Genomic DNA, 60,948 nt, shown 5'->3' on the forward strand with positions numbered 1-60,948 from the left:
TTAGGCCATGGCTCTGCCTGCTGAGAGAAGTAGAGGAGATTTAAAGGAATCAGTTTAGAAGACAGTGAGGCTAGATGAGTGCAGGTCCCTTTATGGAGGTACCTGTTTTAACAGATGAACACAATATTTTTGTAAAAAAAATTACTGGTTTTGGGGGTTTGATTGCATGGAAAATGGTGCTTTCTCAGTGATTGTTAAATTATACTTAAGTCTCAGCTGTATACCTTGAACAAGTCATCTTTGAGCTAGGCAAAGAAATTATAAAATACCTAAGAAAAGAATTCTGGCAAACAAAATACTCCCATGATGGAGTACTCTCACAAAAATAGCACAGATTATGCCCCAGTTAAATGTTTTCTCAAATGACTTTTAAAATAAAGATGAGTAAAGTAACTAATGCATTTATTGCTACAGAAATAAGGTCATGGATGAAATGTTGTTCCTATTGAAATCAGTGGATAGATAAAATTTACCCAGTCTGGATCTAGCGTTTTGCCTTATTTCTTCATGCTTCCAGGAAAGACGACCACCTCACGCGCCCAAATAGGCTTCAGATATCTTCTTCTGAACTAAATCAATTTTCTTATTCAAATGGTTAACGGAACACAACATGAATAAGATCCCAGTGATGACTGATCTGCATTAAAATAACGATTGATTCCTGTGTTTAGTTTAAACAGCTGAAGAGCATGAATGTATGTTAAATGGTGGTGAATTTGACAGACAAAAGGTGGTTCAGTGCTTATCTCAGAAACTGAGGAGTGTCAGAAATAGAAATAATCTTGCTAATCACAGGTACAGTGACTTTTTTGCACCTCCAAATCTTCTTCTGTTTTGCTCCATACCTTAAGCACCACAAGTTACCTGAAACAGAGAGTGTGCAGGGCTCTCAAAAAAACCCTGCTATAGCTGTGCATATTATGATGGACTACCCTAGAGAGGTAAAGGAAATCTTGTTTTTTGCTTCTTGTTTTATACACATTTATGCTATTTTGGTTTTAGTCCAACTAAGGCATCTGTCAAATATTGAAGAGGCAGAAACAGAAGAGGAAATGGCTTTCTAACTCTAGATTTCTGTCTGCTAGCTGGACAGGCTTAAACATCTAATGTGAGTTAACATGTGGATACAAACCTTTTGTGAAGTTTGCTCCTTCAAGAAAACTTGCACTCAATGACTAATAGACTTGTGTATATAGAAAAACTTTCTCAACTTTTTCACAGGAAAAAAATAAGGACAGTGGAGTATCCTCACTTATACAACGAAGGCAAAGAAAACCCGGAGGGAAAAATAAGCTAATAAAGGTGATGTTTCTACTGAAAACTTCCTCTAACTCTAAATAAAGGGGAACTTCTCTCTTTTGCTGGACAAGAAAGCTTTTAATTCCCACATCTTGCTCTGGGTCTCAAGGAAATAAGTGACAATCCACACCAAAGCAGACCAGACTGCTTAAATACTTAACATTGTGCCTTCCCTGGAACCCCTAATACTGTTAGCCAAATGTGATGTTCATTTCCCATCGTTATTACAACTGGGTGGATAGGAAACCACAACCTCCATCAGTCAGAGCTGCTAGCCAAGGTATCACATATGTCTTGTAAGGAATCTGCTTTCACAATGCCAACGTCCACATCTAAGCAGATATTTTTCATTGTCACACTTATGTTTGTTTCCACAGCAGTGCTGCCCTTCTATCCCACTTATGTTCTTGCAGATTTTTTTGTAATGTCATGATAGCATTTGCAAAAATGCAAACATAAATTCTTGGATTTCACACTTCAGGCTGGACTATGAGGAGCCAGATATTTTGTCTAATGAGTTAATGTGCAGTACTATAAGATGCTATGCCTCTCTGGTGTGGGGCCCCTGTATTGGCTTGCCTTTTATTTTGATGAAATCAGACAAAACAATGAGTGTTGTTACTCCAGCAATTGTATCTAAGCAGCTTCCCAGTGGTTTATTGTGTAACTTGGCTTTTGCGCTGTTGTTTTTTTCTTTGCCCTTTGCTTGTACAGTGCCTCTCACAGCAATGCCCTGCTCTGGCAAGAGCTCCCAGGCACTCCAGAGTCTCAACAGACAAAACCAGTCACAGTCACGATGAATATTGAATTAATTCCCATTTGGTAGTAAATGGTGATGCATCCTTAGGCCATTCTTTCTTACACTAGCTAGATCTAGGATCATTTTTCTTCTTCGGTTTTATAGGTGTCCTGAAAGAAAGTCTTTCAGCAAACTGAGTTAGATGTGGAGGATGTTCAATGTGTTGTTTGATGATGTCTTAACAGTTTAAGGAATGAATGAGAAGAGAACAGTGACATGAAATGGAAGCACTTTGCAAAAGAAAAACAATGAAATAATTAATATCAACAGAGCAGGTGTAAAAAACCTGTTTCCTTCTGTTTTATAAAACTGATTACATTTCATGGCCACTATAGAAGCAGTAGGGAATGAGTTAAAATTTTACAGACTGGTTGGATATTTTTATAGCAATACAGAGCAGAAGAAGGAGAGTACAGAAAAGAGCTTTGGTGCCAGCCCTGTTGTTTTGCAGAAGCATGTTTATCAGTCAAATCACCTGGAGAGCACCCAAAGAAGCCAAAAGAGCAACATGGTTCGCTAAGGTCAGCAAGAATTATTATTTGGAGAGCACACACGCTACAAGGAGCCAGCAATCAGGGGAGGAATGAGGGGGAATGACGTATTTAGATGTGAGGAACAGCTAGCAGAGATAAGAGAAATATCTGTTCTGTTCTGTCCTGTTGAGGAACCCAAGAGGGGGAGTTAAACAGTTGGCAAAGGAAGAAGAAGAGAGGGAGTGGGAGCTGCTACTGCAAAGCTGACCCAGAGGATACTGACATTATTCACAGCAAGGTTAAGAGTGAAGATTATCATATTTTAATGCATTTTCTCAGAGGAAATATCAGAATTTTGTTTTTATTTTTCCCTTTCATTCTGAAAATATCAAAATGCTTTCTGATATGTCAAACAATTTTTATTGCATAGTTTCATTTTAACTTTTATTCTATGCTTATTTCAGTATCACATTTACATCATAAATCTAAACAGTTAATACTGAGTTATGCAGGATGTTTGAAAGCTGAAAAAAAAGGGAAGTTTATCTTTCAAAAATGGCATTATACCTGTCATAAGGGCATTTCACTGGGAATTCCCTTCACATTCTGTAAAAAGATTTGAACTGATACAGGTAAAATAAAACCTAAACTGGGAATTTTATACAAAGATTAGCCAGTTGAGTCTCTATTACGACTGTCAGGTTATACAGACTGTGGATTATGTTGAACAGAGATAGATGATTTTCAGCATTAAATGAGATTAAATGAGGCAGAAATAAACCTTCAGGCAACCTCTGAAAATAAGCGAGAGGAGAAAGGGAGCTGCAGAACTCAGATGGGAAGCTGTCGGTGTATCTGCACCTGCCAGCAAACCCTTGGCAGTGAATTCTCCTCTGGGTAGCACTTACGTTCCAGATCCACACTCCACTTCCATAACCCAAGAGCAAGAAAAGCTACTTCCCTGGTTTAACCCCATAAAATTGAGGAGAATTTCACCAAGTGATCCAAGATGGAGGTGGTGGAAGTCTGTGTTCAGTTTTCTCTTTAAACGAAAATAAAGAAACAAAAAGCTCTAAAACTTTGAACTTGCAGGTTATTGTCAATAGTCCTGATCACTATTTCGCCCTTTTGGGATGCTGATACTCTTCAAGTAGAGGATGTGATGTTGACCTACTGCATGTGTTACCAACAAACTTCTGGGTAGATCAGCCTCTCCTCTTCTGGAGCAGAGGACTCTGTTACAGGCCTTGGAAGAGACCAAGCTCCCACCTGTGTGAGCAGGACCTGCGGTACTGCTCTTGAACTCATTTACAAGGGTTTCTTGGTGAGCAGAATCTGGGTATTCCATTTCAGTGCTGTTTCCTTGGAGTTGCTAGGGGAAGGTTGTGAGCAAGCACCAGTGGTACTGACAAACAGGCACTACAGTCAAGAACCACCAACAGAGCAACTTCAGGTGTTAAACCCCTTACAGGAAAGGGATTGTAGCCCAGAATGTAGACTTTGCAGATATTCTGGAAGGCTGAGAAAAATACCACAAATGCAATTATAATAAAAGAAAGGAAAAATTTAGAAAGAAGCACACTTTAAGACTTTTGAGTAAGAAAAAGTAAGACATTGTAAAAGCACCTGATTTCTAGAAAATTCTGAATTCCAGCAAACTAAGCAAAAGCAGAATTTATTAAGCAACTTCTCTTTTTCTAAATAGTTATAGGGGAAATACTTATCTTTGCAGCTCACTTAATGTTTCATCAAGTTAAAATGGGGTTTATCAGTGATTATTTCAGTTTGTTCTTGAAATGACAGACTAGAAATTAAAAGATTGCTTCCCATTGCATAAATGTAACCCTTAACAGCCTCCTGCTGGAAAAATGGTAGGTCAATGACAGGCTGAGAAGCCTTAGTAGTTTCAAAATGAAACAAAAATGAGTTCATGAAGCAAGCGGTATGAAACAGTTGGCTGGAACAACTGGGATCCAGAACATGGGCTATATCCTTGAGTTTTGACTGTCAGATGTAATGGTGCTGTCACTGCTCCTTTCTTGGCAACATTTTAGGTTTTCAGAGAGGGGATCACAGCTAGAAGAGACTCACCATTTAAACCATTTTTATGGCAATAAGTGGGGTGTCATCTTCAAGAATGAAAAAGTCACTGTCGGGGGAAAATGTTGCTGCTAAAAAATTTTACTGTCCTGGGAGCTGCCAGTGCTGAACTTTCTCCTTCTGTGTGGGAAAGCAGGCAAGGAGAGAAGGAAATCGTAGCATTTTTATGATGATTCATTATTTCGCCAGCTCTGATGCTTCTCTTCTGGTGATTCTTTTCCCTCCCATGACTGTACCCATGCAAGACCTTCTGAAATATGACTTCTAAGAGTTTATAGCACCCACACCAGTTGTGTTTTGCAGCTCTTCAGAGTCTTCTCCATTAGCTGGTGCCTATAAGGAACCACCAGTTCATATTTATTTAAAAAGAGAACTGGACTGCATGAGTATTTTACACCATCAGCTTGAACTGCATGATCAGTCCCACTAGTTATTTAGCAAAGGCTCTTCTAACGAGCTAAGTTGTCTGGATTTGTTCTGGTTGTTGAAATTCTCTCATAGGTACAGAACAAAAGATTTATGAGTGGGGAGTGACAAGGTCCCTGGCAAAACCCCTCAAAAGAAAAATAACCTTTTGACCTTAAAGAAAATGTAAAGCTGGAGCAATCCTTTCATCTAACAAAAAATCCATGACAAGGCTAGGGCTCAACAGGTGATCAGAAAGATTCACTCACCTCCTTAGATGCAGTTAAACCTGCTAGTATAGTAGATCTGTTGAAGGACAAGCCTGGATGACAAATAGAGGAAACAAAATAACATAATGCAATTCTCTTACATGATGACATAAGTGTGTAAAAAAAATACCCCAAAAACAACAAAAAACCCACAAACCTCTAATGAAGAAAAAATATTTGGACCAAACCAGTGTCATATCCTGGTATTTACTAGCCATACCAATGGCTGCTGTTGCTGGTCAGGTGGATTGTGCTTTGGCAGAGCTTCTGCACATCATGGTCAGTCAGTGCCCTGCGAGGTGCTGCAGTTGCCTGTAGAGATTGAGAAGAAAGGATTGACTGATGTGATGGGCAGCAATCACAAATTTGATGGCTGGGAGGAAACAACACAGAGTTGGTAATCTCACAAGGATGTTTTAGACTCTCTTCTCTGTGCCTATGATGTTTATGCACTTAAGCTTAGCAGTTATCAGTCAGCACCTGAGAATGTATAAATAAAATGTAACCTGTTCTTCGTCCCCACCTCAAAACTTGATTTTTCTTTCTGTGCAGAGTATTATCCATGCTCACAGGGCTGTGGGTCTTCCTCTGCTTAGTAGATGACCGACAACACATTTTTTCCTCTACACATTTTTTTGTGCCATTTCAGCTGTAGAAAATTCACTTTCTCTGCAAACAGAGGATTATACTGTTAACTTGATTGTCCTAGATAGTTCTTCATCTGTACAACAGTGGAATAAAATGTTTTCAATAATCCAATCAAACCATAGCAGAAGACCAGGTCTAAATATTGTGTAAAAGGAGATCAAACTTTTTATTTAAATTATAGCAGGAACAGAAAGGAAATGAGAAATTCAGAGCTGTTCTACTGGGCACATGACATTCATGTGAACAAGTTTTCATTATATTAGTGATTTCAGCTGAAGACAAGGAGGATATAGAAGTAAATTTTCAGTTTGCTATGAAGGGAAAATAATTTTACTTGACCATGTGTATTGTGCTCATTAAAAAAAAAAAGGGTCAAGGACTCTGAGACAGATCTGTTTCATTCAACCACAGCAATGCATTTAAACTGTGCCCACACATCTGGTGAGGCAACTGTGTAGTCCAGCATTCCTGACTGTCCCAGCTGGAGCCTGCCTGGGGTGCACCATGACTCCCAAATACACAGCAAAGTTCATGTTTCATGAAAACAGGAGATGGAGAAGGAAAGAGGGTGAAGGTCAAGATGCAGTGAGCTTGTGTACCTAGAACCAGGAGACAAGAAGTTGTTTGAGAACCTATGGTTTGCATGTAGTATAAACCCACAGTGTTAGTCCCGTCCTCACCAATACTGGGACGCATATGAAGCCAAAAAGAATCTTGTTTTCTGATGTTGGAGGTAGTGCTACAAGTCTCAAAAGAGATTAATTTTGTTGTTGTTCTGCAGTGACAGGTATGACCTCAGTTTCTTCATCATTTAGGAAAGCCTCAGTGCCAACAAAGTTCATTACAGAAGGCAGTTTCCATTGTTATTGGAATTTGCTATGGGGGATGTGCCGTTATGTTATTAGACACACAAAAATACAGGAAAGACATCTGCTCATCACATTCCAGATACAGCTTAGAGAAATCACCTCTGATTCCTTCTAGGGACTGAAGCTCTACAGTTTGAGTTAAATCCTTTTGCTGAGAACATTTTCTGGGTGAGGAAGATCACACGTGAAAAGTGATTATGGCCTACCCTTCAGATGAGAAAAGATCTCACTTCTATGCCCTTCTTTCTAGGCCCAGTTATTATCATAGATAATAACTAGATGACCTTTAAAGGTCATCTAGTCCAAACCTCCCTGCAATGAGCAGGTGTCTCTGAGCCTTGTTCAACCTGACCTTGAATGTTTCCGGGGATGGAACATCTATCACTCCTCTGGATAACCTGTTCCAAATTCTTCGTTATGTCTAATCTAAATCTACCCTCTTTTAGTTTAAGACCATTACCGTGTCATACGACAACAGACCGTAGTAAAAAGTCTGTCCCCATCTTTCTTTTAAGCCCCCCTTTGAGTATTGAAAGGCTGCAATAAGGTCTCCACAGACCTTTCTCTTCTCCAGGCTGAACAACTTCTCAGCCTGTCCTCACAGGAGAGGTGTTCCAACCCTCTGACCACTTTTGTGATCCTCCTCCCGACTGCCTCTAACGGGTCCATGTCTTTCCTGTACTGAGGGTTCCAGAGCTGGTTGCAGGACTCCAGATAAGGTCTCACCAGAGTGGAGTAGAGGGACGGAATCACTTCCCTTGACCTGCTGGCAACTCTTCTTTAAAAACAATTCATTCTGTTTTGCTTTTCTGAGGCATTTGTGTGGGTCTTACTGTTCACAGCCAACACTAATTGAATGTTAGAAATGTAGTGTCATCACCTACTTGGTGATGCTGAACTGCTCTGGGACAAAGCCTGAGAATACAACTGTTCTTGGATGACAGTCCTTGACCACTGTGCCAAATATACAAATAAGGATCAAATAGTTAACCCAGTGTACATTTGCATTTCACACTGCAACTGGCTTAAAGGAGCAGAATCTGAAAATACTAAAGCCACTCAAACTGTTATCTGTGCTGACACCAGTGTAAAAGTCTCTAGAATAATCTATAGATAAGAACATATTCTATGTTAAATATGGAAACTCAGACTGAGTACAGCATTAAGCCACTTCTGGCTGTGTCTACAGTGCTCTGAGACTCTGAGAATGACCAAAGCATGTAGTGCACAAGAATAAATATGCACTTCAGCAGCCCGTTGCCTGCAAAACATACAGTTCCTGGCAGGAGGTGATGCCAGACAAGTTGAGGAAGAAGCTTGACTTAATTACCTTGCTGAGTTTTTGCCTGAACATCTTTGTTAAAGGATGGAATTATTTTATATTTTGCTTTCCATCAGGATTCAGTGCTCGGCCAGCATCCAACCTGGGGGGCTGGAGTCCAGCTCAGGCTGTATTTGCAACCAAACAAGGTAGGCCTATGGCTGAAATACAAATGAGTACTTGCATTGACTCATCAAGAAATTATCTGAATATCTAACTACCTCCTTGGAATATTATGGCACTTAGCTGTGGCAGCTCATTCTTCAACCACCAGCCTACAAACTGCATCACAGAAATTGTTTTGCTGATAGATTATCTTGGAGGCATTATTAAATGTTATGATGATGGCAGGTCAACCCAGTTCTCTCCTCTGCTTTTTTAGTTTTCCAAGTGGTTGTGTTAAAAACAAATTGCTCCAAACCCCCACTTAAAGATATATTTCCTGGTGAAATAAGTTTTGTAGAAATGGACATGTATTATTTCATGAGAAATGGTAAATAAATAAAAAAATGCTGTATTTTTTACTTTCTCATTACCGGTAGGTGAATGTCTTGGCAATTTTAACTCAATTTAATGTACAAATTACTTCAGAATTATTGTATTCCCCTCTTATTCACAAGCAACTGGAAGCACACAAAAAGGGTAAGAACAAGCAGTAAGGAAACAGAATTTGAGCTTCCTGACTTGCCATCCTGGATCTGGGTGACTTGTGGTCCTGGTCTTCAGCCCCTGGAGATTATATGAATGCAATCTGCCTGTTGCTGGAGTCATGCAGGTTCAGTGCATCACAGTTCTTGAATAGTGATTTGGGAAATGAGCCAAAGATGGTTGCACAAATCTCATTTCATGCGGACAGCTGCTAGTCTCTGCACTGTTTGTTATTGTTTTTCATTTGTGTCTTCTGTCACCTAGATAAGACATCACCAAAAACAAATAGCCAGATCTATAGAACAGAAAAAATGTGATCAGTCTGTAAAGCTTGCTGGTGTTTGTTTGTTTGTTTTTTTGTTTTCTGCAAAGCTTGCTGCATTTTTTCTCCATGTATATATATTGTGTTACTATTTCCATAAACTCTAAAGGAAAAGAACAAAAACACAGACATATTGTCTTTTAAAACAGACTGTTAGAAAAAATAATATTAGGTACTCTTAGTTCAAATACACATAGTCATTTTTTTAAATTAAAGGTTAAGTTTTGGTTTGGAGAGACGTTTGAAAAATCTGGGTTCTGTAACATTTATCCTGTGTCTTTTGAATAATATTTTCACAGCATTAGCAATGGTCTTAGACCTATAGGGCAAAGTGTTCAGAGACATCAGGCTGCTCTATGTGGGGTTCACTGTCAAGGAAAAGTGCCCTGTTTTTCTCAGACATCAACTACATTCACTCCTCTCTGAAGAAGTGAAAGCTCTGTCTCTGGGCCTCTATTTATGTGGGTATCTATGTCTAGATTTAGGAATGCATTTTCAGTAACCAACTGCGAACATTTTGGAAATGTAAAAATTGCTGCTGGCAAGTGGTAAAGATGTGGAAAAAATATGAGTTTCGTCAGAGTCATCAGTGAGTTGTAATTGACAGACTGACCTTATTATTTTGTGGAAAATAATGTAGAGAGGGACTTATTCTGCCTAGATCTTGTAGTGAGGCAGATAGTGTGAGACAGAAAAGCCCTATCCACAAGATAAGGCCAAGGGTCATGCGAATGCAGCATTTCTTCCTTGCTGATTTCTCCGTGGGTGTTATCTGTCCATGAGGGAATATGAAACAGAGTTAGAGGCAGGAGAGAACTGCATTTTTTTCTTCTGTTCTAATTTGTCTTTGTCAATATGGTTTCCAGTCACTGACAGGGAACCATGCTGTGTCTTTCTCAAGAATTACAGAGTTACTTCTCTGAATGTGCTTATTGGATCATGTTCCTGCCAACACATCCTCTGCTGGATTTCAGCCACAGCACAGGGACCGCTGCTGGCTCCCCTTGTCCCAGTGTCTAAGGGAAGCCCAGAATAACCACAGCCCAAATTCAGTCTTCATTTGTAAAATTACCTCATAATATCCTCCAGACAGGACTGAATGACTCCAGAAGTAACATCATCACTCTACTGCTTATTAGGGCTCTTAAACTCAGTAACATGGCTGCATCAGTCCTATTTTGTCAAGCCAGCTTCTTCAAGCATTAGCATGGGGATCATTACACTGTGCATAGCTCTGAAAGCATGATGTATGCTCGCCATCCTCAGACAAACAGCAAAACTAAGCCTGAGGTGGGTTGTGGCTTCTCCCTGGCCATGATAATTGAATGACAATATTGGCACAAGAACAAATGGAATAAACAAATAGCAGCCAGTTTAGGACAGAAATTCAAAAGTCGTGTGGATCAGTGAGGTTTTGTAACAGTTGCCCAGAAAAAGAAGAGAGCAAAAAGTCCTTATTGGTTTTAAGAGGGAGTTTAGTTTTTTTTTTTTTTTTTATAAAAGAGATTTTAAGATTTGTTTTTCTGAGCAGGCACAGACTTGGTCCCTTCCACTCATAAGTGCTGTGTTGGGCGATCTCCCATTCCTCCCAATCCCCACATTTATGTGGCCATCTTCCAGATGCAAGTTTGCCTGGTGCTCTGATAAAGCTTGTGTTTATGTGCACAAATGACAAATTCTCCAAACAGCCAAGGCTGGCATGGGTCTGATCACTATATATATATGTGTCATGCTGCTGCTCACCTCTCGCCCACCTTCATTAACCCTTGGAGGAGCTCTACTGTTCAATTTAATGTAAATCTACAGTCAAGGCTTAGCTATTATTTTGTGCTTGCAACTCTGTTACTTCTTTTGTCTGGGTTAAAGTAAACCCATTAGCCTGTATATTCTGTACATGGTAGGAATATTTACCTAACAGAAACTATACCTCTTTAATGTTTTTTAAATGATGTATGGATTTGCCTAACCTTGGGGTTAGTCTCACTTCTAGCCATGTAGATGAACCCTGCAACACTTCTTGTACACTTTGATAGTAGTGTTTCAGGACCAAAAAAGAGATGATCTGTTGTGCAAAAACTGTCCTTGGGACTTTCCCGAAGTTCAAGACTCTCACAGCACTGATGTATGTTTGTCAGCCTGTACTACCCTTCTGATGCAGGACAGGCAAGGGCTACTTCTCTGAGCCAAATCAGGAACCCTCGCAGGCTCATCTCTGTCCAAACCATTCCCAATGGGAACTTGTACAACCCCCAGTCTTGTCATCTCAAATCTAAGAATAATTATCTACAAGACCTCTATTCCCATTTCATAGGTGAGTGACCACAGGCAGAGGCAACCCATTGAAGCTGGCCTTGCACAGGCAGCCTGTGGGGACTTGATCATATGGCAAAGTTCACTGCTGGGAGGTGTGGAAATAAACTTTATGTAGGAAGAGGCAGCTGGTTTTCTTCTTCAGGGACTTGGCAACTGCAGGTTCTACCATTCATTTTGCAAATTATACTACTTAGACATATTCATCATTTGCAAGTTTGTCCTAAAATCTAAAAGGTGTCTGCTTCTATTTAAACTGATTTTTTGTCTTGCTCTACCCCCAAAGGCTGCCTGGAAAACCACTCCAAACTCTTTTCATATTATTCAATGACGTCCTCATTTAGATGTCCATTTATATAGCAAATTAATCTAATTTTCTTATTTTTTAGGTTTATATTTTCTAAATTTCAAATATTTCTGCTGTTCTTTGAATGTAATTTCTTCTAGTCTTTCTGGGTACTAAAACTAACCTGCTTAAGCTGTAATTCTCTAGATCACAGTTTCTTTCACTTCTGAAAAAAGTATCTTTATAATGTTTGTCCTTCTCCAGTCTTATGGGACTTCACTATTTTTTATAAATGCATTTTTCGTTAGACATCATAATTATTTAAGTACATACAGTTTGTCCAAGGAATCAAGGGTATGTTCATCTTCTGCTTTCAGTCTGAATATATCCTCCTCACCTAAAGAGTCTTTAATCTACTTTTTCCCTCTGCTGAGGAGGCTTTCCTCCTCAATATTCATTAGTTGTTTAAACAACAATTGCTATTAATATTTTTGTAAAAGCTACATCAAATAGGTCCTAAACAGTTTAATCCTCTTCCTGATGATTATTTTCCCCCCATTTCTCACAAGAGATACAGAGGTGAAAATGCAGTGCATTACTTAACTTCTTATGTATTTAGCCAACATTGGTTTTAGTTGTAATTTTTGCTCCTTTCTCTCTGAAATGAATTTTGTCCCTCTGCTTGTGGCAATCACCTATAGCTACCTATAGATACTAACACCTTTAAAACTTTTCATTTATCTCTGATTTTCTGATTCTCCAGGTATGCCTCATATAGCCTGATTAGCCACTATGGCATTTTTCTATTTTTATTCCACAGGAGGACAGAATGGTGTTGTGTACTTTATATTGTTTTGTATAGAAATTGCCATTTCTCTTGAACTATTTTTTCCCCTTGGAACTCTTCTCTATGGGCTCCTTTCTTCCCTGTCTGAAGGCTCTTTTGTTGGCCCTTTTCAAGCACATTGTAAGCAGTCATTTTCTGCTCAGATTCATTCCTTCATCTTTGACCAATCAACTCTATTGGGACAAAATAATTTTCACTCAGATTGCTTTTTGTAGATTTTTTTAAAAGTCCCAAACAAACACAGTAAAACCCAAGCTAACCAGGGACAATTTTAGAGCCTCTGAGATCTAGGACAGACACTGTTGCATCCCAGGCAGTCCAAGGTATCATTGTACTGTCTGAGTTGTGCCATACTGCTTTTTCTGTTAATATCAGGAAAAGGAAATGTGCCAAGAAAGCAACAATAGATGCTCGGTTCTTTGCAGATGCAGGCGCCACGAAGGGAGCACAAAGCATATATGCAGGCTATATAGAGGAATATGTCTAACATGAGTCCCAATCTCAGAAGGGCTAAGAAATGCAGGACATTTGTGCTGATGAAGGGATGTAGTGGGACAATAGATTTAGCAGCAGCTTTATGGGCAACGCCATCCCTCTTGTCATGTGTTAAACCCTGGCTCCCCATGTAAAAGTCAGGCAATTTTTCCACGGAATGGTGTTCAGGTTAGTTTATTTTCCTCTTCATCGGTCTCCTTCTCTGTCCCTTGACACTTTTCATGTAAGGGGGTGTTTATATCTCTGCTGTCTTTAAACACACAGGATGCTGGCAGTCAAGCTTGTTCGCTGTAGAACTCCAAGAGATGAAATCTTCATCGGATGGATTTTTTTTTCCTCTAGTAAGTGCTCATCTGCTCCTTAAAGAACCGTCCTTCACTACACTAAATTGAGTCACCACCCACCAGCAATTACAAGCACATAAGGAAAAACTACGTTCAGGAATTGTTGCAAACAGCAAATAGATTAATTGGAATAAGCAGTACCAACTATTTTGCACCTTTCTTCTTCCTCAGTTATTATCTCCTTTCTATTCTTCTTCCTCCACTTCCACCACCATATCTTACTTTTTGGTACCTGAAGTATTTCACGCCCCCAGGTAGCAGGGCAGTTAATTGATAACATGGTGTGAGCTCTCTCCTGTTCAAATTTGTATGTAGCTGTAATCGTGTGATATCTGAATATAACCAACAAAATTGCACAAGAATGCCGATGACCCTGAAAGTTATATATAGGGCATTTCCTAAAAAAATGTAATAGGTGAAGAAGTGTAGAAATTAGATAGATTTTTTTCTTTTATTTTTTTTTCTTCTGTTTTCAGTTGTAAAAAAAGTTTTCAGTCTCAGAAAACAAAACAAACAACTATTCTCAGAGGATCCCTATGCAGTGGTGCACAAGCAGGCCCTTAGCACCCGTTGTTGGGAAGAAGATGCCAGCAGGCCTCCTCTGTTTGATTTACGTCTGTTTGCAGAAATTTCAAATGTCTCTTCTCTAGGAATGGCAGGAGTGCCAGCTACAGCCGATCAGAAAGTTTAATGAAAACTGCTGAAAACCTTGTGTGAATTTTCTTTCTGGTGAGGGCTGGCAGGTAAAGGTACAAGGTCGCTAGCACCGAGGCACACCCTTCCTATCCGCCCACAGTCTGAAGTGCTTGAAAGCCCTGCATTTATCTCTGTTCTTTTTACTCACAATTGATATAGGATGATTTTACACTCTTAACACAGCTATAGAAACCTACAACTTAGCTCTTTTAAAGCTTTTCTGGAAAGAAAACAGGTAGACGGAGGCCTGCTTTGCCTTGCCAAGGCAGGGTTGTACCCACATACATCCTCTCAGCTTTTATTTTTATAGCTATGTGAGATAAGCAGACTGTCCCAGTGAAACCTGCTATTGCCATGGTGTTTCTCAACATTAACACAACTGCGGTATTTTTATTTGGTCAAATAAATAATTTGTATGAGCATGTATGTGTGTATGCCTATGATGTATTTACTGAAATGGTTGCTGCTGGTGTTTGTTCAGCTAAATACTATTTATGCTTTGGCATAACAAATCATTTTGTGCTCATTAAAATCTCTAGCTCCAAACCTATTAGAATAAGCATGCTGACATTTAGAAGAAGAATAAACATGTCTGTGAATACAGTATCATCATAGACCTTAGAGACAGCTGAAAATACTTAAAAGGAAGATGAACAGCTGCTTTAAACTGGAAAGCCGTGAATTAGTTCTTTTTTACATGCTCTTTTTCACACTATCTTTTTTACACAATGGTTTCTGACTTTGTGTCTGCATTGTCTCTTCACTAAACTATAGATCTTAACACTCTGTGTTAGATCCCATCTGGGTCTTAAGCATTGCTTATAATTCTTACATACAGAATAGTTTTACAACTTGAAATGAATGTTTTTGCGTCTGTAAACTTCTTTCTTTAGATGTGTCTCTCTTAATCTCTATTTCTTCCTAATAAGTGAAAGCATCAGCAGAAGCACAAACACAGTGCCCTGAGAGCTCCAGAAAAACTGCTTCAAACTGTTTCAGTAAACACCCCGAAATGAAGACTGCAGTGTCCCAGTCTTTGGCTCAGCACTTGTAAGTACTACAGCTGCGTGAGCATTAGATATATTTGGGAAAAATCTGTACTATTCCCAGTACAGTGACGCACAGTAAGAACCCAACTGCAATTCCTTTTTTTTTTTTTTCCCCAAAATCTCCCTTAAAATAAGGACACAACGGAAGTGTAAATGCTGGAAACCAACAACCAACAGGGTATTGCAAGAAATATGCCACAGAAGAGTCCCTTTTTAGGAGCATGGAAAGCTAGCAATATTTTTATGCCACAGATATAACTATTTGAATGAAGGAAAGCAAGTTTCGAGCATGGCAAAGTGAACCACTTTAAAAAAAAAAAAAAAAAAAAGAAAAAAAGAAAAAAAAAGGGAAAATGTTCTAAATCCCCATACTGAGAATTTACCTTTAAACAGTAAAATATATCATGAAGTGCACCCTGATTCAGAGCAGAAAGAACCACACCACTAAAGTAAACTCTTTTTCCTGGCTACTGTAGCTGCATAAACTCTAGCTTATATCCAGATGACAAGACAGACAACTTCTTGCTTTCCAGATGGATACAAATTGGGCTCAATAGCAAAAATATTAAACTTTGACAATTTTCAAAAACAAAATAGTGAATTTTAAAATCAGGTGTTTCTGTATCTCACTGAACCTTGAAGAGATCTGGGCTCCTCAAGGTCACCTTCTCGATAGTACTTACTGCAGTCTCCTGTTTCTCAAAGGACATCTATATGGTGGCATTTTCAGAAGTACCTTATAAGCAGAGGTCCACACAAATTGCTGAATTCTTCCACCAGCTTGTGGGCCATAGTGGGATATGTAAGCCTATTCTCTTCCAGTGTCTGTGATTTCTATCACAAAAGCATTGATGTTTCCAGTGTCAATATTTGCACAGTCCATCTTGTATATTACCTGGTCTGCTGCTTTTCCCCTTCAGCAACGCCTTCATATGCATATTTTTTTTCTTTTCACATCATGTACTGAGTACTTTTCATCCAGTCTGTTTTACAAATGCAAATTCTTGGCAATGATATTAGTTGACACCTGAAAGTATCTTTTCCTTTGACTATAAAACATCCATTGAACCTTGGGGGGGAAAAAGCAAATACTCATATCTTTATATCAATTTGTGCAAAGCACAGATAGCAAGGTTATTTATACATGCATTTGCCAGGACAAAAGATTCCTATTTTTGAAACATGGGGCAGATGGGAAAACATGCTACTTCCTTCATTTTATGGACTACATTCTGGTAACACGTTGTCTGCCGCATCTTCCCCACAACTCTGCACAGAGTCCAGCCCTGCAAAGCCCAAACAATTGACTCAGGTTACCTCATTCCTTCAGATTACAGCTGAGTCTTTGGTCTCAGGAGAGTAACTGTGTCATGTTGGGAGAGGGAAAAGCCAACACAGAAAGCAATTACTATTACTTTGTGTCAAACAATGAAAAGCCTGATGCATTATTGTATGCAAAGTAGACTGTGAGATGGGACACACAGTCTTCAGCACGGGTCCTTCATTCAATTGTGTGACAACCTGTGAAAGGAGAAAGTTGACATCAGAGGAATAAATTCAGCCCATAGACTAGGGACCGGGTGTCAAAAAAAGCTTATTTACTTGGTATGCAGCAGAGTCTAGATTCCACATTTGGGATTTATTTTCATGTCTAGCTGATGACTGAAGTAACTTGCATGCTTTACCAGGTAAATGACCCCTGAGAGCTGCATTTATTTATAAGTTGTTACCTTAAAACACATTATTCTTTTTATTGATTATTCATTTTTTAAGCTGCTTGGAGTGGATCATAGAATATGTGCTGTTTTTTTCTCCCAACATTTTTGTTTCTTTTAGATAGAAGAATAAACACTGAGAAACTCATCCACTTAAGGTTTTATAACAAATCTGGCATTTAGCCCAATTACATGCTTCTTTTACAGTGTATTGTTTTGGCTGGGCTATTGGAGATGTCTGTGGCTCTGTGGCCACTCCCATCATCTTCTGCACACCATTTATAGCTGCCAAAATAGTCCTCATATCCTCGAGCTAACCCCTTCTCCTTTCCCTACCTATTTTTTTCTGATACCCGTAGCCTGACCCAACCTCTGTGTTTTCACAGGTCTTTTAATTACCAGCCTGAGGCAAGCTAGAAGAAGCAGAGGAATGGAGCAAATCAAGCAGCCACTAAGCCGATTTCCCATTTACCAGATGAGCAGAGTCCCGTAAATTTTCCAACTTCTCTGAAGCCAGTTTGAGGTGAGAAAGACTGAGATGTGAAAGTCTCCCATAGCCTTTTGTAGGTCACTCAGCAATTCATGCCTTATTGCAGTTTCCAGACAGTGTCCAATGCTGATTTTTTGCTAGCAGGGCCATGTCTCAAGCTGCTGGTTTTCAGCTGTGTACTATGTGCATAGCAGAAGAGAAAGGCACAGCATATTTCCAGCCTGAGGTCTACTGGGCTCTGCTATCTTCCTTTCAAGTGATCTATGTCTGGCAGAATGTGGGGGTCCCTGTAACCCCACATGCCTGTTAAAAGCCTGGTGTGTACAAAAGCACATATGCATCTGCTCAAGGCACCATGAAGTTAATTGAGCTGTGACCTATGAGTGACTTAAATGGCCATTCCTGTTTCCACGTTGCCCTGCATGATTTAGTGTAGAAGAGTGCCTCCACTAGAAAGATTTCTTCCCCTGTGTAATTCAATTTTTTATTTCCTAGATGAATTAACTTGTATTTACCATAGCTCTCTTATTTTTGAACTTGTGATTCCTTTTTCTTCTTTAATCAGACCTTGTTCTTAAGCAGGCCATATACATACTAGATTACCATCTGATAACATGAACAAATTGCCTCTTTAAAAGGAAGATGATCCCCAGGATAAGGGAAACAAAAAGCTAAGGAAAGTGAGCTTCAAACGTGATAAAGGCAGGCTGATATCTACTGCCTTGTTCCAGTAATATTAGGACAGACAGGCTTATAAAAAATTAATTCTCCTATGTAAAGTCAGCTGTCAATCTCTAGTAATGTTTCTTTAAACAATATGGTAGGTTTTATTTGTTTGTTTGTTTTTGTTGTGTTTTTGTTTTTAGGAAAAGGAAGCTAAAAGGAACATCCTCTCACTTTAAAATAAAATGCTTCCATTTCAGTTTGGAATTAATGCAGAATTTGAGAGTTGAATCTATTTCATAAATAGATTAAATTTATTTTAGAAGGCAATTTTTTTCTGGACTTAAGCTAGATTTGCACTATTTTTGCAGTGACCACAAAAATAACAGAACAAATATATTACTCCTCAAGTTAATTTTTGCCATGCTTCGAATTTCGCACTTCATAGGTGAAAACAACAAGATTTTGAGGGAAATTGATGCCAACTGTCAAAACTGAAATAGGATTTATTGTTGAGGATGAACACAAAGGAGCTCTGTGGAACTCTTAGTCAGACAAAGAGTTGCTGAACAGTTTAATCTCACATAATTTATGTGTGTATATATATGTATATATACATTCACATTTGTATGATTCATCCCCATTTCCTAGAAAGATGAAATGGCATAGTAAATCCAAAGTGCTGGATGAGAAGTTATACTTTTCATGAGCATGTAGTACAACCTCATAGGCAATTATCACCATTAACAGAAAGTCATTCTAAGAAAATCTATATAAAATACTGTTTTTCTTGGGCAAACAGAAATTATTCCTCACTAGAAGCTCTGGAATTCTTCCTGGGGAAAAAAAAGGTCGCCTTATTCCCCCATTCTGAACAAGACTTGTTAAAATTAAACCAAAATGTCTTTCCTAGTCTCTCCTCCATGTCCAAAATATTTGACTGTGGGTTATATAGTCTCTGGAATTCAGCAGTTCATTTATTATATAGGCAACTCCAGGCTCTTGCATTCCTGAAAGCAAAACTAATTGCTCTCTGTCAATCCATGCACAAACCCCAGATTTTCATCTTCAACTTTTGCACCTGGTGGCAAAGTCAGTGTAAGAAGTTCTTCTCTCCCTTGGGTGCTCCCATTTCTTCCCTGGTGCTTCATCCCTGCTGCTGCACCACACTGCCCCTTCATCTATGCTGATACCGCTGCTGGAGGGGTGTGTGCTGGGAACCAACGTAGGTATTCAAGGTAGTTTTTGAAAAATAAAAATATTTAAACAGTTTAACCCACATCAGTCCCTGGTCAATTTCCAAGCAAGGCCCCTGGCTAAAAAGCAACATTATAAATATAATATCCTACAACACAAAGGCAGGAATGAGGGGATAACGTGGAAAGAAATCTTGAAAGTGGATGAAAAGCTGAATGCCTGAGTGCTGGGTTCTCCCTGATAGAAGGTGGAGGGTCTCATCAGGAATGAAGACAAAAGACAATTACATTTTTTAAAAGTGGGGTCCCAGAGTCATACTTAATGAACTACATTTGTTAAATAAAATAATTTCTTTGCTGTGCTTCATTTTTAATGGACTGTGGGAACTATTTTTCACACTAGACTTGTTAAAAAAATACACTCATTAAAGTGGAAGATGGCAAAGTGCAGCATTCCTAAAATAATAGCATGATGCCAGAGAGCTACAAATTATGGCTGAATTTCCATGATGATCTTTACAGCCAAACTTACTTGCAATGTTCATGTTCCGGGTAAAAGGGAAATATTTTCCTCCTGTCCCCTGGGTAGAAGGGTGATTATCCACTGTACAACAAGTTTCAGAGCTTTATAACAGTTTCACTATGTAAATTGACTTTACTTGCTAGTCTGCTTAGCTGTATCCATTTGGGAGATGGCTCGGAAGATGTCTTGAATTTGATTCAGGAGGCACAGCAAAATGCATTGGCTGAACATACTGACTCACTTTAGGGAGTTGAAAGAGACTATGAAGAAAAGGGAGTAAATTAAACTTTACATGTATTACAGTAAATGCTCAGCACATGCAATGGACTAGATAGGAGAAATATTCCAAGTACAGCTTTTTGTGAGTCATTATATTTTACCAGGTGACTGATCAGCACATCCCCAAGGTTTTTCTGTGCCATGTCCTACTTGTGATCAGATATAACATCATTCAAACACAGAATAATTGGGTTCTTATTTTTTTCCCTCTTACGTCCACACACACCAGGAGCCGAAGGAGTCAGAGAGGTGTAAGGGTGTTGCTTTAGCTCCCAAACTTTCATATGAGTAGCCTGTTATTGAACCTTCACAGCAAAATAGATTATCTTCAAGTTTTATCACCAGGAGTATTTCCTCAGCTGCTCTCTTATCTCTCGAAGAAATAGCAGTACCCATCATAGATTCAAAGAGGAAAGGGTAGGCTTAAGCAACCACCTGATGCTCTCTGAAGAGAGCATTGTCTGGATAGATATAGAAAATCCATTGTTTTTTTTCAAACAGCAGTCAATCAGTTTTTGCATTGAAAATGGATCTCCAGGAGCTACTGATGAGCATAGTAAAACTGGATGTGGCTAGTCTGCTTATGAGTAGAAGTCAAAGGCTAATAACTTTCTTCATGCTGTGAAAGACTTTCTGTTGCAGGAATAGACTGAGCTATGCCTGAGGACCATGTTTTGTTTCAACACCTATGAGTGCTCCTGTTCCTCTTGTTCCACTTCATTTCTGTTGGGTGTGTCAAGTCACACAGCTGCTAGGATTAATAAGTTTGTAAAAAATCTCCTCCTGGAGGCTCTTAAAAAACACCCAAGTAATACCCTCATAAGGAGGAAAAGAGTGAGCAAGAGCAAGAACCTTGAAAGGAAAGCAGTTGGAAAAGTGTTCACAGTGATTTGCGAGGGCGGAAACGATTGCAGCACATGCTGAGGTGCACAGGAAGATGTAGGTGTCTGGAGCTTAGGCACAGTGGGGCTGGTCCTGGGGCAGAGAAGGGACATTCATCCCTCTTCAAATGGGCCCAGGAATCTGCACTGAGCACTGGTGACCCCATGCTCAGCAGGCAAAGGTGTCTCATCCAAGGAAGTATTTACATTCCCCTGAGACTCCTGCATCAGGGTGACAGCATTCACTGCCATGGGCAGCAGTTCTGGTCTGACACCATTCTTGGCACAAGATGGACGAGTTCACCTCTAGAGCATTCAGCTTTCACAGGGGAGTGACTGACTGGGTTTCAGTCAATGTGCTGCTCAGTTGACTGAGCAAAATGAACCCATGTGCCAGGGCCAAACCCGACACTTTTATGCAGGAGATGCTGGCTGAGCTGCAAGAGAATTTGCTGATAGAGAGGGAACCCACATCCCATCCCTGCTTCTGCACAAGGGGGACCTGAACTCTTTTTTTCTGAGGAGATATGAGAAAACATCCCAAAACCCAGAGAGTGACATGACAGGTTTAATTCTTCTGCCTGAGCTTTCTTCATGGACAACTTCAGGTCCCTTCCTGAGGAGCATCAGCCTCACGGAGAGCCCCGGCACTCTGCATGGCACTCTGGGGTTGCTGGCCATACACAGCTTTCAGCTCAGCAGCCTGTTGATTGTTATTCAAGACATTGCTGCTCGAGTGACAGGCCAGATATTCTTCTTGCACTTAGATTTACTCAACAGAAGATTCAATATCTGCACATACAGAGCCCTATCTCATCTGTTTCAGTGATCCACACAGATATAAAGGGAATTATAAAGCCTTCTTTTTTGGCCTGGGTTTACCTGACTCATCTACAGCCGGGGTACATTAAAACACAGATTCTTTGAGGAAAGAGAAGTGTTTGCAACTGATTAAATAGGAATTTTCCATCTGTAGCATTTCCCTGTCTGAGTGAACCATGAGGGCACGTCTCAGATGCATTCTTGACACTGAGAATCTCCTAAACTTCTGGGGACACCAGGTTTATCCTCCAGGACACAGGGACAGCTCTCAAGTGGGCTCATCATTTCACTACTGATGTCAGAGAAACTGGTAGCAGCTGAGAAGTGCCTTTTTTCTCTCAGCTCATGAAATGCAAATACAGAGATGTGAGCCCACAAAAATGGCTAACCAGCACTGCTTTGGAGTCACCAACCTGATAAAAATGTTCTCTTCATGCCAAAGGAAGTCTCCCTGAATCACACTTCATTCTCAGTTTGAATAACTTTAATAACTTTTATGTATTGTGATATTAGCCACACAACAAAACACTAAACCAGCATATAGAAGATTAGGAGATTTTCTTTATACAAAAAATATCCATTCTGGTTAACTGAATAATGTCTAGGGGGGTATTTTTTAAAATGGCCTTGTGTATTTTTCTCTCAGCTTTTCTTACATTGTGTTAATGTGTTCAGAGTTATTTCTAGAATTCAAAAAGGCAAGAAAAATTGTTTTCTTATAAAAGCAGACATTTTTTCAACCATTACCAGTAACTAGGTGTCAATAGAAATAATGACACTGCAGACTTCCTGATAGCAGTAGCAAAACAAACTGAATTTTGTGTGCTTACAGATTCATGAAGAACATATGTAAGTCTATATATGTGTTTATATATGTATATGCACAGATCATATATGTTTTAAAATAGAAAATTATTTGAAATATACAGTCAAGATTATTGCTGCTGTCCATAATACCTAAACATTTACAGAGAGGCCAAGATTCACACTCTTGTAACTTTACGAAGGGCATAGTGGAACAGCACTGTGAAGGAGTCTCTTCACAGGTACATGATGCTGAAAGAGGCAGAGCACAGGAAAGAAAGAGTTGAATACACAGAGTCTGTGTTTAAAACTTTCTGTTGTAATAAGAATGAAAAAAGAGAATAAGCAGAGAACTATTATTGTAAACAATTTGCTGAATGATTAAATGACCACTTAGCAAAGGACTAGTGCAAAACCTACAAAAATGTTTGCCATATCAAGTGAATGAAAAATAGTCAAAAATCTCCAGTATTTGCTCTAATAAAAGTTTTAAATTTGATTCTGGACACAGCACTCTCAACGGGTTAAAAGCTTGAGCCTTTGGATGTCCTACCCCCATGAGATTTGTCTAGACAAGCCAACCACTTCCTTTCTTAAAGGATGTTCACACCACAACAGGAAAAGCCACAAGGCCTCGGTCATCTCCTCTTGTGTAAAATTGCACAGCAGGAGAGGAGTTGGAGGAGCCCCTGCCGTTTTCCCCACCACCAGGTAAATGTTGACACTGGAGGTTGCCTCTGTAGATCCAGCTATGGATCCCACTCTGGCAATCAGCCAACCTCTCTATCAGCCATGGTCCTTTTAATATACCATGTCAAAAAAATCTATGAGATACATTATAGCAACATTTGCTATAGAATAGGCCCCAGGGAAATCTTTATAAAGCTCCAGTTTTTGTAATATTTTCTTAATAAAAAGCAAGAATGGGGTTTATGGCTCCTTTCACTCTTTCCAGCTCCTCTTTCTCTTTACACTATGCATTGTCTGTTCCTTTAGGTGAAGAGATGTGACCTAAATTTTAATACTCTTCTGTATTCTTCCTCGTTCTCTTTTTCCATGTCCTGTTAAGGTTAAGGCATTTTTTAGTATATAAGATTTAATATCCATAGTTTTGCGTGTTGCTACTACCCTCTATCAGTTATGTCACTTTACAGTCAATGGGGACCAATACATGAGCTGCAGAAATAGATGAATTATAAAAGATACAAAGTACAACATGTAGCAAGGGTTGAGTACCTTTTGCCTGAAAAGCAATGTCATGAAAAAGCGGTGCTGTTATGAGTGTTGTTATGAGTATTTTTGCACTCATTGCCTCTCAAAAAAACCACCTTTTCCTCACTGGGACACAATAATACCTCATTTAACACTCAGTGCCTTTGTAGAGGCTCTCAGCACTGCAGGGACCAAGGTGAACCCTCTCCACCACTGCAGCACAACCTCCAAGGCTGCAGAGGTTGCAGAGCTTGTTACTGTTCTGGTTGCTCATCTGCCTTTTCTCAGCTGTAGCCTCCCTCATATCCACAAAAATCACTGATGGAGGAAAAGCACTGAGATTTATAAACAGGAGTGAAAGAATTAGTTGGAAACCACTGGGAAGCACAGATGCAACTGAGATTATAACAGAGCTTGGTGATTCCTAATGACCAGGAAACATGTTGCTGAATGCGATAAAGACAAAACACCAGAGTCTCAGGTAATGTGCCAAAATAACCCAAACAGGAAACAAAAGACAGCACTTTCACTGGCATGACCCAAATAGGACAGGTCTGCCTTCAAACAAGATTGCTACTTACACATTCTTCTCCTCTAAGCAGTACATTGTCTTCACCTTAAACAAATTTGAAGTAACTGCAGTCTCAACATATCTAAAGTATCAGCTCTACTCTGCTTGGTGCTTTCTCAACACTTTCAGAGCAAAAGTTCTGCTCCCTTCCTCTGCCCTGTTCCCTTCCTCTGCCACACTGACTCTCATTAGACTGCTAAACAATTCACATCTATTTAAAATTAAAGCAACAAAGAAACCCAATAACTAAAATTCCATGAATGACCAGCTTCCTGATGATGCTTTAGGTGCACAACACTACAAAATTCTGCTGTCACTTAATTGATAAAAAGTTTTACATGCCAGGAAAATCATTAGGTAACAAATCTAAATAAATAGGCTCCCCTATCATGAACAAGTTATCTGGCTCACCAGATGGACAGCTTTGCTGTTCATTCTGATTAACTTTTGTTCCTGTGCCAAGGTTGAGTTTCTAGTTGCTCTGTACCCTTGTTTACTGAACAGATGTAAGAGCCAACGAGAGAGAGTTCAAAGACAGTCAAGCTGTTACATGAAAACAGACATCTCTGAGCATGGCACAGACTTTAGGACAACACATCTCATGAGTCTCTCCTTCCAAAATATTCGGTAAGCATAGAGCTGGTTGCTGCAGCTTTCAGAAACATAGATGTGAATGTAAAACCACCTTTCTGAGCATGGCAGGTCCTGCTGGTTACCCAGTAAGGGAGGAAACTTTTTGCATCTGTCCTGAGTTCTCTTAATAGTTACAAAGGGGTTTCTTACTGGTGTTGTACTGGTTGCCTTCAGTGAACAGCTCTTTTGAGCTTGTCGTTTAACTGAACACTGTAATTCATAGCCAGTTTTGTGGCTGACTGAGGCCTTTGGAGTCAGTGAAGAAAGGGACTTTTATCAGCTTTTGGGCAGCTTCTCCAGTGTCAGTAAGCTGAGTAAACACTAGCACTTGATGTCTACCTTGGAGTGACAGGTGGGAGGAAAGCCTTTTGTGGAGTCTAGATGAACACGCTTTTCAGACTCACAGACAGGGATGAACAGGTATGATTTGCTGCCTTTTCTTCTTGTAACTTCTTATAATCAGAACTTCTTTGGAGAGAATAAATATTATGATTATATTTTCTTCTGTTAATTAAAAGTGAGAAACAGTAGTGAGTCATCTTCAGTCACAGGGAATAAAAAATGAATCAATTGTTATTAAAACCAAAACCACTCTTTGTCACACTAACACCATTTGCATTTATCTCCAGTGTTCTTTCCAAAGCACTTTGGTGCTTTTCTTGAAGACTTCTTTGCAACTAATGAGGATTTCACATTTTCAGAATTATAACTTCATTGAAAGCCAAGGAAACAGCAAGAATTGATGAACTTCTACGCATAAAATATGATGTTTCCAGGAAAGAGGACGAAGAAACAAAGTAGCTTGTGCGTCGGGAGATGTAAATATTGGCTGGCCACCGAATGAGCTGGGTTCACACTGAGCACACAGGTACTGCCAGCTCTAAGACTGAGTCGCTGTCCATGGCTGAGAGCCAGAGATTTGCTGAATCCAAAGGTACGTTGGGAGAGGCAGCATGGGCCCACCCTCTCCTTCACCTGACCACCAGATTGCTGCTCTGTATCCCATCAGTGCTTCTGGTGACAGTGTATGGCCAACATCAAGCAAAGAACATCACCTGCCAATGGTCAACTGAGTCTTTGAGGCAGCCAGAGCTTAAGCCACACAAAGCTACAGATGTCCCATCAACTGTACTTCTACATTTGGCAGTAGCTCAGAAATGGCAAAGGAAGGAGCATCTGGGGAACTACAGACCTGTCAGTCTAACCTTGGTGCTGGGGAAGGTCACAGAGCAGGTAATCTTGAGTGATATCACACAGCACATACAAGAAAACCATGCGATCAGGATTTATAAAAGGCAGGTCCGGTTTGACCTACCTGATCTCCTTCTATGACAAGGTGACCCACCTAGTAGATGAGTGAAAGGCTGTGGATGTTGTGTACTTAGACTTCAATAAAGCCTTTAAAACCGTATCTCACAGCATTCTCCTGGAGAAGCTGGCAGCTCATGGCCTGAATGGGTGTACTCTGCGATGGACAAAAGGCTGGCTGAAGTGCCGGACCCAAAGAGTTGTGGCGAATGGAACCAAATCCAGCTGGTGACCAATCAGAAGTGGTGTTCCCCAGGGCTCAGTATTGGGGCCAGTTCTGTTTAATCTCTTTATCAATGATCTCGATGAGGGGATTGAGTGCATCCTTAGTAAGTTTGCAGACAGCACCAAATTGTGTGGGAGTATTGATCTGCTGGAGGGTAGGAAGGCCATACGGAGGGATCTGGACTGGCTGGATTGTTGGGCTGAGGCGAGTTGTGTAAGGTTTAACAAGGCCAAGTGCCAGGTCCTGCACTTGGGTCACAACAACCCCAGGGAGTGCTACAGGCTTGGGGAAGAGTGGCTGGAAAGCTGCCTGGCAGAGAGGGATCTGGGGTGTTGATTGACAGCAGCTGAACATGAGCCCGCAGTGTGCCCAAGGGGCCAAAAAGGCCAAGAGCATCCTGGCTTGTATGAGGAATAGGGTGACCAGCAGGACTAGAGAAGTGATTGTGCCACTGTACTCAGCTCTGGTGAGGCCCCATCTTGAATCTTGTGTTCAGTTTTGGGTCCCTCATCATAAGAAAGATATTTAGGTCCTGGGGAGAGCACAGAGGAGGGTGATGAAGCTGGTGAAGGGCCTGGAGCACAAGTCTGATGAGGAGCAGCTGAGGGAGCTGGGGCTGTTTAGCCTGGAGAAAAGGAGGCTGAGGGGAGACCTTATCACTGTCTACAACTACCTGAAAGGCAGTTGTAGCATGGAGGGTGTTGGTGTCTTTTCCCAAGCAGCAAGTGATAGGACAAGAGGAAATGGCCTCAAGTTGCGCCAGGGGAGAATTTATATTGGATATTAGGAGAAACTTCATGGAAAGGGTTGTCAGGCATTGGAACATGTTTGCCCAGGGAACTGGTGGAGTCACCATTCCTCGAGGTGTTTAAAAAACATGTAGATGAGGTTTTTAGGGTCATGGTTTAGTGCTAGAGTTAGGTTATGGTCTCTTCCAACCAAAATGATTCTATGATTCTATAAAGGACTGGTTGTCTCCTGTCTCGTTCAACACCAGAGCAAGGAACCATTGAAGCAAGGTAGGATATGTAAGATTCACACACATGGAAATGGACTTAATGTATTTTAAACCACTAACACTCATTATTGCAAGGTATTAGCAAAGACAAGAACTAAATATAATTCAAACTGGGACTGAAAATCTAGAAGCCATTGTATTTTTTGGTTGCATTAAGCTTTGGAAACTTTGGAAATGCTGTAAATTTCATGCTGTATCTCTGAGCAGGAGAATGTAGGAGAGGGTAGAGGAGCTGGGAAAAACATCTCCGGGCAGATGATTTGGTAATTCTTAACAGGAGGGTTCTTGTGCTTCCCCTCAGAAAGGAGCTAATCCTATGCAGAAACAATTTATGAACATACACTGAATACAAAATTGATATAGTAGGTAAATTTTCTTGCTCCAAAGAATCACCAATAATATAAAGGAAAGAATAATACCAAAATTGCGATCTAGCCACAAAAATTTTCCTCAGATCTTCTCAGCTTTCTATTTGGGTTTTTTAAGGTCTCTTTACTGCCTAAAATTGCCCCAAGAAGTAGATTGTAAAAATAGTTTTCTGGCTGCTGTATCACCAGTTTTTCATATTAGGACAAAGCACTTTATAAGAAAAATGCTTACGTCCCTACTTGTCAGTTGGTCTTTTCCTTTTTAATTTTCCTTTTATTTTTGTTCTTGTTGTTGGTTTGTTTGGTTAGTTTTGTGTCTTATGGTGTTTGTTTGTTTGTTTGTTTTAAAGCACACTGACTTCTTTAAGTATCGTGCTCCATTCACAGCAATAACAATTCTTAGGGTGAGTTTTGATTTCAGAGATATTTCTAGAAATTAATTGCTCTCATGAGCATCTGAACACCTCCACAGTCTGCTCAACAGACTCAGCAGCAAGAAGTAATAAGCACCTCTAGTTCTTAATGATTTCCACTGTCCATTTCTTGCACGTCAGTGATTGCATTTTCTCTTTGAACTGACAGTCTCCATAATCTGCTTTAGTTTTGATGACATGAGCTAGAACACCCATGTTATATGACTGGAATTCAGACTGGCTGTTACTATGTGTATGTGTCAGCCATGAGGTACTGTGATTATTTTTTTTCAAATTTCTCCTTAGAGCAGCAGAATGAAACATGAACTACCATGTAATATAATTTTGTATGTTGACATTTGGATAGGCTGGCTGGTCAGTCATCAAAGCAGAGTGGACTAAGAAGGTCACATTTTAACAGAAGGTTGCATTTTAACAGTATCTTAATAAGTCTACAAGGTGACATCCTCAGCAAATGGTGAGGTAAGAAAACAAAGAGATGGGGCTCTATACTGTAATTAATAATAGTAATACTACTAAAAATAATACTACCAATAATACCTGGCTGTATATTCTATTTTTGCCCATCAGTCTCAAAGTACTTCTACAAATGCAAGTGAGATGTTTCAGTTCCAGTAAAGAGCAGAGAGAAGGAAACGTATAATGGGCAACCAAATATCTGTTTTTCTCCGTCTAGTTAGAGTCACACTCTATCTCCCTCATTTTGTTTAGATATCTGTTGTTTTTCTCCAGTTCCACAATAGGTGTTGCATTAAAAAATAAATATGAGCTAGGGACACTACATCAAATTTGCAGCTGCTTAAACCACAAAGTCATGGGGGGAAATACCTTTCAACAGGTTGAGCTGTCTTAACCATTTTCCAATTATAATGTTGAGATTATAATTCCAATTATAATGTGCACAAGAGCTAAGGGATGCTAGGTGTGCATATTATAAGCAAAAGCAGAATCAGTACTGGAGACGTTTGGCCTATCTCATCTCATTAGGATTTAATAGCTGGTTTGTGTAACACACTCTGGTCTTACAAGGTCATCACTCCGCTCTTGCTGACACTACTAAGGAGACAAATTCATGGCTGATGGAAATAACCTTTCTTTCTTTTTCTTCCCCTCAAATAGTTAGTTCAAGAGAACCTGCCAGTTTCAGAGAAATGGAAATAGGTGTGAGGAGAGGCCATATTTTGGGTAGATTTCCTGATACGCTAATCTAAAAGGGACATATATGTGCTGTGCTTCTGTTTAGTTAAAGCATTAATGACCTGAAACATGGGCTCTAAATCCTGGGGCAGACGGACCCTCCACTTGTCCCAGTACAGGTCAGGGGAGCTGGTTGCACTGGTGGGATGTGGCATGGGTAAGACAACAGCCCTGCAGAATTGGAGTCACAGTCAACCAAAACCATTACTTTTCTGTCCGTCTCTTTCAGAGGAGGCACAGACACCAGGGAGAGACCTTGTACTTATTTAGTATCTGGAAAAACAGTTATAGCGGCATTTATTATTATTTGGCTTATAGCAGCACCTAGAGACCATCCCGGGACTGGGAATCCTTTGCCCTGGCAATAAGCAAAGAGGGGATCAAAGAGGGTCCCCACAGCAAAGAGGTTACAGTCAAAATGGAAAAGAGATAAAAGCTGGAAGGAGGTGAGGAGCAAAACAGAGGGTTTGTACCCACCAGCAGATAGCCTGGGCTGCACTTGGATTTAATGTCACCTAAACACAACAGGGCTCACAACCTCCTGGTGAGCTGGCTGTGTTGACATGCAGTGGTTTAGACTGGAGTTTCATACATAGGATTACATACATTTAGGCTTAACTTTTCAGGAAAGGCATTATTAGAATTTGCCACTTCTCAGAAGTATTGTTACAAGTGGGGAAACCCCTAACATTACTATGAATTGTTTAATCTCTGTGCACCAAAATAAACAAGTTTCTTCTTCACTGAGATAATTTAATTACTGAAAGAACTGCAGATGAGGTTTTAAGGAAAACAAACATTAAGATACCAGTGTTTATCAAAATCATCTGGACTTTCTGAGTGTTGTTGCAGTGAGCTGGAAACATGCCATTCTGGATTCTATCCAAACTACCATAAAAATTAATCACTTTTTTTCTTGTTGCCTGAAATGAACAAACATTCATAAGAATATTTCTTTATTGCTTAATTCAGGAAATGAACAGAAAATATAAGCCATGCTAATTTTCTAATACTGAGGTATTTTGATTCATGATAAAGACACAGACTGTGTTTTGTTTAATGTTTTTCCTATGTTAGGATCCTAAAATTTCATGTCTGGAAAACTAAACCCCAAATTAGAAGCTTAATTACAAACATCCATTAAAACATTTTTCTTATTTCCCTTCTGGTGTTATAATATATTCTTGAATATTAAGTTACATATGCCACCACTAACAATAAAACTTCCTGTGTGTTTGTAGAAAAGAGAGAAAGAGCATTTGGCATAGTGTTTATCAGTTTTAATTAGAAAGAATATTTTTCCAATTTCCATGAGTATGGCTTTATATGAGTTAGGAACCTAAAAGAACTTAACGGAAGTGAATATTTCCTGTATCTTACAGACAATGCTGTCAGGAATCAGAATTTCTCCAGAAAATATTTTTAAAAAATTTTGACCTTTTTTATTTGTAATTAATGTTGCTTTAAGAGTTTACTTTTTAGTGCCCGTGCATGAATAAGAGTGATGAACAGCAAAATATGAACCTTACTAAAAAGAAATAAATCCAGGGATGCTTCTGTGTTTATTTTCCTGTGGCTTCCCCAAAGTATTGTAAAATTAGATGAATGTATAGTCTTCTCTGATGTGGTGGAGTGAAGGATATTTTCTGCCCTGGGTGATGATATTCTCTGCTCCAGCACTTAACCTCTTTGGTCAGTCCTTTAAAATAGCTGTATTAGCACAAATGCTCAAAATCTGGTTCCCATTTTTAGATGATTTCACTTGGAAAGGAAAAAAAAAATAATATTTTGTAATTTTTCACCTCATGAACACCAACTTTCTGATCCTCAATCTGAAGCATCCCCCTTGAAGCATGCTAGAATAAGATAACTGTGCAGTCTAATCACACTAACAATTCCCCAACCAAACAGCATTCCCAGGATGTCACATTTGCTAAATCTAATGTACAAATTAGTGAGAAAAGTTCTCTACAAATAATGGGCTCAAATGACCCACAAATGCTTTTTGAGAAAATACATCCCTCTTCCAAGCACTCTTTCTGCTGAGTCACTTGAGCTGGTTCTAGTTAGAAAAATAAGAAGGGCCTTTCAGGGGGAAATAAGTGCTGTTCTGAAGTTTTGCTGTATGCAATATTCTTTGTGTTGGACACAACTGCAGTGGTAGCTTTGTCATCTGGAAGAGCCGGTGGCCGCCACCAGATGTCAGCACAGAAGAAAGCGCTGAGGGCCTGGCTTCACTGCTCTTTGCTCAGCTGAAAGCTCAGCTGAAGATGGTTTGGATATTTCAAAGATTCTGCAGCCAAATCATGTCAATGATTCCCAAAGCAAGCTTGGAAAACTTGTGCATCTCCCAGGATTTGGTGTATGATGCTTTAATGCATGAGAAGATGCATTTGGTAGGCTTTGCAAGTGGTGCATCATTCTGTGCTGTTCTTGGGCCAAAAATGTTTCTGGTTCTGGTCTTTTGGCTGAATAAATTTCAGATGTAAGCCTGATTTTTTTTTTTTTTCTTTTTAGTTGGTTATTTACTGTTATACTTTGCTCATTTGGAGAGCTGTTCAGAAGAGCTCTCAGAGACACATGCAGCCTCTCTTCCTGTGGCATCCCACTGTCAGGAGACAAAGTGAGACAGGTGATACAACACGCCTGTCTTTCTGCAACACTGGTGGGACTTGTGGAGGGACCAATGTGACCACTCACAGTTATCAAAGACCACATGCTCATAGGTACACACATCACTGACTCCCGTCTGCCATGGTCCACTGAAGTCCCTTTCCCTGGGAGGCTTCCACTGAAGCCCCGCTCTGTTCAAGTGTGCAGGATACTTGCTTAGATCATCACTCTATCAGTGTTAAACCAAATTGTCAATAAACTTAGTATGGAAACTTCCAGTAATTTCAAGACATGTAAGCTCTAAGTTCAGCTTCCTAGATGGACATAGTTCTTTCAGTCAATGTACATTGGTCATGGAGATACCTTGTACTCTTTATACTTTCTGACTTTAAATACAGTCCCAAGTGATGAAATTTCAATTAAATTTTGTTTTCCCAAATTTAATAAATGTGAGGTTTTCTTATTATTTGTTTTAAATTTGCTTGCCCTTCCTCCTTCAGTTGTCTTAGTTGTTTTCCTATTTACATTTTGCTGTTTTGTATATGTTTAGAATTTTAATACTTTAATACTTTAATTTTAATACTTTAATAAATTTTAACACTACTTTACAGAGTGAATTAGTTTTTCAGTTAGCAAATAGTGTAAAGCACTGTGCAAGAGCATGTGCTAGCCTGTGTTTGATATAGTCCTTAGTCTTTTGGTTACCAATACCTATTATGTATTCTTTGTGTTGCAGCAGGTATGCCCAAGATTAGCCAGGTCAGACATGTAGAAGAACAATAATTAGTCTAAGAACTCATCCCTGAAAACTAGTTGTTGTGCACATTGTTGGTCCCTTCACCAGTAAAAACTTAAATTGGGAAAAGATAAAAACTTCAGATATCCACATTACCTTTTGTACTGAATAACCCGATCTGTAGAAATAACACTGGGGAATGGGAACATCTAGCATTCTTACTTTGCATGAAACAGGAACCACCTAACTGTTTGGTTATCACAGTCATGAAATAAATAAGAGGACTAGGAAACAAATCTCTTGAAATTGGGAGTTTGGCACTATTTTGGAATGGAGGAGTAGTTGTGCAGCATTAAACGGGACCTGGCTCACTGGTGGTAGTACGCTGGTAGCAACAACTAGGTTTTCAGTCCTCTGTGCACTTCTGTCTGTGGCTTAAAGGGAGGTACTAGCAAAAGACTTTTCTCACTCTGGTGTACCTCATTGACGATAAAATAGAAGATAGGTGATCTAAAGAACTAAAGCTAAAATTATTTCAGTTGCCCATATTTTCCTGGATAATTGATATCCTGAGGAGGGGAAAGAAGATGCATGGGGTCCAGATGAGAGCATTAAAGACAGAATAAATAGAACTCAAATGCCACTTGCACAGTTCAAAGATGAGGTTGTGAAGGTCATATTGTTTGCTCATGCAAACATTCAAAAACATATGTTAATACCTCAAAATAGTTTGGTATCAATCAGATTGCACAATATACTGCTTTGTTAAAGATGTAGAAGTGACACTCAGGACAGTGGAAAGCAGAGGGGAGCTGGCTGGAGGTAAGCTCTCTGTAGTATAGGAAAACTATTTGCTACAACCAAGAACTGAGAAAAATAAAATAAAGCAGATGAGACACAGATACAATACAGAATCTTTGGGGAATCCAGAATATGGACAGGAATATTGCTCAGTAGTTAAAAGTGCTTGGAGTCTTCAAAGGATTTTGTGATGTTTGTGAGAAAATTGATACCAGGTGGGACACCTGCAGAGATATGATAAAAAAAGCCTTAGAACAGATTGTAGGAATAAGCCTGAAAATAACAGAAAAAGAACAGTTTGATAAAGGTTGCAGGAAAGCAACTGAGATTGACATATAGCAAGGCTGTAGCCTTCAGAATCAGAATTGAACTCTGGATGAGAAACACTCTAAAGCCAGAGGGAAAGTCATGAGGTCAGCAGTATAAGGAGAAAGGCAATACTTCCCTGGCTTGGGGGAAAAGATGAAACACGATAGCAAGATTAGCAAAATAAACACATTTTATAAGGGTATTGATGCATGAAAGAGAGGATATTAACCACATCTATGTCTGATAAAGAACAAATAAGGAAACCTTTTCATTACAAAAAACTCAATTGCAGAAGAGCAAGCCGTAGTACTTTTATGTGTCCACTACAGGGAGATAGTTAATAGTGAATAAAAAGCTGTTTCCCAGACACATGAGCTATTTGTGGAAGAATTAAGTTTTGAAGTGATTCAAGAGGCAATCGGGAGTTCAGGAACAACAAAACACCAGGTGCTGATAATGTTACCACTGAGTTACTAGAATTGGGAAAGAATATGACAATTCTTTTTCATGATTTAGAGGTTCGAAAAATAATTCCAAGAGAATGAAAGCAGGCAGTCAGATTACTATTTGGAAAAAGGGAACAAATCAGAAAGACCACCCCCTCATTTTCTCACTTATTATGGTCAATAGTATCCTGTTGACGGTATTTCTTCATCATCACATTCTTTTTACTGAAGATAGGTATGAAATATATGTTCTGGAAAAGTATATCTTTTATGAATCAGCTGTTTACATTTTGTCATTACTAGAATAGAAAAAATGTTAAGATTATTAGAATGCCTGTATTATTTTCTTATAAAGATGGTGTCTGAGCTGAAATTGAAGCATGTGGAAAACCCGATGCAATTACCAAAATGGTGTAACTGTGTGTTTGAAGTGTAAAATATAGTTTAGAAAATATGCAATTACATCTGTCCCATTTTGGAGACTGCAATATACTAACACTGCTGCTGGTTTATGCCTCTCTGGAAGGGGTCGTACAGTTATATCACAAATCCTTAAATACCCAGTTTTTGCAAACATAGGTGCTGCTTCAGTAATCCTGTGAAGAGGAAGTGAAGACTTGAAGAACATTAGGAAAAAGCTGGGACTGAAGTGCGATGAAGATAAAATCAAATGCACAGTTGCATTTGGTTCAAACAAACAGAACAGGGAGAAAAATGCCTTTAACGGAAAAGAAAGTACAAAATTTGTGGGAGATGCAAAGAATCCTTTCAGCCACTAATACCATGATTTTATGGTAGAAGTTTTGTAAATTTAAGTAATGATACAATTTTAAATCATGCCATTCACTGGATGGAATCATAGAACATGTGTATATACCTTTTGAGAATGAGTGGAATGTACCTCACTCAGAAGAAGTAGCGGTATGTTTCATTGAGGTAGAATAATAATTTGACGGAGTTCAATAAATTCAATGGAATTTAACAAAATTTAACAGTGCTTTACCGAGGTTCAATAAGTTTGATGGCAAGTTTCACCTTATTAATTACTGCATGGAAGGAACATACAAAGGAAAATTGAGTTAGAATCCAGTTAAAACTATTCACACAGAGACTGGAGACACAAAAGGGTGAGGACTACCCTCCCATTGTGTCACATATTTCAGAGTGGACGCCCTTGCTTTCTAAACTCCTTATGGAGCCTCGATGTGGCTAGGTCCAAACTTAGTCTTGGACTTGGACAACAGTTTATGTCTAATGGAATTATCTATACAAAGTTTTCAATAATCAATATTGAGTAGCATTAGCATTAATTCAGCATGCTACCAGCAACTTACCAAAGATCTGCTGTTGCTAAAAGGTCTCTTTGCCTTGAGGATCGACATCAAGAGGCATCCCAGCTCAAGGGGAGAATGCTGCCATGCAGCCATGCTGCCTGGCAGGGAGAACTTAAAGAAGGCTCACCTAGCCTGTCATATTTATGGAATAAAGTGTTTGGCTTGTAGTCAGATTACATGCGATGGAAAAGGTATGCATGAGGCTCCTTGTACCCATGTCTTTCTTCATTCTTTGATAAATGAATCTTGGAAAAGCCACCTTCTCTTCATGGGTTAATCACATGATCGGTGTTTCAAGCTCGTATGTATCAATGCATCCTGTGTCTCTCTGTTCTTTTGTGAGTTCTCAGAGAACAGATTGAATTAGAGGAGTTCTTGGTCTGGCTGTGGGTCAGGCCTTTACATCCTTTGAACCCTGCACTAAACTACTGCTAGCTCGGTTAAGGTTTTGAGTGCATGTGTCATAATATCAAAATAAGGTTTCTTCAGAAATAATTTCATTTAACCTTATTAAAATGCTACAAACCATCCATTTGTATGGAATTACCCTATATTTCCAGCCATGTGTTATACCAAGAATAAGCAACTTTTCAACCATTACTCCTTGGCCATTCAGTTTTAAGTCAATGCAGAGATGTCCTTTTATAATGGTCAAGCAGCATCAGAAAGTGTCATTTATTTAAAAGTCACTCTGCAACCAGCCTTATAGCTAGCTTTAAGGATGTGAAGTTTCTCTTCTCTACTCATATTCCTGATGGTAGTCCAGGGTCCAAGTGGAACAGTGCAATATGAGATTGGCAGCTCTGGTCTAACAGAATAATGAAGAAACTATTTTGAGAAGCACAAATGCATTTATTTTTCCAGTCTATAGGACTGATCCAACAAACTTCACTGAAGATTATCATCCTGCCTTTTTTATGTAACTACAGTACATACAGCATAAAACCATTGGCAAACACTGTGCACTGGAGCACCAAGCTCACACCTACACCTATGAAAAGGGTGATCATTTGGATATATTTTATATCCCCAGCTTGGCTGAGAGTTCAGAGCAGCTTTCCATTAGAGAAAACAAGGGAAGACAACAACAGACACAGAGAAGACTCTTTGATGAGCAACTGCCTAGAAAACAAGGCCCAGAAAGATGAAAAATATTGTGGGTATCTAATTTTTCTAAAAAAATACAACTCAATTTCTCAAAAGTCTGTGAAACTGGATATCATATGCCTTCCTCCATCTCATGGAAGCAGCTGCATTATTCTCACAATATGCGCCCAGATTTATGAGGAGGCACTTTGGTTTCCAAGACAAACCTTGTACCTCTGAAGGATCTGGTTCTGTCTGCTGCTGACCTGGCAAAGAAGGGACAAGCAACCATCAGCCTCGAACATCACCTGCAATGCCATCTCCTGCTCTCTGGCAGCCTAAATGCACTGTGGAGATCTCCTGCCTTTTTTCTTTCTTATACCCTTCCTAGTGTTGGCTAAAACAGTAGCTGGGTGGGCAGGAAGTGAAAATGGAAAGAGACAATAATGACCAGTGAAAGTCATCCAGCACAGGTTGCAGAACAGAGCTTAAATGACATGGGACATTTTGAGGCTGGAGTGAATTTATACTACAAGGCTCCTGAGAAATTGTTCCTGTGGAGGGACCAGACCTGTTTAAGGATTTCTCCTAGAGCTGATGTAGGTATGAATTGCACCGAAAGGAAAGCCTGAACAAAGCACATAATCTGCCCTTGCTGTGCCAGAGAGAAAAAGTTAATTTCCAGGGTCTGACTTGGTGTTCATGCTGGGCAGCTCCCGCAGGACCTTTCTTTTCATCAAAGGGCTGTTCGTTAGTGTATTTTTCTTGTGCCATATTTGCAGGATTCTCCATTAAAACACTGGGTTTTTATTTATTTTTTAATCCTCTCTAGAATGTTTTATCAGAGGCAGTGTGGGGCTTGCTGACTCCTGATTTCACCATCGCATTTCTACCATTTCCAGGCTGAGATCAAAGAGGCATCTTGTGTAAACCAAGGCTGCTAGCACAGAGAATAGGACCATGGACTTTTGGGGTAGGGAAGCTGGGAACCACTTAGTTGGAATATGCCAGAGGAGGATCCCAGGATTGCATTTATGACTGGAAGGATTCATCTAGTCTGTCCTTTTCACTGAATCAGGCTTGCACACGTATTTCACACACTAACTGTGTAGGAGCCGCATTTCTGTTCCATTGTTGTTAGATTTTATATTTCTGCCCAGTTTCCTATGTGGAAAAATGAAAGCTCTGCTGTGTTTTTCCCTTGGCTGTGTGATTCGGGGTTTGCCGCTGCTCAGAGCCCTTTGTGGTGAAAGAGGGAGATAAAAGTTTATGAAGGCATTAGGAGGTATGGGTGGGAAAGCAGAGCTATCAAAGGATGTGTCACAGGGCAGTGAAGAAGTGGGAGCAAGGGAAAGGTAAGAAAAAATGCATTAAGTATGGAAAAAGCAGCTGAAATGTTTCTAAAGTATGGAAGACCTCCCCAGTATGGCTGATTTCCCCATAGCTCTGTTGTTGAAGATCAAAACCACTGCAGCACTTCCAGAGTGCTCTAAGCCTTGATAACATATGTACAAGGGCCTGACCAGCAGCATCTCTACAACTTGCTGTCCATGATGGAAATCCACTTTGCTTTGTGGATAAAGGACTTCAAACCACCTGAACCTCTTGATAGTAAGTTTGCAAAACAAACAAACAAACAAAACAAAACAAAACAAAAGAAAACAAAACACCTAAGAAAACAAGAAATTTGAATTCTAGGCATATTTTTTGCTGAAAACAGAAATATATGGGGTTTTCTTTTCAGGAATAAAGAAATCAAAATTGTCAGCAGAACACGAGCAGTGTTTAAAAAATACTGTTTTGCTGAAAACCTAATTTAACATCAAAATCACTTTTGAGGAAAAGCTTTTGATAAGCCAAAGTACCTTCCAGACTGTTGGATACCCAAGTTAGGTCCTGTAGTGTCCTTGTTACTACTCCTGCTTGAGAGTCATTTGCCAATTACTGTCCCCTAATTTTCCTCCATAATTTGTCAACCTACAGAGCTGCAGATCAATGCCCAGGCTGTAGAGAACAGGGCTGCCTTTGGACTATTTACTAGCACGGGATGGGATTTGGGGATGTTCCCCAAAGTTATATCTTTTAAGACAGCTGTGAATAAATTATATTCTCAGTCCTCCCCTGCCTGAGGATTGCAGATGGTTGGGCATCTCATGTTCCTTAATATCTCTCAGCCATTTTTACAGCTGAATATTAATGTTCAGCCACCAACGGAAACCACAGTAAGTATCAGCTGTTCAGCGCTTATCACTGAACACTGGGAGGAATCAGTCCTGGAGCTTGTCTTCTCCATCCTTTAGTAATTTCATTCTAGTTTGGTCTTCCAGCATGGATGTAGAGATGTAGACAAAGGTCTGTACAACAGTTTAAGAGCTGCTTTAGGTATGTGTGAAATGATTAAGCAATATATTTTAGACTGGAAAAGTGATGGAACATGTAATGGGATAGTCATACCATACAACCTTAATGGTAATTAGAGGTTTGCTGGCAGATAAGGTGGCTCACGTTATTGTGTGACTGATAGACACAGCAGAGGAGATAGTTGGGCAAAGTCAGGTCTGTTCCTCTGTCCATGTCTGACTTCACCTTTCTCATCTCCCTGTTGGCACAGAGATTTTACTACAGGATCACCAGCAGGCATTTACTCACCCTGATGTGAGAAAAACAGGAAAGAAACCAAAAGAAAAACCCAAAAGGCACAAATAAAAGCCCAGCGCCATTTTTTCCTTTCAGCAAGAATGAATTCCCTGCAGCCATATACAGTACAGAACAAATGTCTCCAAGATTTGTATCTATACATTGGCTTGAAAAACCCTTCACTGATTTCTGGCGTTCTCCATGAAAAATGTTATGTCAGAGTTTCTCAGATATTACCTCTGAATAATAGATCTGTCTGTGTCCCTCACCACCCAGTCAGGATGTTCAGGGTCTCCGAGGGGGCTTGTTTATCTGAAACCCTCTGCTTTCTTTCCAGTTCTCGGTGTTGGACAACAATCACTTCTGGGTGGTTTTACAGCTGAGAGAAAGGATTGCTTTGGTCATGATGCAGTGACTTTTGAGTAAACAACCACCAAAACAAATCAGACCACTGTGGAATGTTCCTTGGGCTCAGCTCCACAAACAGGGAAGATTTCACTCTGCTCTTCCATGATGGTTTGTGGTTTGAAAAGCATGGTGCAGAATTGCTTCACAAATGTGGGACTGTACCTTGGCAGAGTAATAAATGTTTTTGTAAAGACCCAATGATTTCCAAAAACTGACCTCTGAGACCATCTTTATCAAGAGCTAACATAAAAATACTATTTTCAAGTTGCTTTTAAAGTTAGAAATGACAGTGTACTGGAAAATACAGAATGCAGACTGCAGGATGTTGAAAGAAAGGCAAACCTTAAAAAAATATTATCAGATGGTTAATAGAATATAGAAGAGCTTCTGTAATTTCCTTTTCCCTTGACCTTTCTCACACTGCTACACCATCCAATTATGCACTTATTGCATTGAGTTATTGAAGAGGATCAGTTCTGAAAGTACTCTTACTGATGTGCAAGAGCCAGAAACTCCCTGTTTCTTTTGCAAGAACAAAAAACCCTGTTGGGGCTTAGCTATAATAAGGGGACGAAATGTAGCATGGAAAATGCCCAAGCAAAACCACCATCAGATGCACCTGCATTTTAGCCAGCAGTTCGAGAGTATATTATTGCGAGTACATTGGAAAGTCAGTTGTCAGCTCACTTCAGAGAAAAACAGAAACAAATTAATCATTAAAGTTGGAAGGAAATGCTGACTATTTAGAAGAATCAACGACCTCTTATACTCCTCTGCTTTATTCTTTTACTGCTATACAGTGTACCTTAATTACAAAAAAATTATGGCTAAGCTGCTTTGTTAGGAGGGATTGGGGACTCCTTCCAAACTCAGTTATTTCTCAGAGCAATTGGTGCTTCATTAGATCATAGGTTCGTTGTGCCAGATGGCTTCTCTACCTACTCTAAAGTTAAAAAAAAAAAAAAAAAAAGTGTGATCAACAAAATTGGCAGTTCTGTTGGTACTGTAGATTAACAGCATTGAGGAACAAATTAATTTTGAGATTCTGATCTGAATTTCCCCAAACAAATGATACTCAGACATGTCAAAAATGCAAAAATGTTGCTGATTAAGAAGTAGAACTTAAGACTATACCAAAGAGCCCAGGATCTCACCTGTGGGTCTCTGTACTCAGGTGGCTCCCTCTTGACCACCACCCCACACCTCTGCCCCTTGGACAGCACCCATGCTTCAGGCAGCTGAAGGTTTCTGCCCACGTATCTGGTGCTGCAGGACGGATTTTGTGCACGGTAACAGTACTACTGAGCTCAAGAAATATAGAATCATAGAACCATATAATCATTTAGATTGGAAAATATCTTTAAAGTCATTATGCTAAGGTAAATATATCTTTTTCATAAAAAACACTGAATTACCTTCTCCTACCATTGTTATTCATAACAGTTACTCAAGCTTTGTATAACATTATGGTAATTTTAGCGCAGGTTCATCTGCCTGCTGGTAACAGTGAGTGAATAGCCATGCTGAATGCTCGATAAAGGGCCATGAAATAGAAGGATTGCCTTCTGAGGACTGACATGTGTTGCTTGACCATCCCTGTTAACTCATTTGTGGCAATGAATGAAAAAAGTAATCCCCTAATCTGAAAAATAAAAAAAAAGTAAAAACCACTTATAAACCTGTGCACCCATAGACCAGTGGCGTACTAAAAGATTGATTTACTAGCATTTTTTTATTCATAAATCTGTATATACAATCTAAAACAAGTTTCCATGGCTGGTCTTTGTAACCTACTCATCATGAGGCCTGCAAAGCTTAAAATTAATACTAAAGACAGATTCAATGGGTGTTTTGCAGTGATAAAAGCCATATTTGAGCCTGGGATGGTCTGGTGTTGGTACGTCTTAGCCGCTGTATGGTAGGAACGATGACACGCATACACGTACCACAGTAGAATGACTCTTAAAAGCCCATTCTATCTTGTTCCTTGTTCCCCACTGCCTTTTCTCCCACTCCAACTTTTTTCACAGAAAGCATAACCTTGACACATTTTCTTGACAGACAGAGAGGATTTTCCCTGTAGGAATCCAGTTGTAATACAAAATTCAGGCAGGCAGTGCAGGGAGCATCATGCTATGTGTTCAGTTTGAGGGCAGTGAGGGGCCACACAGCAACTATTGCTGGCTTGAAAGTAGTGTTTTAAGAGAGGTTAGAGGCTCCAAGGGAAGATTTTTGCACATTTCTAAAACAGATGGGAAAAGTTAGAGGAATGGAGTTTGAAAACTTCTGCTTGTGATGACGCTCTGCAAATACACGCACTGCTGTGAGCAGAGATAGGGAGTTAGGGTCACTAGATAATGTCAAGCATTACTGTAATGGCATTTTTCAGCTAATTTTACTATTATGTCTGCTCAGAATTCTTCTACATTTTTTAGAGGGGAATATAGAGAAGGTGAAAGATAAATGTTTCTCACAGTGTTTCTCATAAAGAATTCAAATATTTGCCTTCTCTCTAGACAGGCAAGTGTCCTTTAGCAATTGATAGCATTATCAATCTTCACTGCACAAATATCGCTAAAACGAACCAGGAGATCTATGTGCGTATTGGGTTTGTGTGGCAAGGTAGCAGGGGGGCTACAGGGGTGGCTTCTCTGAGAAGCTTTTAAAAGCTTGCCCCTGGTCCAACCAAGCCAATGCCAGATGGCTCCAAGATGCTGCTGACCAAGACTGAGTCCATCAGTGACAGCTGTAGCACCTCTGGGATAACATATTTAAGAAGGGGAAAAAACTGCTATGCAACAGCAGCTGGAAGAGATGAATAAGAACATGGGAAAGGAACAGCTCTGTAGACACCAGGGTAACTGAAGAAGGAGGAGAGAAGGTGCTCCAGGTGCAGGAGCAGAGACTCCGCTGCAGCCTGTGGTGCAGACCATGGCGAGGTCAATTGTCCACTGCAGCCCAGGGAAGTCCATGGTGGAGCAGGGATCCACCTGCAGCTCGTGGATGACTCCATGGTAGAGCAAGTGGATGCATCTAAAGGAGGCTGTGACCTAGTGGAGAGCACTGGAGCAGGCTCTGGCAGGACCTGTGGTCGCATGGAGAGAGGAGTGCACGCTAGAGTAGGTTTGCTGGCAGGACTTGTGAACTCATGGGGGACCTATGCTAGAGGTGCTAGAAGTGCTACTGTACCCCATGGAAAGGACCCATGTTGGAGCAGTTTGTGAAGAACTGCAGCCTGTAGGAAGGACTCAGATTAAGAAGTTCATGGAGGACTTTCTCCCATGGGAGGTACTCCATGCTGGAGTATAGGGAGTGTGAGGAGTCCTCCACATGAGGAGACAATGTGTGGTAAACTGACCACAACCCCCATTCCTCATCCCCCTGCACAGAACAGGCAAATAGGTATAAAATATAACAGTTTTTACTTTTTTTGTAATTAATTTCTTATTAATCTATATGTGCTGGGGAAGGGGGGATTGGGACTGTACTTAAAAGTACAATGATGATATAATTCCACTCATTTAAAAAAACTTCTGACTTAAAGAATAAATAAGATGTTACACCTGCACATTATGTCTGTAAATTTATCCCTGACTTGGAGTCTCATGGCTTCTACTTGTACAGCAGTGTTGTGTGCTCATTCACTTAATTTCTTGGGCAGGTCTGTCAAGATGAATGAAGAAACCAATGTAATAAAATGATATTCAGCTTGAGTAAGGATAGCCAAATGTGGTCAATAGTCTTCTCCTCATACCAGTAACTTTTGATGAAGGGTGAGATTAGGCTGAATGAGTAAATCAAAACTACATCCATTCCACACAAAAAGTTCATATTAGTATTTTAAAAATACGATATTGGTATTGGGTATAGCTAAACTCACCAAGCCTGTTGGGCAGCTCTTTCATGCCAAATATTTTGCTGCTTATTTCATACTGCTGTCTTTAACTGTTTCTGAAGCTTGGACAATTCTTGACAGACTAATGGCCCTAACATCTGCTAGGGCTGGTTATGTGTCTTGCTGTAGGCGTGATATGAAAATGAGGTTAGGACAGAGAATGCAGGTACATACTTCAAGCAATTACTAGTAGTAGATGTATTCTTCTCATAGTCCTATGTACCGGAAATCTGTTCCAAATTAGATTTTGTGGAATCCTGAGACAAATGAGACAGATGGAGATGTAACTGCATTGTTCTGTATTATCTTGGGTACACTTAAGCCTAACTGGCAACTATCAAGTTTACTAGCTTGGAACATATACAACACATCTTGAAGTTTTTCTGATTTGTATTTATAAACCTTCTCACCTCTCTGTTAGTAATTTTTTTTTTTCTAAATACACTGATATTTCATTTGGGTGAAGCCAATACCTGTCTAGCAGAAATTTGGCAGTCTGAAATACTGTATGAGGAAGTAATATGGGACAAATCCAGGTCCCTGTTCAAAGAGAAATTAACCTTTCATTATAAGCTGTAATTCCTACTGAGAATTCACTACATACTTAAAAGGATTTCCCTATATGAAACTATCACTTTAGTTGGCCTGATAGATGAAGATCTTTGTGCAAAACCAGCAGAGGTTATGACTGATCAGAAGTTTAAGTGCTCTCGTTTATTAAAGGACAGTGGAAAAGATCCAATAGCTGCTTCATTTGAAGTACCAAATTCTCCTGCTAACAATAGTGTTTCAGCGAAATTACACTCCTTAAACTGTGTTGCTTTTATGTTACAGAAAAAATAGACTGTGGTGTTTCCTTCAGGAGCTTCAAACTATATGCAAAAAGGAAGAGTGGCATCCCAGAAAAGGGTGAGGAGGAGAGCAAGGGGACTTGGGCACTCTGCCCCCATCCCAGCTGAACACTGCTTGGGGCTCCCAAAGTACCTGGACATTTCTTTCTTTCCCTTTGGAGAGAACATCCTGGGGCTCCTGAGACCCCTTGATGCTCACCTGAATACAGCTCTGGGACTGTGTGTCATGACTAAACTGAATAACACATGTAAGCATGACAGCTACATCTAAACCTTTCAAGAAACTGTAATTATGGACTAATTTGCAACCAAAAGTACACCTGTTCACCTCCTCTCTTTTGAAGTTTGGTGCTCAGTAAATGATAACTCTAGCAGTATCATCACTGCTCTGGCAGGGGTGCATAAGAAAAGACTCAGAAATCACTCAGAATTGCAGGGTTGCTTGCTCAAACACCAACATAGTATAAGCTGAGCTGTCTCCACTGGGATCCTCATTCAGAGTATCCAGGGAATCTCAGAACATTCTTAAACAGCAAAAGAGTGCCGAAGAAATTAGGAATACCTTCTGGCTCTTAGGATGACTGTACATAGCTCTTTACTGTTGCTTGCAAAACCATCATGAACAGCTAGCAGCCTTCAGAACCAGCATGCAAGTGAAGATAATAGGAAAAATTAAAACCATCAATACCATTTTACTTGTCCATTAGTAAAAGTTAGGTAAATAAGGTGAATAGCATGTTACATGGTTCATTTGCAACTTCTTAGTAGTTATATGATTTTAAGTAGTAGATCTTTGAATCTAGATTTTCCAAAGGAGTCAAATGGATTTGATTGAAAGCAGAAAGTATGAAGCGAGCTGAAAATTATACATTAACTCCAGTTAACACAATGCTATGTGTCCGTGATAATTAGTGACAAGTTCTGTGCCCAACCACATGGAAAATTAGAAAAATTATAGCATTAATCATAATATGGTGATGTCAGTTTTCTGGAGAGTTTAAACTCAGGTATGTGACAGATTTTCAAATTATACAGTGTAATTCAATTAATTGCTTTGCTAAATGTGTATTGAATTAATATTTATTAGTATTTTATAAAAAGACATTAGAGTAGATCTGAGAATAACAATAGCATTATTTCATCTCCTTATACAGAAGAGAAAGAAATATATGATATAAACTGACACCATGACGTGAAAAGCCATAAACATAAATACATAAAAACTACCCTACCAGCATCAAATAAAAGGTCATTTTAGTGAACTTTTATGTCTCCACCAGTGAGCAGCAGTGGTAACTTACAGACAATATGTATAGAGGTATGTCCAGCCAGTGGATTAGAGGTTTTTAAGCTAGTGCAATGTGAGCTATCGTGTTTGGTAAGTGCCAAAGGACCCAGATATTAATAATTTCTGCCCCTGAAATATCCTGCAAAAATGAGTCCCATAATTTTGTTGCACATTTTACAGGAAAGCAAATCCTTCTCTTAGTTTTAAATCTGCTATTAACAACACGGAGTACCAAACTGATTCTCATATTGCAGGAAACAATGGATAAGCATTGCTTAATGACCGTCACTTTACTATTCCTGAAATCATAGCTCAGTGTTGTAACTTTCACTGCCTTTCCTTTTCCAAGCTGAGGAATCGCAATCTATTTAATCTTTACTGCAAAACCAAAAGAAAAAGGAAGAGACAAAATGAGTACTCCAGAAAGTCTCTGAATTTATCTCTGGTTAAAACACTTCAGAAGAAGATGTCAGCTGGAGTAAGAAACTTAACAATCTAATTCAATAAATAATTCCAAATTTTTATTTGTAGCATTTTTAATTGCTAACAGAGCTTATGAATACTCTCAGGACAGCAAAAGCATATTAAGCATCTGCACAAGGTTTCCAGGACTGCCTTTCCTTCTGACTTTGAGGAACTTGTCAGAATTTATTCACCATCACGTTGCTGTCAAGGTCATGAGATCTCTAATGACATTAGGGATTAGAGACAGATGCCAAACAGGACCTTTGCCCACTCAGCATACAGATGACAACCAAGTGTTGTATAGCACTGCCTTATGGACATCAATAGATACTAAAACTGAAAGTGATTGCCTGAACCAACCAACTAAGCCATCACTAAACTTTGTCAATAATACAGACATGACTTTAAAATACAGTGATGGACGAGAAAGGAAAATGAGGAAAAAAGAATACTCTGAGATGTTTGTCTCAATTTTGTGCCAGGTATGTCTCTCTGGGGGAAGATAAAGCTTTGGAGATTAGTAGCTGTAGCCCTCCCATGCACAAGAATCAAAAAGATCTTTACAAGACAGTGACTTGACCTAGAGTGATAATATTGCTTTAGTAGATACTGGAGAGTACCATATGTTTGCACTTGCATGGCCTGTTTAGGTTATAGATTGCATTAGGAGACAATTAAAGCTTGCTTTTTTTTTTTTTTTAAAAAAAAAAGGAGATAGATGAAATATTGTTTCATGTTTCAAGAAAGAAACATTATTTTATTGTTCTTCAAAGTTAAAATTAATCCTAGAAAGCTGAATGGCTTTTGCTCTTCCTAATTGGAATCTTTTATTTCAAATAAATGAATTTAATTTTCAGCTGAAATTAAAAGTTATTTTAAAGGCAAATCATCTCCTTTGCAGAAAATATTTCATTTGCTTGTTATTTTTCCTCCTTTTGAAAGTGTTGTTCAAATATAAAGATGAAGATGAAGCTACTGGCTTTGCTCTTAAAAAGTGCTGCTTTGTCACCATTTTTTGATGCACAAACATGATAAAACTCTTTGATGTAGACTTGATGAGTTCCAAATGTTCTTGGACTCATGCGAGCAAAATGGATATAGCTTCAAAGTAGAAATTCTTCCAGCTCTTTTTGTCTATAACAGATGAGCACCACTTATAAAACAGCAGAATTTATACTTGAAAAAAAGTATGGGGTTTGAAGATATATTTCATTGTAGTTACTAGTGTGCAAAGCAAGTTCTACAATGATCTATTTGTAAGAAATAAAACTCTTCTCTTCCAGTGGTATTTTGTTGCAAGGATATATAGTTATGAATCTTATGTACATTTAAAAAATCAAATATAGTTTTTTACTACTTCATGAAAGTCCCCAGTTGGGGAGCACACTTCTGTCTTTGCAGGAAGAGAAACATCCAGTAGTTTAAACAAGAAATTGCTAATGAGGATCTGCAGCTATATCATCTGCTATTGTCTACTCTTGACCTATTTTGTAAATGAGTTCACACTTGTAAATACACACATCAAGAAAATGTGTGGCTGGACTTTCAATCTGTATTAAATCCCAACAAGGCTATTGACATCTACAGACAGTGGACAACTTCAGATAACATACTGTTATTAAAACACATCCCTCAGAATGAAGCAGTTGTGATTTTAGCTTGTTTCTACAGCTGAAGCATTCCAATCTGCTATATAACTTCTGAAGCCTGAAAAGAGCAAGGATTCTGGCATTACAACTTAAATGGAAAAAAAAAGGAACAAAAAGAAGATTTATTTTGTTTGATAAGTCACTTGAATGCATTTGAAGGAAATTTATTTGACAAACCTCAAGACAGAACAGATTTTAAATGAATGGCTAATATGAAACAATCTGCTATATGTAATGACATGTTTAAAGAGGAACATCCTTCTGTTAAGATAATGTAATCAGTGTAGGAGAAAGTCCTCTCAAACTTTCATTACTTGTCTCACCTGTAACTATTCACTACAATGAAATCACACATTATTCACTATAATGAAATCAACAGCAGATTATGCTATGAATCAAACTTATCACTTTTCTTCCTCTACTCACTGGCTAAAATGTAACACTTGGAAGAAATTGTGCCTGCATTAAACTGACATATCTCTGGATAGTTTTGGTTGGTGAGTGAAGAGCTGGATGGCTGCTTTAGAGATGGTCCTTGTCAAGTGGGAAAGAGACCAATAACAGACGGAAATTTTTCAGTGGACATTTTTTCCTCCAGCTCATACCAATTTGCTGAAAACTAAACAATTTTTCTGGAGAAACAACGTGTTCAACAAGAAGTTTCTGCCAAAAAAAAAACCAAACCTGAAAGAGCATAGAACATTCTGAAATGGTGTGCTCCATTCTTTCTTGATTGGAGTATTATTTAGTTTTCCATTACCCTTTCAATGTTTGACCAAAAAGCAGGAAAATCCCAAACTTCTTTTACATTAACCCATCACTGTTAGGTACAACAGTACTTGGAAATATCTTGATTGATTCAAAGTCTTGTTTGTTCTCCAAGGCTTCTTACTATGGAATGAAATAAAATTTGAAATTAAATAGTTTCTATTGAAAGAAAAAGAAAATGGAGCTGGGCTGAGGTTTCACTAGAAAGACGGTGTTCTGAAATGCTCAATTTTTCTGGCAGCTGGGGAGGGATAAAGCATTAAGGTATTATCAAGACCATCAATATAGCATCCATGAGTGACCTGTAACCAGCTCAGGTATTAGGAATTTTCTACATAGTGCCAGACCAGTGTCCTCCCACTTCCATGAAGCAGTCAGTGCTGCTATCTCTCTCTGCATATTGGGCTGGAGGCTCCCAGAGAAAGGATTCATGTGATTTTGTGCTGTTCAGACATGGTGTTCTTGTCTTGTCTTACTATATGAAACACACAGCCCAGGAAAGAAGGGGAAAATCTGAATTGGTCTCATAAAGTCACAGTATTGAGGACAAAACCAGTCAATGTTGAGCTAGACCTTTTTGCTAACACAGACAGTAGCTACCATCTTCAGGGGCATAAAGCAAAATTGCTGTGTAACACACTAAGAGATGAAAAGGAAAGTTAAGGTAGTGGAAAATATTGTCAACAGATTAATGACTCAGAAGAATATCCTCACAGCAAGGCAACACAGAACTCCTTGTCAACAGCCATTGAGATGACCTCTGGAGCCCAGCAGTGTGCCAAATCCGTTACTCACACTAAAGATGTGCAATAATATTCAGTCCTGCAAGAACTTTCTTCAAATGGAAATGATCCACATATTTCAGTTTCTGCTAAGGACAGCTGGGATCATGCTCCATGCTGAAAAAATAACATTGTAATGAGGGGCCTGCTAGTGTCCTTCTAAACTAAGACAACTCAGTAGATTTGTCTGAAGTTTATAGAGAAGTTCTAACTTGTTTTCAGTTGGGGATGTATGGCCAGTTTTAGATGATGGAAATGAGTGTGGCAAATGAAGAAAAAAAAAGTTCGCAGAAGCCACCAGAAAGTGAATTATGTTGTCTTCTACAACTGTCATGAGATGGAGACAAATGCTTTTCTTTCTTAAATATGACAGTAAATCCAGGATACTGGAAGCTGATTTGCAAATCACCTGCTACTGTTGCAAGTTTTCTGCCTGTCTGTGGATTCTTGTGCATTACTCTCAGCCTGCAGCTGCTGAAGAGCAGAGCTCTGCTTGGAGCCATAACAACTAAGAGAATCTTTCCTCCTGCAAGGGTGAAAAAGATGCTTGAAGAGGTGCTAGTAGGCTACAACCTAGAAAAAAACTGTTCCCTTTTCTGTCCTGATTTTTAGGAAAAATAGTTTAGTGTCATCTTAAAACATGCAATTTTTTTCAGATCTTTTCTTTTTTCTGCTCTGTGTAGCTGACAGTCTCATCCTTGCCTGCTGAACTTCCTCTGTTGATCTAGAAAGAGCTGTAGGAGAAGACTGCTGATTGCCTGGTTTGAAATAGAGGAAAGTTCTGGCTAATCCCACCAGAAGCATCATTGTACGTATTATTATCTGTTTTTTATTCATACCTGACAAAGAAAGCCAGAGGCTGATAGATGAGTATTCTTTTACCTGCTGGCTACATCTGAATGAACAAGTTGCAAGCAGATGTCGGAACAGCCTTAACAAAAAGCACTCTTACTCAGCACTAAAGATTTTTCCAAATAACATAGTAAAAATGTGTGAATATCTTTTCACTCAGTATCACACTGGAGAACTGCCACAGTTCCCCATATCCCAGCAGCCATGGTAATTTTTGCAACTTAGTGAGGAACTGAAACTAGTTGAAGTCTTTCAGCCAAGTTGGTGTCTGATTATTGTTCCCTCTTGTACAGGGTTCCTTTGTGCGTTTTTGGGCTGGGAACATATGAGCTTAGTAGTTTGTCACTGCTGTCCTAGAAAAATTAGGTATTTTAGTACTTCCTGCCTGCAGAGCTTTGCTTCTGGGTTCAGCATCTGCAGGCAGTGGCCAGAGGCTATTACTATTATTTCCTGTATTGTTATATGACCTAAAAATTCAAGGCAAGAATCAGGCCTGATTGCAATGCAAGTTGAATAGGCACAGCTGGAGAGTCCTGCCGTGGAGGATTTATGGACCCTTGTTGCAGTAATCCTGATTATAATCATTTATAGACTCTATATTAGCAAAGCCTGTGGCAATGTAGCCTGTGAAACACATAAGCATGGTGTGAAGCAACTAAAGAAAATTACACAAAGGAGTATTCACGTGAATGACTTAATTCATGTGCCAAGGTTTAGGAGACTAATCTCGCTTTATAGCTACCAAATGGTGGGGAGGATCCAAGAAGTAATTCAGAGCACTCAAGTTAGGCTCCTGCACTGAATCACAACCTGAAAAATCTCTTGCCCCATCTCTCCTAAAAGAAAGAGCACTTCCAAGTTGGACACAAATGGCATGTTCCATTTTAGGCAGTTTTAGCACCTCCACAAACACAGTTTCTCAAAAGGTGAACCCTGACAATTAGCTTGATCCAAAGCATATCAACACTGAACCATTCTGATGAAATGTGCAGTATTGTCAAAATTTAAATGTGGAATGGAAGTAAGTTGGTTATAATGAAAGGGCTTGAAATGATAGTTGGAAGTTTTCATTTCTACTTCATCATCTTGATCCATTTTAATAAAAAAATAAAACTGTATTTAATGCTGATTTTCATTTTATACCTAATGTTATAGGCATACAACCTAATGCATTTGAATGTGAGTCTAAGCAAAATTAATCAGAGCTCCTTGAATATGAGAAAATAAAATGCTTCTGTGTTGCTACAGGGTTTTTAGAAATTATTATTATTCACCTGCATGGATTCTTTTTGCCTATGAAAAAACCCTCTATATATGACATATAGAGAGATTTATACTAAAAAAAAAAAAAAAAATAAAAAAAAAATTGTCTCTATAAGAGAGCTCATACTTGAGCTTGTTGAAAGTTTTGCATTGTCAGCGTTTTCACTGTAATCTGGAATTAACAGAAGGAAGATAAGAATGAAGGTCCATAGCAGATCAGACTGAAGGTCCTGACAACTTGATATCCCCTTTGTGATTGCGCCTCAGAGCAAGTGACTGAAGGAAAATACAGACATACACAGACTCAGAATGTTAGTGATTGGAAGGGACCTTGAAAGATCATCCAGTCCAATCCCCCTGCCGGAGCAGGAACACCTAGGGGAGGTTACACAAGAATGTGTCCAGGCAGGTTTTGAATGTCTCCAGAGACGGAGACTCCACAACCTCCCTGGGCAACCTGTTCCGGTGTTTTGTCACCCTCACTGTCTAGAAGTTTCTTCTCATATTTAAGAGGAACCTCTTGTCTTCCAGTTTGTACCCATTGCCCCTTGTCCTATTATTGGTTGTCACCGAGAAGAGCCTGGCTCTATCCTCGTGACACTCACCCTTTACATATTTATAAACATTAATGAAGTCACCCCTCTGTCTCCTCCAAGCTAAAGAGACCCAGTTCCCTCAGCCTTTCCTCATAAGGGAGATGCTCCACTCCCTTAATCACCTTTGTTGCCCTGCATTGGACTCTCTCCAGCAGTTCCCTGTGCTTCTTGAACTGAGGGGCCCAGAACCGGACACAATATTCCAGGTGTGGTCTCACCAGGGCAGAGTAGAGAGGAAGGAGAACCTCTCTCGACCTACTAACCACCCCCCTTCTAATACACCCCAGGATGCCATTGGCCTTCCTGGCCACAAGGGCACAGTGCTGGCTCATGGTCATCCTGCTGTCCACCAGGACCCCCAGGTCCCTTTCCCCTATGCTGCTCTCCAACAGGTCATTCCCCAACTTATATTGGAACCTGGGGTTGTTCCTGCCCAGGGTTAAAATAATATATTTTTAATACACATAGGTGAGCATGTGCATGAGTATGCCTTGCACAGTTGTGGGTCTCAGGACTTACAAGCCCAGTGTGGTTTCTGTGTATTCAGTAACCCTTAATGAGTTGCTTTTTCCTAGACTTGTCCAGTCTTCTGAGAGTCCACGTAAACTGGCGTCACAGCACTCTGCAGTCAGACCAGCCACATCCCAAGCTTTTGTAAGCTTGGTTTGAATCTGTCTTCATTTGGTTTCCTTTGATGCCTCCTGTTCTTTTGCTGGGAGAGACAGAAATGAACAGTTCCTGATTCACTTTCTCACTGTGCCATTCATGATTTTATGGATCTTGCAATTTTTGTAACACTGGAATTCTATTCTACAGAAATTTCTGTGGAACAGACTTCTAGTTCTCAATCATTTAAACAGAAGATTCTAATTAACAACGAAGCCAACCCCTTCAGCAGATCATCTTTTAGTGGATTTGGACAGTTTTATGGGTAGCATAATAAGACATTTTCTATGTATCAGGTTTTTATAATTAAATTTTGCTTATTGAACTGCAGGAACGCAAGCACACGCACGAAGACTGTTACTTGAATTGTTTGTTAAAGGCAGAGGAAAATCCAACGCTTCCCAGTTTCACACTGTTCACATGGTTTCTTCACATGATGGAGAGCTGTGAAAATTCCCAGTAACTGCAGGCAAAAAAAGTCTTCTATTTGATTTGTATTTAACAAGACTACCTTGCACTGTGAAAGACAGAGAATTTGCAACTTTTGATGATATTTTGGAGTCCAGACACATAGTATTATAAAAAATAGAGTAAGGGTTTTCTAGGGTAAAAAACTCTACTTTTAGCCGGAGAAGGTGATGTATGTTCTAACAGTGCATTGGCCATCTTTCAGCAAAATACCTTTCAATCATCTCAGATGGTTTGCTACTATGAATCTCACAAAGTCTGAATGTACTTTGAAAATATTTTTAAACGTTATTCTCCAAATCCCAAAAAATGATGGCAACTCCAAAGGCTTGCTGATATTTTTGGAGCTACTGTGACTAACACCAAGGTACCTATCAGATTCTGCTAGTGGGTAAAGCAGGTAGAATGACTGAAGACAGAAATGTTTGATTTGTCTGTTGCCACTCAGAAATTCAATGTAGAAATTGAAGGCATTATGAAAAGAAAAGGGCAGGACAATTTAGGAAAATTTGGTAACTTATAACGTGTACAATCACTACTCAAAATCCAGTCTTTCATACTCCTTAGAGATATCATTTCTTATTGGCAAGGCTTCAAATAACTACTGTTATTATTTGGTGCTATACCAACTTAGTATGCATCAGCTGTCATGATTTTGCATTTCCTTTTATTTTAATCAACAAATCTGGAATAATAAGAATAAGCAGAAAAATTCTGCTAAAGAGTGCTGGAAGAGCTTCACTATATAAAGATGCTCAGGTTTTGTATAACCTGTCAGGTACAACATCTGGGTTGGTACTGGCTGTGGTTGGAGGAGGAGGGCAGGGCATGGACCTGGAACTGCAGTGTTCAATACAAGAGGTGTTGCTGGTTTTCTTTAGCTCCCAAGAAGCCACATACTGCTCTGTCACAGCCTCAAGAGAACAAAACATGCTGGAAGTTTTAGCTGAAATGGCTTTGTCCCATTCTTTCAGAAGTCTGTGGTGTACTATATTATTATTATTATTATTAGGAATGTATGCTGCATCTAGCACACTTATTATGCTTATTATTAATGATGGATGCTGCAAGATAACACTAATGCAAAAGGAGAAATAAAGCAACAAGTTAAATAACCATGAAAATGTTCATTGCTTCTTCAATACCCCATTAATTCCAAAACAGTTATAAAACTCACTGCTGGATATTGGCTGTGAAACAATGTGACAGATGGTGAATAAAAAGAAGGGTCTTTTAAAAAACACCCACAGCAATATATTTCACTTTTATGTTTTAGGCCTGCGTCTCTGCTACTAGCCATAAAGCAACATAGCATAAATATATATGTCTTTGAATAACTGTAATGAAAGGAGGTCCAGATGATATTTAGAATAAAATGATTTGAAATTGCTTAGAAATAAGTAATCTAATTTTGCAATTTATTTCTAAAGCATTATGGAATTTATGTGACCTGATAGGTCTATATGATATTTAATTAATTGTGTAAAGAAAATTCAAATGGAAATAAAGAATTATTGTTGAGAGACTGATCTCAATGTGACCCAAAAAGTCATAACCTTCTTACAGAAGATGTAGTGCAAAGGAATTTCATTATAAGGTTTGCATAAATGCATCAATGGGCATTAAAGCTTAATTCTTCCACCCTGCACCCACTCTTACTACCATACTTGTTCTGCAGTCCTTGTGTTACTGATGCTTCTACTGCCAAACCTACTGTTGAGGTAAGAGTACATTGGCTTATTCTTCCTGTGATTTTCAACATTTTCTAATTTTGTGGCATTATAAAATGTTCTACAGTTGAGTTGTGGATACCTTTAGAATTTTCACACACTTCAGTGTTTTAAAAATGATAAATTTAAAATCATTATTCTAGCTTCACTTAAAACTATTCAGGAATCCAAAGACAATAAAGTTAATTATTTTTTGATAAAAGCAAACTTATTTCAAAACACCTAACAAAATGGTTCATATTTCCATTTCCAAACAAGGTTTTCCACATTTCTAGGCTACATAAAGAAGTTGTCCCATGTCATGTTGGCATGCAGAGGCAACAAAAAAGTACCTATGAAAAAATTCCTACTCTCTGATGAAACAGTCACTGACTGATTTACATCTAGTTTACTCCTTTCCATTTTGTTATTTATCTCTGTGATATCTGATACCTTTGCTTTTAATTACTGAACTCGTTTAAGCATGTCCATTAACTACTTCTCAGAGAATTTGTCTCTTACCTAATATGCCACTTATGGTTCTTATTTCTATATTTTTAGGTTAAACAGGAAATGCAAGTGCAGTGATTTATGACAAAGAAAAAACTTTTGCTGGAAAAATGATGGGCCTGGATTCCACCAGGAAGAAAAATGATAGATGCAGGATTCCACCACGTCTCTCAGTTTACAGCCATTTGGGTAGAAAGCAAATAACCAGTAACAGCTCTTCAGACAGATTACATGAAATATATGTGCAGAAAGGTGTGCAGATGCTCAGAAAATGTGGCATTAAAGCTGGTTCTGGGTGGCTGTCCCAACTGCAGAGACTTGGCACAGTGCACAGCAGGTCTAAGCTGCTCTTGCATGTGCCACACATGCTGGGTAGATGAAGAAAAGCACAGGGGCAGAGTGGGGATGTCAGCCCTGAACAGTTTAAAAGTGCCAACACCACATGGAGACTACAAATGGTCAAATCAAGATCTTTTTTTATTATTTTTTTTCTTTTTTTCTTTTTTTTTTTTTTTTAATGTAATATTAGGTACACCAACAAGACAAAATTCTTATGTCAGCTTTGATTGGCTGAGTATAGTTACTGGTTCATAGCCCATGCAGTCCTGCCAGTCTAAGTTTTAGACTCAGCTTTGTCCATTGCTTCTGGTACTGTTGCAGGATTTTTTCTAATTGATATTGTACTCCTAATGGGTAATTTTATGGTTTATATTTCTTTATTTCTGTTTTTTGGTTGGTTGGTGGGTTTTGTTTGTTTGTTTGATTGTTTTTTTTCTACACAACTCTCTTAGCATTACTCCTAAAAGAATAAGGTAGTAGCTGCACAGCAGTGCAAATTAATCATCTAGCATCTGGATCATCCACAGTTAGAGATCATTATTCCAGCTTGCTTTAAAAGATAATACCTTTTTAAAAATTCTACTAAAAGTTAAGCACAAAAATGCTAATTAAAAACCAATTAAACATCTTTACATGTTTAAAAGCTGTAAGAACTTCATATTATGCCTAAACTGTCAACAACAACCTTTTATTAGCAGCTCTGTGCACTGTAAAACTGCCACTCACATAGGAAAAGGAGCAGACGCAGTACATCTCAAGCATATGGAAACACAGTGTCACAAATGATAAAAGCAGAAAATCTGAATATGCTTTCATTAAATGTTTTGATAGTCATGAACTGATTGTATACAAAGCATCAAACATCAGGATAAAAGCTATAACTCATTAAATATCCCTAACACAATTTGTTCCAAGTAGGTATGTGAAACAAGGACCCACATCACAGTGTTGAAAACTGTACTTTTAAAAAATTGCAGCATGAAATAGACGTTTTACTCAGAAAAAACAAAGATGGTCCCAGTCCAGAACAGTTGATCCAAGTATGATATCTGGTCAGAAAGTTAACCTCAACACCCTGATTATTTACAGTGGGCAACGTAATAAAGCTGAGTGAAAATTCTGCGTCCATCTGACTACCTAGATCAAATTCATCAAACCTGAGGATGAACGGCATCACTGCAACTATTTCTTGGGAAAACAAGGTGGCATAGGAGAATGACCTGCTACAGCTGATGTCTTCTACTTCTCTGCATCTATTTATGCCAGAAAATAACTTGGTATAAATCACCACCTGGAAGACACAAGGTGGCTGCCCACTCACCCTGTCTCCTCCTGCCTTATGAAATCCTTGTCCTGCAGGTCTGCAGTTGTTCAAACCAGCAGGTTACTCCAGCATGTGCTCCCACTGCAGTACATGCAATCTCTTGAGAAGATATCCAGCACTGCCACTGGGGTTTCATGCAAGAAAGGCCATAATGAGGTGCAGGGACCAGGATACCAGAACCTCACTGGAGACCTGGAGAACAAGGAGTAAGCAACTGAAACATAACCATCCATATTGCATGCAATGACAATTTTTTCTGCGCTCAAGGGCCCTTAGCAATAGAAAATCTTCTGTGTCAAAACAGACATAAAATGAACACAATCATATAGACAATGTGAGCAGCTTGAGATTAAGACTCAAGTACAAAATCAGAGGCATGTCAATATGGACCTACAAGTACATCTGCATGTCTCTAGTTTGTAAAACACCATTAAACTATTTTACTAGAGCATTATGATTCCCTTATCACAAACAAATGTATATCAGAGGGATGGCAAACCTAAGGTAAATCTGAATCTTTTCTGGATTGCGTAGTTCAGGTCAAAATAGAACTCAGTTACCAAGTAAACCTGATCTTGCAAAACTGAGCTTTTGTTTATGACAGAGTTAGGACAAAAAAAGTAGACTTTTGGCCAGACAAAATCATTCAACCTTCAACAACACAGCTAAAATTATCCTAGGTCTGCATTGTTATTATTTGGATTTTGCAAACAGCCTACAAGGCTTTGCAAAGTCATTGTGAAGATAAACCTAACATGCAGAGTCAACCATTCTGCTTCAGAGGAAGGAAAATCTATATTTTATGTTCCTGATACTGCAGCCTGTAATGAAACAGAGCACATGTTTTTCTCCCCTTTGCTTTCAGCTATGTCTATTACTCTTTCTTCTTCTAGTTGTTGGCAACAAAAGAATTTCTTTTCCGCCTTTGTGCTGACTGAAGTGATGTGGTCTCTTGCTTCCTTGCCCTCAACACTGCTTGAACACTACTGTATATTAGCAGAGTGTAAGACAAGGCATTAGGTGTTAACTGAGCTTCACAGAGTGAATCAGTGGCTCTTTTACAAAGTAGAGGTATGGGAAGAATGAAGATGAATCATATACTCCCTGAACTGCAAGTAGCCCAAAGCAAAGAGCAATCATGAAACAAAGCAGGCAACTTCTGTAAAACTTTAATCCTCTTTACTAGGTTCAGCTTTCTGAAGACAAATATTGCTTATCAGGTGGCTGTTACCCAAATGCCTGTTCTGTTGATTAACCAGTGATTTTGAACTCCAGTGTAGTCAATAAAGTATTTTAAACCCATCTTTATAAAGTATGCTCATTAAGCAACGTCAACATGCAACCATTCTCTTCCAAAACAGGTAAAGTATCTCTCTAGATCTTTTTTTTTGTCCCCTGTTTTATTCAGAAAATAGTTAGATGCTCAGAGTGAAGTGCCATGCAGCTTTGGTAAGCACAGCGGAATGACGCCTTTTCTTCTTTGTTATGTGACTATTGTGACAGCACATGGGTTCATAACAGAAAGTAATGAATCGAGACATTACATCAAGTGCTCTCTAGAGGCAGCTTAAAAAGCCTTGTCGTTGCACCATTGTAGCCATCTTGAGATAGATCATACAGAATCAAATGTTTCATTAAAAGAATATATCCAACATGAACCCATTGAGCCATTTCAGTAAACAGAAATTCAGAAAGGTTAGAAAGAAACTTCCCTTCTTTGAACCCAGGTCTACTAAGTCAATAGATTTGTATTAATTTCAACAGACTCAAATGGTCACATCCAGAACCTGCCAGAGAATCACCTTACAGCCTGAAGAACTGAGCTTTCCTTCAGTTTCTCCGAATTCCTATCCTGGATAACAACTGCAATCTTATCTTTTAGACAGGGAGGACCAGGAGTTCCTTTGCATGTAAAATATATGTCTTACATTTTATAGATGCAATTTGATCCCTGTTCTCACATCAGGATAATTCCTTTCCTTCTGTGTGTGTGTTTTGGCAGGGAGGATACACACAGATGCTGTTATTCCCAATATAAAAGGGAGAATTTAGGCACAGAGAGATTAAAGATAAATATTTATTAATTTTAATGTCCTGTTTGAAGCAGTAGGACCTGAATTTCCAGAGAGCTTTGTGTTACTTAGAAATAAAAATGTTTAAAATAATACAAATTGCAAAGACTCCAGCTGCAGCTGTGATTTCTCTGTGCTTTAATAAACCAGAGCTACTAAGTCAGATAGCTCAGAAACAGGTAATACAGAGACTGTCTGTGAAAACATTGGTTTACCTGATCTATCCAGGCCACACAAGACCTCAATGAGGAAATTAAAAATAGGCTCTGGTTTCTGGGACAGTGTTCACTGTCATATGATAACACCTCTCATTTGGTAACCTGACTGATCCTTTGTTCAATATTCATGTTCTAGAACAAATTAAGCAGGATTTGTTCAAACAGATCCTGATTAATTCCCAAACTAGCACCACACCAGGCAGCACATGAGGCAGGAGTCCTAAGGTTAAAAACTGCAATGACCATGCACAATGCAACTTCTAAATATTGTCCTTTCATCCACATTTCTCCATACTTTTAAAAAATGTTTTCTCACTATTAAAAAAGAAGAAAATATACACAGTAGCTCTTTAATATAAAGGAGTTACAGGATGTGGGCATGTCATATTTTTCTTGTTTGTTGGAACAAACTGAAGAAAATCCCAAAATGCCATCATATTGATGAGTACCAGTCCCAGCTGGTACTCATTCACTGCTGCTTGAGCTAATGAACCCTCAGTAACACACTGTCATCCTCCCTGAGAACCAGCCCTAGAGAGGGCAAGAGATACTCTGTGAACACAGGAGTTTGCTAGGAGGAAGAAATGATGAGCCTGGGAAACTCCAGATTTTCTCCCAAGGAAAGGGGAACTTCCTGGCACTATAGAGACATATTTCTCCCCTCTACTCATAGCTTCCCAGTGTTGGCTCTTTGCCCCTATTTACTAGGCAGTTCTGCCCTAGCTGAATTTTGGCTACTGGGATTAACAGGATAACAAGGGTGGAAATGCCCCTCTTAATTCTCCATCCAAACGAAGTGCACCTGACAGTGTGCTACCCTGGGGAATGTCCTGCTTAGCTTTATTTACTTATTTAGTTTTCCTTCAGGGAAATCTATCCAGCAAACCTGAGTAAGTATTCAATCCGTACAAAACACGTGAGTAGTGATAAAAAAGGTATACCCCCAGTGTCTTACTTTCAATGTTTCAATAATTTGCTGCAAAACAAACAAAAACCTAAACCACAATGCCAACATTTTTTAGGTAATCAGGATAGTGCACTTTACACCAACCTGCATCTTACAAAAAATGGGTAGAGTATCTTGTCATAAATTAAATTAAAATATTCAGTCTTTGGTAGATGCTTAAAAAGAGAATTTCAGTTAAAGTGCTCAAATTCTAGAAAAGTTATGTGAATGAAAAAAAAGGGACTAGTAGTGAGAAATACTGAGTAGTTTTAAAATAAAGCTGAATCTGGAAGTAAAAATTGTATTCAACTACTTTTTTTTTTTTTTTCAAAAGTAATATGGATACAGGCTTATGAAAATGTTTTGTAAATTCATGCTATATTTTTTATCTTTGTCA

General features: G+C 39.1%; 2 long non-coding RNA genes across 2 annotated transcripts; both read left to right on the plus strand.

The window, feature by feature from the left end:
- The first annotated feature begins 15,070 nt into the window (after positions 1-15,070).
- On the plus strand, positions 15,071-26,134 carry LOC309436873. Its single transcript, XR_014183420.1, has 3 exons — positions 15,071-15,181; positions 17,282-17,418; positions 25,671-26,134. It is a non-coding gene; the product is annotated as an uncharacterized lncRNA (long non-coding RNA).
- On the plus strand, positions 26,135-53,791 carry LOC309436874. Its single transcript, XR_014183421.1, has 3 exons — positions 26,135-26,202; positions 50,272-50,396; positions 53,297-53,791. It is a non-coding gene; the product is annotated as an uncharacterized lncRNA (long non-coding RNA).
- The last annotated feature ends 7,157 nt before the right edge of the window (positions 53,792-60,948 follow it).

The sequence above is a fragment of the Streptopelia decaocto genome (genome assembly GCF_964273445.1).
Source record: "Streptopelia decaocto genome assembly, chromosome: 2".
NCBI lineage: Eukaryota > Metazoa > Chordata > Aves > Columbiformes > Columbidae > Streptopelia > Streptopelia decaocto.